Below are 61462 nucleotides of genomic sequence, written 5' to 3'. Positions count from 1 at the left end.
AAGAAAAGGTACAATAAAAACCTGGGTTTATAACCTTTGCAACTATATGCATACCTGTACTTCAAATGCAAGCTTGCAGTATTTACCAAGCATCCTAAAACTGTTTTTAGCTGAAGCTGTAATGGTATCTTGACTGATTATCAGTCAAGGAATGTCTTTAGGAGAAGCTCTGGAGTTTACTCACTGGTGTGGTCAGCCCCTAACAGGAACAACAGTCCTGACCGCTTCTGTTTAGTTGCACGCCCCACCTCACGGGTGTGTGCAGGCACGGCAGCTGCTGCTATCTTGGAGACAACCAGTTGCAAACCCCACTGGCTCTGCAGAGCTCTGTGTTACCATACTGCTGATTTTATATGCTTTTGTGGAGTCTTACTTATCTACTAAATTGTAAAAAAAATCACTGGTAATCAAAAGATAAGTCCTTGTAAGAGCCTTCTGAAGATGTTTAACTATATTGCGCTTTAAAAATGGTAGAAAGGTGTGTGACAATTCCACTAAAGACCCATAAAAAACACCTTATCAGGTATAAAACAAGCATTGAGCTTACAGCTCAGCATTCTGAGGGAGAGTTCACAGATGCCAGGCTGGGTCTTTCCGTTACCGCGGCATTCACCCGGCAGCTACCTGCCAGGCCCTTCCGCCTCCCTCCCGCCACAGCGCAGCGCCCCCCCGCGGTGCCCCAGCGCCCTCACCGCGCTCTGCCTGCCCCCCGCAAGGGCAACCGCTGCGGGAGCCAGCCCGCCCGCAGGCCCCGGTATTTCAAGGTACTTTAAAACGCGAAGAAACCTACGTAACAGTCCTGCAGACTCCCCCGCCTCCAAACAGTGCCTTACCCCACTTACTGCCCGTTCCCCAGCGCCCCGACCCCCGGGGTACCGCGCTACGCGCCTTTCGCGCCAGCACGGGCGCCCCGCCCGCCCCCCAGCCTGGGAGCGGCGCCCGCCGAGACTCCGCAGCGCCCCCCCGCGGCCGCCACGCCACGCCGGGGTGGGGGGGACACGGACACGGGAGGGACACGAAGGCGCGATAGACGGCGAACGGAAAGAGGAGCCAAACAAAACGGGGACAGACAGCACCCCTCCGAGGTTCCAAGCCTCTCAGTGTTCGCGTTGTCCCAGCTGGCGCCCGTCTGAAGAAACCCAGTACCGAGCAGGTAAAAACAATTACAAGCCTTCCAGTTAATGGATAATTAAGTTAATGAATGACATACTGTCCGTCAAGGAACCTAAATCCGGGAGGCAATGTGAAACAGATTTAAAACAAACGGGAGAACTGTTTTTCCCCCAGTGCCACCTTGCTCATTCTATAATCTACTTTCCGGTTAAAGCCAAACGTAGAGGAGAGTCTGCAGCAATTGATGACTTCTTAAACCAACAGGAGACATACCAACACAATATGCTTCATGAAAGTGCGTGATTAATTTCGCCTTACACATACTTATTTCTTGTGTTTAATTACATCAAGCTGTCCTGCCCATGCATTCATAATGTTTCCCACCTCATCTTACCATTATTGATGAACAAATGTATGGATTTTGCTTTTTTTTTTTTGGTGCTCAGACAGACAGTTAAGTGCCCTCTCATCTGAGGACAAATGATGCTGCTGGTGCTTGTGCTAGCAACTCTTATTTGAAAATTTACTCCAGTTATCACACTGTAAACACAACCCAATGCAGGTGTCAACACGTTTATTCCAGTGTCACCAGAAAGTCCCATGTTAGTTCTCACTGAGTTAGGTAATGTGCAAACAGAATAAAAGACTATTTCAGTTAAATATCCTCTTCCCAAAGGTACCAGGTTAGTTAACAAATTGCTGCTCTTACTTTCTCAAACAAAAAAGTAGCCTGATAATACACACGTTAATTTGAATGGACAGAAGGAAAGCAGGCCAGAATATAAAGCTCTTCAGACTGGTTCCACTTATCTCTAGATGTCTCCGGCTGCTTGCCTCTTGCTCAGCTAGCACGTTTCCCACAAACGTAATCTACACTTGTAAAGATACATTTAAAATAACCAAGTGCTGAAAGGGGTAAAAAATGCAAGGCTGTTTTCTACACAGTCATGAACACAAACAACAGGCACTGGTGGAAGGTTTACGGTCCCACACCTTACAGTGCATCTGAGCTAGACCTTCATCTGTACTTTGAAAGAGACACAAGCGAGGCATGGTTTCTGAACATAGCAAAAAATAGCCAAACTCCAAGCAAATACTAGGAGATCTTGTATTTCCATTGCCACCGATATACAGAAAATGTTAGGTAATTTATATACAGAATAGCAATACACAGAATAGAAGCAACTCTGAGTCTATCTCTGCATCTCTTCTATAGGGAAAAAGTTTCAGTTTCTTGTCTGCCTTGGCTTATCTGCATTTTTGCTGTTGTGATGTTTACATTTGCATACTGGGAAATTGAGTCAATTTTCTACATTAGTGTTCATATTGAAGATCAACTCCGGTATTTCAGTGCCTCTTCCATGCTGCCCCATCCTGTGATGGCTTCATCTGTTAATTAGGATCTTCAAGACTTCTAAAAAATACCTGCAGGGTATTTGCGGAGGAAATCAGAGGCAGGAGCAGAGCAGGAAACCCCAAACAATAATTGCAGCAGCATCTTTTTCAGTTTAAAAATGAGATAAGACTTAGAAAGATTTAATGAAAGCCTTCTGTCCTTGTGGTCAGTAATAACATGATCCTTACCCACTTTTGGGTAACTATGTCAATAAGTTGTAGCGTGGCATGGGTTTCAAAATGAAATTTCAAGTTCTCACTGATGAATCTTTGTATTCATATATATATATACGGATGGATATGGGGAGACGTACATCAGAATCTGTTCTGTAGCAACTATATTCTTTCTGCTACCAGTAAGTCATCAAGAGATTTCTGGAGTATCTTCAACACTGATGTAGTGAGTGACAATCAGTTACACCTGTGCAACCCAGCTGACAGGACTGACTTAGCCTACAGAAGTTTTATGACCATGCTGGCACGAGGGGAAAGTATTTACTTGTGCTAATAGCATTGCTTGAGAACTCATGGATAGTGGGACAGAAAAAATTGGTTTTGAAGTTACAGCTCAGTGCTGCAAGGTAAAGGCAAACAGTATGCTTTATGATTCCCAGATGCTGCAAAAGAAGTCTGATTTCTTTGGAAGCAGCCAGAACTTAACTCCCTTTTCATTCACTGTCGATTAACGTCGCTGACTCGCACCGACCCGGCTGAGCTCGCTTCACCCCGCCGGGAAGGTGCCTGCCCCGGCCCGGCGGACGGGCAGAAAGCCCTGCACGTCACACCCAGAACTCGGCGCCCATCTTGCACGTTATTAACCGCTACGCGCCGTTTTCCTTCCCAAAGACGCCATCTTTCCCCTCAGCTTGCCAAAAGGCGCCAAGCCGCTTGCTCCCCCCCCCCCTCCCCGCCGGCCGCCCTCGCGGGGCGCGCAGGCCCGGCCCCGCTCGGCAGCAGCGGCGCCGCCCGCCGGCAGGAGGCCGCGCTGCGCCCGTATCCCTCCGCCCGCCCCGGCATGCCCCGCGTCTCGCTGCCCGCCGCCTGCCTAACTGACAGGCTTTAAATCAGCGTTCGAATAACCCAAGGAAACGGCCGCCCCAGCACGGCGGGAGCGCCCCGGCACCGCCTTCCGGCGGGTCGGGGCCGGTGTCCCCAGAGGCGGCCCCACAAGCGGGCCGGAGCCGGGGCCAGAGCTAAGGCCACCCCGCCCGCTGCCGGGCTCCCCGTTCCGCGCGGCGCTGCGGAGGCTCCCGCCGCCCCGCGCTGGCTGCGCGCGCAGCCCCCCGCCCCGAGCGTGAGGGGCGGGGCGAGGGCGGGGCGGCCGGGCGCTCATTTCCTCCTTGGGCGCCATTTTGTAGCGCAGAGAATCCGCAAATAAAGAGCGGGCGGGAGCAGCGCGCGAGGGAGCCCGGGCGGGGGGACGCGGTGGCGACCCCGGCTCCGGAGCGGCGGTCCCCGTAGAGCTGGTCGCGGGCGCAGAGGTGGCGGCAGGCGCGAGAGGTGGCGGCGTTTCGCCCTCGATGTGACGGGCGCGGCCCAGGCAACTAGCGTGCTGGGAGAGCGAGGCCTCCGCACCGCGGGCGGGAGGTGAGTGGCCGCGCGAGCGCTCCTCCCCGCCACCGAGCCCCCCCGCCCGCCTCCCCCGGCACCGCCGCCCTCTCCTGCGCGGGAGGCGGCGGGGCCCGCGGGAGGGACCGGGCAGCTGGCGGCCCTGGGGCGCCAAACCCCGGTGGCGGCTTTATCCCTCGGCTCAGCGGGGGGAGGAGCGGAAGCACTTAGAGCCATTTTGTGCGAGGCCCCGAGCCCGGCCCGGCTGCTGGGCTGGGATCCTCCTCCTCGCCTTCGGCAGCCGCCACGCCTGGGCACGGCGGCCGCCGCCTCCCCCTGGCGCGGGAGACGCGTTTCTCTCATTCCTCGTTGAAGCCGAGCGAGGGCGGCCCGCCTGGGCGGGCAGTGCCTGGGCTTGAGGAGGGCGGGGGGTGGTGGTGGGGCGGCAGCAGGGTCTGTCAAACGCCTGCGGCGAGCCGGCTGGTCAGCGGCTGCAGCTGCGCCTGGCCCGCCGCCGGCGGGGTCTCCGCGCAGGGGGCGGGGCTGCGGGGGGGCCTCGCCGTGTGCGGGGGGCCCAGAGCGCCGTGACTGAGGCGAGCGTGCGGTCTGCCCGGTCAGGAGTGGTGTTTTGAAGCTTTTTTTTTTCATGTTTTGGGAGCATGGTGTCTGTGACGGGGTTTTCTTCACGGAACTCTTTTTCATATCGTTAAAATAACTAACTGGCAGTTACTTTAAGCGTAACTAGTAAAGCAGCATCCGTGGTGTTATTTAATTACTTTGTATCCTAGGGTTTTTGTAATCCTGAAATCCCACGTTTTCTAAACATTGTAGTAAAAGGTGTACAGGCTACTGGAGTCCCCGAAATTAAAACGCACTTTCCCGTTTTCACCTCTCTTCGTGTTGAAAGTGCCATGAAAGCCTAAAACATGATGCGATTACATAAAAATTCTTCCTGTGCTCATGACTATGTTACTTTAAGTATGGAGTATGGTTTCTGTATTGCTCGTTGCCAGGAGCAGATATGAAGGACTGGCGTTCAGGAGTCATAGTTTTCCCCCAAATCATGAAAGTGCTTAGTTAAGATAGTACAATTAAGCTGTTAATCATATAAATCGCATATAAATGTTAGTTCCAGTCAGTTATACAGGAATGCTGTTTCTGTTGATTTTTTTTTCTGCATAAAATAGTACTTCATGTTGTTGCAAAATACTTCTGATCTGTGTAGTAGGAGAGATCCTCTTTTTTAGAGTAGAGCCAAGTGATGCAAAGCACCTCTTGATGTACAGTACTTGAAAAGTTACTGTATAAAGTGCCAAGAATGAACATTTCAGTTGTAGTGTTATTGTCTGTAGCATACAGATTCATCTCTTGATGAACATAGAGCTAAGGCAAATCATTGTGACAACTGATGTAGTTAGCCTGATGCTCTTAATGTTTCTGAAAAACACTGAGCGCAGTGGTGGAAATACATAGTGGTCATAAATTTCTAAGCATTTGTTGAAATTGTTAGATGTTAAAAAAGCTGTTGCATGGGAGTAGTGAGGTGAATGAACTTAATGCGAACAGAAATGAGTGAGAGTGTTTATCTGTAGAAGTCATCAGCCTGTCTTTTCCAAAGTAACTTGTAGAATATTTTTAGCTAGTGTGTATGTTTTTTTTTTTTAAATGTGTGTTTCTATCACTACAACTGATAATAGGTGGTAGTAAGACAGTAGCTTCTGTAGCACAGTGGCCTGTAACCTCAGTCTTTTGGACTTTCGTGCTGTTGTCTGAAAGCAAGAGATGGCTTTGTAAATGCTGGTGTGCTGGGTGTAGCTGTTAGAGAAGCCAGCTCTGGTGCTGCAGTAGAGAACTGGGTGCTTAAACGTGGTGTGAGGTCTGGAGATAAGAGGATACCCTTAGATGGAGCATCAGCTTTTGGTTTCTTTGTCGTGACTGTGGCAGCAATCAAGTGCTTGTAGTAGTGGTATGCTGCTGCAGGGTTCACAAGGCAAGTCTTTGGGGAAACTCACCTTTTTTGCTATTTGTATGCTTCTGGTACCTTTCTGAGAAGCAAAATAATGACTTGACATCATCTGCACGAGATTAATGCACAGGTTAATAGCTGTTAGCTGTAGTTTTGAGGACATCTCAAAAGCATGTTTCTCTCTGTCAAGGACTTAAAGCTTGCTAAGATCTTCAAGATTACTTTGAAATGATAAAGGAGTTTAGAAGATTATAAAAGTATTTAGGAAAACTATAGCAGGAGAAGTAGGCAACCTAAACACAGTATTCACAAGCATTCCCCCTGTGATCAAGTTATTTTGGGTGACTGAGTTGGGCACTAGCAGTTTGTATTGATAGCCTCTTAACGCTTGAAAATATTTAAGGTATGGTTTTGGTAAAAGTCTCATAATAAGGAGCTGCATCCAGAAGCTCAAGCAAAATACTTGAGTAACTTCTGGTGTGTGAGGGTGAAGGTGGAGGATGTGGGAGGACTTCCTAGGCTGGGGAAGCACTTAAGTGCGTGTTTGTTACTAAGACTAGGAACAGGAGCAGCTATTCATCAGTGAGATGCTTCTACTTAATGTTTTTGGAAACTATTCTGTGGGTTCTAATGTCAGTTTATATTTTATGAAGGGCTTAGAAGTTTTCATCTGTGTACTGCACTTGGTGTGGGGTTTTTTAGTGTGGTTTTTTTTTTAAGGGGTGTTGTTTTGGGGTGTTTTTTATTACAAGGCCTTGCTTGGTAAAGTGCTGTGTATTGTCAGTGGTTAGTGTAGGTTGAAAAGGCCTGTGCTTAATTTGGTGTGTATTTATTTGTCTTATTGACAAATGTCTTAAGATTTGGAAAAGTTAGTTTGTTGGGTGTCATTGTGAAAATAACATATTCTGTTTTCTCAAAAAGACTTAGACTATTTTAGCTACTTAAGATAACTGTTTTTGCAAAGCCAGGTGTTCATAACTGGTTGACACATGGTATACATGCATCACAGCAGCTTTACAAGCTTGTAGAATCTTAGTATTACATGCAACTTTTCTGTTGGAAAGCATAAGGCAAAGGTGCATACCTGTAGAAAACCTTGCATTCATTATTGCTTACATGCTTATAATTTTTGTGAACTTGATATTTTTGAGAAAATACTGTGTATTATCCTTTTGAGGTAGTGAAGCATGTCCTGTAACTCAAGTAAGTGTGAATACTTAACCTAGCACAACGCAGTCCTATTACACTGCACGCACACAAGAGGAACTGAATTTCACAGTGTATTCAAGCCATTTGTTTGACATCTTTTCCTAAAAATATTTACAAGGGTTTTAAAATAACTGCTTAATACTTCCTGTTTAGCAGATACTTAAAAGAAAGTGCTTGGAAGAACATACTATTTTGAACATAACCCAAACATTAGTGGTAATGTTCACAAATGTTTTACTTTTATGCCAAAGATATACTGTAGTAGTATAAATTGCTTTTCTCAGACTCTGATTCTCTACCTCGTAAAATACAATGTTAAATAGATTTAGATACATAAGAACGTCAGTTTGATCTAAACATAAATGGACAAAGTTGTGTGGTTTTGCTTAGTTAAATAGGAAGAATAGATTACTGACAGGCTTTTTAGACATCTAAAAGTTTTGGTTAACTTTCAGGAAAAAATAATCTGCCTTTGTATGTAGATTACAGCAGTAAACTTGTCATATGTTGTTTTGTACTCTGGCTCTGCACTGTGTGGAACCAGTATTTTGGTCCAATATTGCAAATAAAAAAGACTTGAAGTACAAGCTTCTGAATTGTCCAGTATTTCCTGTACACTAGTAGATGCACTAAATAAAACTCCTGTTCTTTTTTTTTTCCTCCCTCTTCAGAGTTCACAATGACGAATGAAGAACCTCTCCCAAAGAAGGTATGTTTAAAACTACTTGTAACTTTACCACCCCCTCCCCCGACCAAGTAGTCATGACAGCTTGGTAAGTTGTGCTTTTCCTTTTGCTCCATAGGTTCGCCTTAGTGAAGCAGATTTTAAGGTTTTACCTAGGGACGAGCTTATCCTAAGGTAAAGTAAAAAAGCTGTTTTTCCATCTCATTGTTTTAGTGAACTTCCAGTGGAAGATGCATGACCTCCCTCTTCCATTGTTTTGAGCGTCCTTGCTCTGAAAAAGTATTTTACTTTTTTGTGATGCATCTTTTCTATAAAGCTCTCATCTTGTCTCAAATATTTTTACATATAGTTTGGGGGGAAACAGGTTTTCCAAAGAGACAAAACTGTGAACAGTGTTTTGTAATACATGAGCAGGAGTGTTTTTTCTTCACTTGTAACTTCAGAAGATACGGTTGCTTACATTCCTTGCTAGGTAGCATGTTATTTTTAAGCATCAGAAAAAAGTAAACTCCTTACTCCTACAATAAGTTATAGGTTTTCTTAGTCTGCACAGTTGTTTTCTCAGTGCATTGAGGTATTAACAGTAAAATGTTATAATGAAGTTTTCATCACCTGAAACTTGCATAAAAAAGAGCCTGGCCATGTTTTTCACTTCTTAGCAAGCTAAGTGTCACCATGGAACAGACAATAGGCAGTCTTGCAATCCTGTTGCGCAGACCACCTGCTTAAAGAAACTGACCTAAGCCGCTTGTCTCTGTATACCTGAAAATCCTGATTTGTAAACAAGAGGCTAACTAAGTATCTGTGGGTCTTGTGTTTATCTGCTGCTAGTGTTTGCATTTTGGTAAACTTTAACTCCTGAATTTTTGTATGCTGTAAGTTATGCGTATTATTAGGGTCTGTCAAGTCAGACACTGCTTTTTAATAGAACCAAGACTAAATTGTGTGGTAACATCAGGATGAAAGTGCAGCACTTAACATATATGATCAGCTGCTCCCTCTTCTGGGCAGACTATCCTGCCAGGTACTCCTGGTGTGACAGTTCTTTCTGGGCAGTCAACATAGTTTGGTTCCATGTTTAAAACTGGTTTCTGGCTTCCTCTGAGTATCTAGTCTTTTGGGTAGTAAAGGAGAATGTATTTAAACAGAGGAAAAAATAAGTTTTTGGTGTTAAGTGGTTTAGGCCTTGTGAAGCTTTTTATAGAAGTTTCCATACTGAAGTTTATGCCTGGGAGGAGTAAACTACTAAGTCTGTAAAGCTATGCCCTTACTTCCAGCTATAAAATTCCTGTCAAAGTACTAAAACATAGATTTTTGTGCCACTTGGAACAAAAAATGGCTTCCAACTGTGATCAGTTGCTACCATAGAAGAGATAAGTTTTTAGCATATATTCAAGTGAAAATGTGATAGAATACACCCAAGGAGGTAAAGTGTGTCAGCAGCTAAATTGTGTTAATGAAGATAAAGGAGGGAATTTGCTAATGACAGCTGTGTTGCTGTTGAATCATCTTTTTAATGTAGACAAAGCAACTTCTGCTCTCAGAGGCCACTTGAATGGATTGAAGGAGAGTAACTGTCCGTTATACCCAGAAGTGGAAAGTTAAATGACGATTTGGCTATGTCCACTTTATTTGTGTGCAGCCTTACAAACACTTTTTTGTTTGAATGGGGTGCATATTTAATGAATTTATAGTAAGTCCACCTTTAATTGTGATTTCATGTAAAACTAGCAATTACTATACTAACAGCTGGTTCATTTGTAGGTTGGAATAAAATATAACACTATTGTATGTGTATCATACTTGAATCAAAAACATCTGTATTACTTCCAGCCATAGAAAAGCATGTGTTCACTGCTGCCAGGTTGTCTTAAGATTTGGAATGCATATTTTTTTTTGGTTCATGCATTGGTGAGGCAAATTCTTCTTAAGATAGGAGCGTGTCATCTGCGTTTGATGTTTTAAGTAATACATAATCATCACTGTACAATTGCATGGATAAAATACATCTGTAGAAAATACTAATTCTTTCTTGTCAGTTCCTGTGCCATGAGTCCCAATTTCACTGTTCTTTTCCATGAAGTACCTAATTTAAGTTTGCTTACTTTTAATTTCTGTTAAGTAAATGTGAGCAGGATCAACAAGAAGCCTTGCAGTCCAGCCTTTTGGGAATTTCTGCTTGTGTCATTACAGGTTGCTGTGGACTCATTTCCTTCATCTTTTCCCTCCTTACTTTAATGCAGTAGCTACTTAGCTTGACTGTGTAGGAGCTTCTGTGAAGAAAGAGCCAGGAACATGATAACAAAGCGTTCTGTGGATCATAGCTAAAAATCTGATCAGTGCTGCCTGATCATTTAGCCTAATGGTTAGTCTGTAAAACTGAAGCACCTCGATTGGCACAAGCAGTTCTGAGGAAATACACTGCTGTTGCTGGACTTCAAACTACATGGACTTACCCTCAGTTGCTTTTGGAATGGCTTAGGTGCAATGCCGTGTGTGCCCTACTCTTAAGTGCTTATTTATTCTTGGAAAAAGTGAACCCCAAAGCTTAGCATAAAAAATGAGTGGTCCAAGAAAAATAGTGGTATGTATAGAGGTATTTTGAAGCCATGGAGTCTTGAAGTCTGCTTAGTATTTTCAGAGAACGAAGGGAATTAACTGACTTACATAATGATCTCGCTTACCTTCCAGTTCTTGTGAGACTGTAAGGAACCCGTTGAATGTAATTGTGATTCAGGACTGTCTTCCTAGTTCTGTGTACAGCTCTGTTCTTTAGTGCCTTTCCAAGTAACACTTTTGTAAAGCTCTTCAGATTTTCAGTGTTTAGCCATCAGATTACTGTCGTGAACTACTAAACAGATCAAGAAGCCAATATTGAGTGGAAACCAAACTTACTAGAGAAAAAAACCTGGCTTTTACCCTTTGTCTTTTTTTTTCACTCAAGTTCACTGATGAGCTGCTGGAGCCTGCTACAGATGTACTGGAAGGGGCAATATGGGACAAGGAGGTCAAGGCAGCTCTCATATTTGCTTAAACCAGTGCATCTCTTAACATTGCATGTGGGAAGAGACGAACTCTTTCTTGGATCTTGGGAAGAAAGGCTTCAGACAATGTCTGGCCAGTGAGTTCCTAGAAATCATTGGTTTATTTAAAGAAGCTTTTGCATGTATGTGCAAATTCTTAAATAGTTTAACTGAAAACTGGGTTTCTACATCAGTGTAAGTGTTGTTTTATGTATGCCTGTTGAAAAAGAGTTTAATGCAGGTATTATGTGTAATTGAAACCCTGTAGAAGGGATATATCATCTTCAAGGCAAAAAAGTTTCCCAGAGGGGAATGCTTTCCTCCTGTAGTTGAAGATGTGCTAGTAACAAATATTTTTAAAAAATAAATTGTCAGAATTAGAATCTGGAGATTGCATCACTACTGGTTTTCTAGAACATGTTTCTTTTATTGAACTTTAGAATGTGTGTAAGGGCAAAAATCTTTTCCCTGAAGAACCTGTAAAGTTAGCTAGCTGGAAAGTATTTGAAGCATATAATTTTTAGGAATGCTATTTATATGGAAACTTTAATAATTTATCAGAGATCTTTAATACGTTCTGGTGTCTTTTGGGAAGTTATGTGTTTTTATGCAGAGCATTACAATATTTCTGGATACAGTTTTCGTTAAAGTTTCTAACTGGATCGGAAATAAAGACCTGCTCTGTGGCATATAGTGACATCTGTGAGTTGACTTTTTCTAACAGTTTCCTCATAGCAGTAGGGCCTAATGAAGGCTTCAGATCATACTTGCTTTTTTTCATTAACTTGCAGCTCTGAATCCTTGGATTGTACTGGGGTTGTGCTTGGTAGCTGGCATTTCTAGGTGATACTACATCCACTGCTAGATTACCTTCAGCTTCTGCTGTCTAGTTTCAACATAGCATGGCTGAGATTTCATCACTGAGCAAAGGCATCATTACAACACTCCCCAAACCTGCTGTCCTTGTCACCTCTTTCAAGCTCTGTGTGAGAACTTAGCATGTGAGATTCATGTAATGGCAGTGCAGGCTTACCTCAGCCTTGCGTGTCAGCATCTGGGAGAGAGTCCATATTACTGAAAAAGCATAGAAGCAGGACTGTTGTGCATGGAGATTCAGACCAAAGTCCTGCATCTAGAAGTACTGCCCTTTAATTGTACAGGTAAATCGAGATTTTCTGTGAGAATTGTTCATTTAGAGAATGGTGTTACAGACTCATGCACCATTCATGTAGTCATTTGAGACCTAGAAATAGAGTTTTACACCTGTGCTGTATGTTCATAGTATCATCTGGTCTTGTCTACCAGTATAGGTATAGTAAATGGAGAAGAAGGAATAAACAGGTAAGAATTAACATTGTCTGGAGTTGAAGTACTAAAAAAAACCCCACCCTGTCAATGGTCTTCGGTGTCTTTGGTTTTTTTTTTAAATGCTTTATTCTGTTGTGGTTCCTTATTTTCTTTTTCTTTTGGCGTAACTTCAGAAGCTACAGCTTGTAACTTCAGCTTTTCAAAGATAGAATTCCCTCTGTTAATGACCTGTGCTACTACTGTAAACAAGGGGAAATGATCATAGTGAAGCAAGCTGGAAAGAGTGTTTAGGAAAATACATTATTAAAGGCACTGAACAAGAAGAGTTAGCAGACCTAAGAACTTCGAAATCGTAAAAGGTGTTTAAAGTCAAGTCAGTTAGTAGATGCGGAAGCGAAAACTATATTATCGGGGCCATCACAAGACTTCTTAAAATACCTAAAACTAGTCCAAGTGTGTGTGTGTATATATATAAAAAAGAAAAATCTTAGGGTTTTTTTCTTTAACTTGGTTTCATGAATGTTCTTGTGAAACTTTATTGTTATATTTGGTAAATATTTTGACATGTTAGTCCTCAGGATTAGTGAGATCACTACAAAAATGTGTACAGGTCAGATGAAGAATCACAACTGCAAGTTTGATTGAAAAGGAGCCAGTCCCCTTTCAGTGAGGGCCTGCCTGTATACTTGATGATTTTCCTGAGCCGAAGTAATGTATAAGAATGGTCTGCTTCATTAATGTGAATGTTTCTAAGCCTTCATTATTTCACTTCTTGTTTTGATGCTTTTAGGTTATTTGACTGTTGTTTTAACCATCATTTTTTTTAATCTAATTGCTTCAACTAAGCTGCTACTGGTTTTTTTCTCTGTTACTAGCTTTCTGGTTTGTCTCAAGTGAGCTGAAAACCAGGTCAATTGCTAGAAGAGAAAATTGCTTCTGAGATCTGTAGTTGTAGCAAAATTGAGACAGTGCATGTGTGTGAAAGTAAAACTTTTTCTACCACATTAACTTAAGTTTTAAAACTGATGGCTTGATTGTTGAAGAGTTCTGACTATGTCAGTGTCACGATCACAAGTTTATTCTGTACCATTTTGTAAACTTGTGTGGTGGGTTGACCTTGGCTGGGTGCTAGATGCCCACCAAGCTGCTCTATCACTCCCTTCCTCAGCAGAATGGGGAGGGGAGAAAATAAGATTGAAAAAAACCTTGTGGGTCAAGGTAAAGGCTGTTTAATAAAGCAAAGGCCTTGCACAGAAACAGAAGGAAAACAAAAGTTTTATTCTCTACTTTCCATCAGCAGGTGATGTCCAGCTACTTCCCAGGAAGTAAGGCTTCAGTGTGTATAGTGGTTGCTCTGAAATACAGACGTCACAGCAACAAATGCCTCCCCCCCCGCCCTTCTAGCTTTTATTGCTGAGCATGGCATCATATGGTATTGGAATGTCTCTTTGATAGCTTTGGGTCAGCTGTCCTGGCTATATCCCTTCCTAAGATCTTGCCCACTTCCAACCTGCTGGTAAAGGGGGGAACACTGGGGAGGCAGCCTTTATGCTATGTCCCCACTGCTCAGCAGTAGTCAGAACAATGGTGTATTGGCAGCACCTTTCTAGCTACAAATACAAAGCACAGCACTACAAGGGCTGCTGTGGCGAAAATTAACTCCATTTCAGCCAGACCCAATATAACTTGCTTGAAGATGGAACAGCAACAGTTTTCACCAGGATTTTGACAAAACATTATGTCCGAACAGTCATGTTTCTGCTAGAGTTGTCAGGCATGTGACTTGAAAAATCCAAGGTATGGTATAGTGTGCTTTGGCTTTTCTCTTCCAGAAATTCAGTTCTTGCTTAAATATTCATAGTTGTCGAGAGGTGACTTAGAGGTATTCTCTGATGTTCTTGATGACAATGGGCTATGGTTTGTTTTTTTTTGGTCCCCCCCCTCCCCCCGTGGTCTGTCACATCGACTTGTGTTTCAGGTCTTTGTTTCACTTGCTCTTTGTATAGCTCCTGTTGTTGTAGGTGAGGATAGGTCATGATTTTGACAGAATGACTGTTTTCAGGCTGCGAGATTTAACTTGGGAGTCAGTCAATTCTGCAGCTGTATTTGAGGGCCAATTCTTTCATGTCATATAATTATTTCATGTAAAAAAATTAGGTTATTTCCAGGTTTGCTATTTAGTAGACTGTTTCAGTTTTGTGGGATTGAAATCTCGTGAATTTACAGAACTTTAGTGGTCAAAGGTGAAACTTTTGTTTCTAACAGTATTCTTTTTTAAGCAGAGAGGTAAGTTTAAGCATAAAATAGCAACACACTGGGCTCTTCTGCAGAGCTTAAGGGAGTTAACTCGCGCTGTTTTCACATTCAGCTGAAGAGATGCAAAATTTTGTTGCTGCTAGAAATCTTGTGCTTAGTTTTGCTTTTCTCAGTGATGTGATCTCACTTGCTGTTACATATCTGATGCTTTTTAGACCTTTTAACGAGCTGATTGAATTCACTAAATGGTCAAAAATTATCTATAGCTAGATTTTATAGTTTTGAGAATAGTGGTGTAGGTTGGAGTTAAAATAGCAGTTATGCTGAGTGGCTTTAAACAGGTGACAGGGAGAATTAAACAAGTGATAGGGAGAAGGGGTAGTTGGAAGGAGGGAAAAGAAACCTTCCCCTTCCGTAGTGGTAAGGTGTTAGATGAATTTGTCTCATGTAGAATTACACCATTGGGAAGACACGTGGTTAGGAGCAAATTACTTCTTCAAAAACAAACACACCACCACCTACACCCCCCCCCCCCCCCAAAAAAAAAAAAAAAAACACCCAAAAAACCAACCAAAACCCAAACAAAAACCAAAAACATCCAGTGAACTTTGTTGATAAGGCATGTGGTGCTAATATTTACTGCAGACTTTGCTACTGATTTGATGGTTTGTATCAAATGCATTGCTGTTTTTGTGTGATGTTTTCTGACTGTGGATGAGCAGCTAAATAACATGCCTTCTAAGAGTTATTAAACTGGTTGGCTTCTGATTGATGAATATAATCAGAGTATAGTCTTGATTTGAATGAGCTGGTGTAACTACTTAACCTGGACTGCCAATTCTAGTGTATTGTAATGCATTCCTGCTTGTCTTGCTCACTTGGTAACAGACTTAATGTTGTCTTTGTATCATGGTTTCTGTTGCAGAATTTTGTTTTAATTGTTCTGCTTTGAGAATGAGATATATCTTGGGTACTTTACACAGATAACTAAGTAATAAGTGTTTGATCCTACTGTTTGTCCAAAATATTACAGTAAGTTTTCAGATGTCAATCTTAAGTGTTTTAACAGATGGCTACCTTTTTATCCTTTTTTGGTGCAAAGTGTATTTATTTCCATGATTAAAAGCCCCTTTTTGAAAACTGGAATTGTCTTTTATGCAGTTGTGTAATTCCCTCTTGACATTTCTTGATTATCGTGTGATAGTATACTGTCAAAGCTAGGAATGAGGTGACCTGATGTAACAAACTGAGCTTCAGAAAATGTTTTTCTCTTTCTCTCTGCAATAGGTGGAAACAGTATGAAGCATATGTGCAAGCTCTGGAGGGCAAGTACACAGACCTTAATTGTAAGTTAACCAAGTTTCAGAATGGTACGAGTTACCTGAATGCTTACATAAAGCAGTGTTCAAATAATGTCTGCTTTCTAAAACCATTAGAAATAAAGAGCTAATAATATGTATATCAGTTAGTTGTCAGAAAAAGTCCCTGATTTTTCTAGTGTAAATTTTCAGCCTTTCCCAGTTTCTTAGCCCCCGATTTTTCCCTTGCAGATCTAACACAGCATCTAAAAAGTGTATTTTTGTACCTGTAGGACCATCTATACCCAGACTGCTAGGGGAAAAGAAGTCTTAAAAAGTCATGCCACAAACAGGTGTATTTTCTGGACTTTTCCATTAGAAAGGAAATGTTATCCTTAACCAAAATATTCCATAAATGTGCCTTCAGTAGTCTCACAGGATTGGAAACCACATAGGAAGCGGAGTAGTTTGTAGAGATGAAGATCTAAAATGAGTCCCCAAGTAATGTTTGATCTGATTAGGCAAATTAATTATTTGATTGTCAGTCTTGGTCTTTAAAACCTGGTCTGTACTCCAGTCTTTCAAAAGAGAATATGAGAAAACCATCCTACTTTTAAATGGAAAAAGCTGAATACATTCTGGAAGTGAAATTGCTAATTCTAAGTCACTCTTAAAAATTGTGTTAGCAGCTAGAGACGGACTATTTCCTGTTTTCCACTTACCTTTTCAATCTAAATTCTTAAAGACTCAGTACCACTGAGTTTGAAGGGGTGTTCTTCTGTTGGTCCAAGTGGATGTCCTCTGTTTTCTCTTGTTATGCACCTTTTCTACAGCCACCCCATAAAGTTTGAGTTTTGGAGAGACTAAAATTAGCAAATGTAAGCATTGGATTTCATTATAATTTCAAATTGTCCTGTCATAGATAAAGAAGCGAGTTGTTTCAACATTCTCAGTTTTTCAATTTTGGAAACTAGTAACAGGCTGTAGTAATCAGTGTTACTGAATTATCTGCAAAGAATTATTTAAAGTAATTGTTCTGAAGCAATTTGTGACGTTCTCAGCTTACATTCACAGCCAGTTGTTCTCAATAATTAATAAAAGAAGTAGAAATCTTAATTATTCCAACTTCCCGTATTTTTGTACATGACAAGTAGAGTGAATGGATACTGTTTGTATCAGACTGCACGTGTTCCTGTGAATAATTTAGAAATGTGATGTGCTGCCTTCTCTCATCTTTCATATATATAAACTTCATTAAATGTTCATAGGTCAGAAAAATTCTAGTTAAGGCTGAACCACTATTTCTGATGTTCTTGAATGTCTTGCTGTTTACTCATGGAGTGTTGAGACCAGTTTGAGGATTGACCACAAATAGTACTGTTCTACAGACTGAGGATCACTTCTAGTCCAGTGTAGGCTTCCCTCTTCCCCCACCTTGGACAGTTCCAACTTCCCAAGTTTCAGACTGCAAGTTGTAATAGCAGTTAAGCAAGCAATTTTAAAGTTACTTCCTATATGGACATGGAAACATTTTCAAAAGTTTAGTAAGCTTCGAGAAAGGATCAGAAAGAAAGATATATTTAAAACCAACTGTTGTCAAGCTTTTCTGATACTTAAAAGGTATTTTGATTTTTCATATTTATGGTTATAGTCATGTTCATTTATGACTCTTGCTGTGTATGAATTTGGGGTTTAGATTCTTTTAGCTGTTTTTAAAAATCTTCATGAGAAGATGCTGTAAAACGTGCTTCTTGTGTGTTACTACTTGTATTAGCTAATGATGTGACGGGATTGAGAGAATCTGAAGAGAAGTTGAAACAGCAACAGCAAGAGTCTGCCCGAAGAGAAAACATTCTGGTGATGAGGCTGGCAACTAAGGAACAGGAGATGCAAGAGTGTACTGTAAGTATTTAGATAAGTGTTTTCAGACTGTTAAAGGAATATTGGCTTTTGAGCCAGTACTCTTGTTCTGTGTTTTTTGTATATGTGTAGCATCACATTTTCTGTGCATAAAGAGGTGGCAGGGCACTTGATTTTTACAAAGTCAGTGAAAGTTTACTACTTACTTGCCTTTTTAGTATTGGTTATTTCAGTTGATTTTCAGCAACAACTGTGCTTGGAAGAACATTGCTTCAGAACCAAGCTAATTCTTGCATGAACCATTGCTCGCTTATAGTATTTATTGACATCATATTTACAAAAAAATGTTACTTCTGTCATTGGATGCAGAAACAAATTGAAAAAGGATAAGACTGAGTTTACTGGGTTTCATTTAGGAGGTTGTAGGCTGGTACTTAGATTGGATTTGGATAACAAGGTATTCGTAAGTTTCTGCACCCATTTAGCTAGGTAGGGAAAGAGCTAGTGACTTTTGGAGGAGGTTCTTTTGAAATTTGGCAAATCTGCTTCTCAGGGTTTCTCATGTTCTTGGTTCTGAATACCTCTTTTGTTGCTGTTTCTCTCCTTCATTCCTGTGGGTTTTCTGTGCTTAGTTTTGCTTTCTCGAAGCTATGTCTTACCACTTTTGGACTTTTGATCTTTCTTGAATTACCCTCTTAGCATAACTTTCACCTACTGCTTTAATGTGGCAGTTCCTGAGAGAAGATTGTAAAAAGCTTCTTATTGCTAGTTTCTGTAATATACTCCTGAGAGTTTATCTTATTAAAAAATACAAGCTCTGTGAAAAACTAATAACTAGTATTGCAGCTTTTCCTCTCACTTTAAGCTTTCCTTTCTTTTTTTCCTATAGGTTTTCAGAGCTGTCAGGTACAGTAGTGTGACACTTAAATCTGCATGCAGTATTTCCACTGCTCTTAAGACTATAAGATTACTTTAGTTCATACTAAACACTAATAGGAAGAGAAGAAAAGAGGGGGTAAAGCTTACTTTGCAGTGGCAAAAAATAAATCACAGGAAAGCTGAGTTTAGAAGGGCTCTGCCACCTTTACTTCCCCCATCAGGTGTACATGTGCGTTGATCAGATCCCCTTGAGCCTGCTCTTTTCTGGGCTGAACAGCCCTAGCGTGCTCAGCCCCTGCTTGTATGTTAGATGCTCCAGTCTCTTAATCATCTCCATGGCCCATAGTTGGCCTCACCCTAGTATATGTTCATGCCTCTCTTGTACTGGGAAGCCCAGAACTGGGCCCAGTACTTCAGAGGTTGCACCAGTGCTGAGTGGAGGTGAAGGATCACCTCCTTTGACCTTTTGGCGCCACTCTTCCTAATGCAGCTTGGGGTGCTAATGAAGATCTGTTCTGGTACCTACCATACCACAACACTTCCCTAGTAGTAAGATTACTATATTGGTCCTGCTGCCTTTGATAGTTTTACTGATAAATCCTGCTATGAGGAACAGCAGTAGTAAGAGGTTATTTTTCCTTTTGAACTTCCGAACATATAGCTGAAACAAATACTAAAAAAAGTTGTTCATCAAAACCAAATTTTTGTACTATTGTCACCTTTCTTCCTATTTCTAAAATGGGGAGTTAGACAAAAACTTCCAAGTATTTAAGCCTATGAATTTTTTGACAAGATCATGGAGGCTGCAGGATTTTTGGCTGCACTTTGTTACAGATGTTCATAGTTGTGATGCATAGGCTTTCCAGAACATCTTTTATTGCTTTTGAACAGCTTTTATTAATTTCAGTGTACCTCAAGGGGGTGGGGGGTGGGTGGGTGACAGGAGGAGACAACCTGCCAACAAGAATCAAAACCTAAATACTGCCACCACAGCCCCCTGCCCCAGGTGGCTTGTATTTTTCCAGGTATTGACACATGAATAACATCAAGGATGTAGTCTCCTCCATAGTGCGTGGATGTAGCAAGATGAATCCTTTAAGAAGGGGGTTAAAAGCTGTAATGGAGATACTAGCACCTTAAGGTGTTTTTAAGTTTAAATGCACATAGTGTCAAGAAGCTCTGAAGAACTAATTGACTTTGTATTATTAGATAGCATTTCTTCTAGTAAAATAACAGTAGCAAAATAAATCATGCTAGGTAAGGTGCAAAGCCAAGCTGTAGGTTGTGAAGTAGTTTCACAAATGAACAAAAACTATTCACTGTATGTTATTTGACGTGTCTAATTTTTAGTCCATACAATAACTATTTTTAGTGTAGTTTTTTATAACCCATATTTACATGTAAAATACACCAGTGACAGCTACTTTATATATAAGCCTTTAATGTTTCCTGTCACATCTTAGAAAGGCTGAGCATCTATGATACCAAGTTTCTTGACAACTGCAGGTGAAAATTTACCTATAACACTTACTGCTCATATTACTCTTACTGTATTTTTGGGACGTGTATGTTTTATACTTACCATCATATTCAGGTCACATTCAAATTTTAAATGGATTAAAAATGAAAGAGACTGTACCATGTTCAAATGGTAGTAGTTGACAAAGTGAGTTTTCTGATTACTAATGTGTAAAATGACTTGCGCATTGAAATATACTAGCTCTATTTTAAAATAAGGCACAATAGACTTCATCTTAGTTGCTGTTTTAATTTGTACCCTTCTTTTTAAAAGATAAACCACAACAAAACTATTTCAGCTTCTAAACCTCACCAGTCATTGTCTTGAAAATATAGGTGTGTGTGTCAGAGTAGCAGTAGCAGAATCTGTATCCTGATCCTATTTCAGTACCAATTTTAAGAAACAAGGTGGTAGTGCATAGCTCCATTTTCTGTCATGCTCTGTGCTGAGTCTAGCGGTAGAGTATGTGGGTTTCCTTTGAGGTAGCAGCTTACTGAGAGTGTGGTTGGTGTTGCAAACTTACTCTGCATAGTTAAGGGTGGCTAACTAAATAGCTAGATGGAAGTTTACGTGTTCAATACCTCAGGTGCCCTGTTGTCAGCAGACAGCCGAGAAGTACCTTCCCCCTAGCGTGAACAACCCCTAAAGGATGTTGCTGCTGTTAGGGAAGTGCAGATAACGTATTGGCTGCTGTTGCTACATAAAGCCTTATTTCTGGCAGAGGGGGTGATGAAGTTGCCGCTATTTTAGCGAAAGGCCCTAACCCCCTTCCAAGCTACTGCACAGCTACTATAGGTCAATAAAAGACAGGCATTTGGAAATAATTGCTATTCAAGTAGGTTTTCTGTGGACCAGATAACAAAAAGTGGAAGCCTCCTGTGGGTGCAGTTGTACTGTAGTACCTATGTAGTTATTGCTCTTAACTTGTGGTTTAGGGTGCAGTGTTTATTCTTCATTATGCAGTTTCTTCCTCCTTCTTCCTTATAAGAAGGATATGTGTTGTACTTATTTAGACTGCTTATATTTTCTGTTTAGCACTTGTGTTCTGTTTTGTTAAATTCATATCAGGGAGTCTGCTTTTTGTGGGTATCTTTGGACAGCTTCAGCTGATAGAATACAACTCTTTCTGAGAATGTGAGAAGCAGAGGGGTTGAAAATGTTATTGTCTGAGGAAAAAAAAAATCCACCCAAACAAAACCCTGCACAGCCTGATATGCTGTATTCAGTGTTTTCCTGCCTTGGGTTAGAGCAGAGAGAAAGCTGATACAATGGTTTTTATTTTGTTTGTGAAAATTCATCCCTATTTGTCCACTGGGGCTTTTGAAAAATACCAACTAGTGTGTGCTTTCGTGTCTGGGAATATGAACAGCCAGTAGGCATTTCGGGTGTTAAGAGCAGGCATGTCCTGGGGTCTGGCAATGGACATGACTTGACTATGCTCTCAGTCAAGACCAACTTGAGGCTAGAGCTGAGTATACAGGCAAACTCTTCTGCTCCCCACCCCTTGCCACCTGGAATATCAATGAGAGGGAGACACTTACCAGGGTGTTATCAGAGGGAGGGAGCAAGGATGGGAGACTTGGACTGGCTAAGCAGGAAGATTAATAGGATAAGGAAGTAAGCTCATACCTTTCAACCCTTCTGCCTGCTTTGTGAGTGGGTCATAGTGGGGGAGGCTGCTAGGTCTGGGTGGATGAAAAGACTGACAGATGAAAACTCTGGAGTTGCAGCTGGAAAAATCACTTGTGGAGGGATGGAGAAAATTTGAGTTGGAAAAACCGGAGGAATAAATGGTCTTAAGTTTGGGGAGGGAAGGATCAAGGTTTGTTCAGCGTAAGTAAATTCTTTCTACACTACTGTTTTAGGAATGACAGTTGAGGTGTCAGTGAATGGAGCCTATGCAAGTGCTCTCTGCTTGGTCTAAGAGTGTGAGCTAGAGATAACCCAAATGAAACTTAAATAATTGACATCGGACGGAATCAGCTGAGTCCTCTTCAGTGTTTTAGTGCATTTCTGGCATGAGTAAGGAGCAGGTGGCAGCAATTCTTTGTGCTACTGAAGCAAGGAATCTTACAGTTCTTAGGCTGGCAGTAGGAGGAGGAGGGAGCTGGGTCTAGGTAAGACAAGGAACATGGTCTTTTTTTCCCCTCAGTGATGCCTGTCTAAAAATAGGTTGGGAACCATGTAGCTGTAGCATATTATTATTTCTGGAATATGTTGCCAGCTGGAGTGTCTGTATGTTTGCAGACATCTGTTAAACTAGCTGTTTTGCCCTCTACTAGCACTAGCCCTCACAAAGAATCGACAGCTTGTTGAAATACTTCCAGTAGTGCAAGTGTCAGAAAATTGAGTGGATGGAAAAGGTATATCAATAACAATAAATTAAATAGATCCTTACTCAGTGAGAGCAACATTTTGTGCATTCAGTGAGGCAAAGGACCTGGGAGGGTAAAGTGCCATCCAAGAAACACTAAGATAATCTTAATTTGAACTTTCTGTTTCCAAGTAAAGTTTATTGGTGGGTTCTTGAGTTATTTCTTGAAAATATTTTTATGCAGTCCTTCATTCCCTTTAGATTTCTTTTGGACACAAGTTGATCTATTTAAAACTTACTGTGATGGTTATTTCCGTTAAGTAGCTAAATATTTTTATTTTGACAGTATCAAGTTAATGTGAAGTCAGTGGCAATATATCAGTTATTTCAGTACCTTTGAAATCACTTACTTGAAATAAAAATCCAAGAGTGGTTGCTATTTAACAATACATAAATCAAAACATGTTGTCCTCAGTCAAGAAGTGACTGAAGTCACTACTGCACATTAAGGTAAATAGATTGTTTGTACTTAAACTTTCTCTTCACCATTGCTGTGTAAGGATCCCATAACACAATAACTGTATATAAAGCAAATTTTTTTTAAACTGACAGTGCTTTTGACTGTGCTGCTTGTCCCAAGTGTGGAGGGAGATTCTCTTTCCCTCCATTTTACTGGTGATGCCTTGTAGTATTCATTAGTAAAACTGTTGCTATCAAGTCTGGTTGTAACATTCTGTGTGCAGCAGGAGGCAAACCCACTGACTTTCAATTAATATTTCTTTTTTTCATCTCATGTAATTTTGTTCACCTCTTGCTGATGAAGAAATGTGTATGATACAGGGAGCGTAACAATGGGCTGATGTGCTTCTAGTGATTAGCTGGATTCTAAACATGTACTGTTTAGTGCATTTTAAGATTGTCGTGAAGAGTTAAAAATACATGAAACTTTAAAGAAGTTAATCCTATTTAAATATGTACAAGTTTTGACTAATGAATGCTGTATGTAAAAGAAATCTTCTCAGTTACTCCTGAAAGTTTAACTGAATTGTAAATCCTCTGGGTAGTAAATTACAAAATTGTAAATCTTTTGAGTTTTAATTACTTCAAAAGAATCAAATCGAACCAAAATCTTTTGGATGTTACTATTTCTAAATTATTTTGTTTAAAAAATAAGTATGCCAACTTTGCTCATAAATAACTGTTGTGTTTGCAAAAAAACCTTAGAAGTCTGTAATAAACCTTTCTAGTAGCTGCTTAAAAATATTATTGGTCAATATTAGCTGTAATGTTCATAATAACTTTCACTGAAGTTATGTGGGAATTGGCTGTTTTAAGGAGATAACTTTGTATATACTTTTTTTTTCCAAAAGAGTGCAGGCAGGTAAAAAAGAAAGGAAGCATTCTAATGTTCCAGTCACTGCTTTAGCAAATGTAAACTCGCATATAGAGAATTATTTGAAGCAGAAAGAAGGGAGGAAAAAACTGGCTTTGAAAGCTTAAGCTTGGTGGGTGGCGGGGTCGGAGATGAGGTGAACATGCACATTCATGGGGTTCAGATGGGCAAAAGCGATTTAATTTTTTTATCCTGCCTCTTTCAAGTTACACTGAAATAAGGCAAACTTCCTTGATGTTATCTTTGGAATAACTTTCATCTAAATGACTTTAAAATTTAATTTTATGTTGTAGGAATAACAGTCTTTTTTTTTTTTTTTACTTTATGCAGAATCAGATTCAGTACCTCAAGCAAGTCCAGCAGCCTAGTGTTGCCCAACTGCGATCGACAATGGTGGACCCAGCCATCAACTTGTTTTTCCTAAAAATGAAAGGTGAACTGGAACAGACTAAAGACAAACTGGAACAAGCCCAAAATGAACTGAGTGCCTGGAAATTTACGCCTGATAGGTAAACAAAACAAATACTCCCCAGTCAAGACTTCCCTGACAGTCCCACTACGAGAATGCTATGGTGGGACAGCCAAGTACTCGTTTCCACACCAAGACTCAGACGTTTTGAGGCAAAAGCCACATTCTTATACTGTCCAGCTTGTAATGCTTAATGTAAAACTTATCAGATGAACCTTGTGTTTCAGCTTTTTTTCTCCCCCTTTGCTTCAGAGGCCTGACAGCGTCGGACTATTCTGAAGAAATGGCCATCTTCGAAAAAAAATCTTTTCTAGAACATGTAGACACTTGCAAAATTGTTCTATTTGAAGAAAATAGAGGGAGAAACAGAAGTCTTAAGTCTGTGGCACACTGTGTCTACAGACAGTTTGGAGGAGAGAGAACCTAGAGATTATAAATCATGAATTGAACATGTAAAATTCCCGTAAAATGTAGAAGTGGAATATGCTTCGCTCTTAACCTTGAGCCTAGTGACTTAGAGACTGTAAGTCAGTTTTGCCAATAAGACTGTGGACTTCCTGCTTGTTCACTGAACTCCTGGGTCAAAACTCGATGAGGTGAATTTTGCGTTAAAGAGTTTACTTGCTAACCAGTTTTGAATAGCCGTGAGAGTGCTATTTGATATCACAACAGTGGTAGTGTACACATTTGACTGTTTAGCCTGTGGGCTCTATAGCACTTGACGGAGCCTTAAGTCAATGTTGCTAAATAATGAACTGTTTTCTGGATGGTTGGTAATAACTGTGGATGCCTCAAAATTAGGGCTGTACGAAAATGTACGTTCTACCTAATTGCAGGTTTAAAACTGTTGGAAGCAATATATATTTGATCACAACTAGCATGTATAAGAAAAACTGGTTGTGATAGTATTTCACTGCATGTTTTCATGCAGAAATGAGAATTTTTTTATCTTTTATACTAAGAACTGATCTCAAATGCTTAATACAGAAGGCACACAATGGCAACTGTTTTGAGTGTTGGTGGGGTGTTTTTATTCCTTTTGTACAGCTGGGTTTTTTTTTGTATTGCACTTCTATATAAAATGTGCCTTGAAATAGTTGTAATATATAGTTCAAGGAACACTACTGGTTATACTGTTGTATTGTGAAACTCCTGGGATGAACGAGAATTCAACAGGTTGTTATTTCTGCATTGTCTCGTTCTCTGAAAACAAAGTCAGTATTTTAACAAACCAAAAAAACCTTAAATGCATGCATTTTCCTTGGTGGAATCAGTGAAAGGAGCCTTTGCTACTCTATTGATGCCTCTGTTTTGTTGTCCCAAGTTACTTGTAAAAGTAGCAATTCGGGACAGTTGGGAGTGCATGTCTGAGGTGTGTAAAGTGAAATGCAGATTTGGTATAGTGTTTGTGTGTTTGTTTTTTTTCCTTAGTGAATTGAGTTCTATTTAGTAATTTGAGGTTTTGATTTTCAAAACAGTTGGGCAACATTTTATGGCTCAGTCTGATCCTAGAAAATTCAGTTTTAAATTAAAAAAAAAAGACATCCAGCTATCACAGAAGGTGATGTATTCTAACTGTTTTGATGACTTCTATTAAGATGGCATTACTTCCAAGTTAAATAAGTATCTTAACTGTTTGTGCTTCAGATGATTAATATGGGATTGAAGAGTAGTGTACTTATGCAGGTTTGTTTTTTTTAATGAGTAATGACTTAACAGCAAAAGAAAAACCTACAGGAAAAACTTTACCTATTTAAATGTGATACATCTGGAATGCTTGATTTTGCTATAGCAGTATCTTAAGATTTTAATGATCTAGCATCACAACAGAGGTAAGACTTGCATTAATAAATTGTTAACGTGTTACCAAGTTATTTGTAAAGCTCACTATAATATGCGGATAGAGGCATACCATGCAGATTGCTTGTTTAACTTGGAGTTCAGAAAGTGATTTAATACATTTAGATACAGATTGGTCCTCAGGCTCTAAATGGGTGTATACAACTGAGGAGAGACAAGTAACTCACCACTTTCTTTCAAGAAAAAGTATCGAAAGAAACTTTTGTTATTTCTGTAGCTGTGGGATTTCTGTATTTCATATGCACATTCACACCACTAACTTAAAACTATAATTCATACATGCAGTAGCTGAAATACAGAAAATTAGAGTTAACTTCCTGGTAAATAATTGAGGCTGTCTTCATTAACTGGGATAAGATTTTATTGACTTCCCTTTCTGGAAAGGTAAAGAAATGATGATTCATGTATTTATAGGATTTTTCCTTCTCTTTGCATTCCCCCCTTAATTGTATTAATTGTCCATCCTTGTATGCAACTACTTTCATTTCACAGCATCTGACCTAGTTTTTGAAAGAGATGATGCTCCTATTCAGGTCCCTAACTAGTGTTCTTAAGGTAGCATGTTAACTGCAACCCTAAGTGATCTTAGCTCTGGGCCTTAACCATAGGTAAGGGTGTACAGCACAATCATTGCTGACGCCTGGAGGGAGAAATAAAAGGGCATGTAATCAAAAGAATGGCTATGCAAAGCCATTTCAACAGTCATTAAACATGGAGTATACACTTGCATTAGAAACTATTAGAAATGTCACTTGCAGTAAGCCTAGTACACCATTAGTCCACTGAAACTTAACCACTTATATTCTTACAGGTTTTGTTGCATGGTATGTTCAAGCAAATTTGAAAAAATGATGCCAAACTTAGTTTTACAGCTAATAGGAGTTATTTTAGTAGTACTGAGTTTTATATTCTTGCATGTCTTGTCTTTTTTTTGTAAATTGCAAGGGGAGGTTACTTGGTGCCATACTAGTTAAGAACATCTGGAAAAAAATTTGATGGGAAGAAACAGCATTATAGGTAACTATGCAAATTTCTATACAGGTAATAAGTATTTTACATTTTGGCAGGAATTGACATGAAGAAATTAATGGGATTCTAAAATTGTCCCAATTCCAAGGTAACTGGTACTGGCTAACTCTACAGTTGACGTTGTTTTGTGAAGAGAAAAGCATTAAATGACTTAAGCACTTCTTGTGAACTTCTTCAACTTGTAGTGGTGATGAATACAGTAACAGGAATTTGCAAACGGCTAAAAATCATTGCATGTCTGCCTAATAACTTTTGGGATGTGTCACATTGGTTATCTCCAAAGTGGTCCTGCTTTACACAGAATGAACATCTCTAAGGAAACTTGCATCTTAAAGTGTGCGACTTGGACTGTATTAGGTCAGCACAATTTAAACTTCAAGGACTTGGCATTGGACATCACATCAAGAAAGAAAACGGGTTGCTGCCTTTAGCAGAGTTTCAGGCTCCCAGGACTTTACACAGCCAGATTCCTTCTGGAGCAGCCCATCTGAAAGAGTTGGGAAAGTCAGTCGGAAAATGTTTAATGGGGCAGAATTGGCAGAACATAAAAGTTGTCTAAGGCCTGAATGCTTAAAAGGTAGTTGATAAGAAAATTACTATTTTAAATTCTTTTGGTTGGGTATTTTGGTTGCAGGAGAGAACTGTGGCTGTGAAATGAAGCAGAAATTTCCTGTTCTACTTTTTTAATCCTCAAAATTTCTTTCAGTCTTTGTCACTTGTTTAAAAGCAAACAAAAAATTAAATGACCTTCTTGGTCTTGAAGTAATGCAAGTCCTGCCATTGAATTAACAATAAACCTGTTCAAGTTGGGGTTGGGTTTTTTGGTTTTGTTGAGTTGGGTTTTTTTTGGCATAGTTTGCACTTATGTAGAAAAGAGGACAGCTTCATTATGTTGCTGAGCCTATTAAAAGGAGAACTTTGTTATTGCTATCCTGACTTTGGCAGACCAAGGTCTTAAAGGACTTTAATTTTTCTCTTTTATGGAGTCAGCTGTATTGCCTATATATTAATTTGCATACTACTTCCTATAATGCTTTATTTACAATGCAACATTTATCATGAAGATTAAAGATGTGTGATACTACTCATTTAGTAAAGAAAATCTTGTCAGTTCAAAATAGTTTTTCATGCCAGTTTCCCATTTCTTTCAGAAACTGGGCATCGTAATGATCATTACTCATGATTTGAAATTCTAAAGGAAGTGTATTAATAGACTCCTTCTTTAAGTTCCTGCCAATTTTTAACTACTTTTTACTTTCTCCTCACCATGCAAGATGTGCTTAGGAAAGCTGACCATAGGAATTGTGAAACAGACTGTACGTTACTGTCAATACATAAATTGGGTTGAAAAATAGACATCTGATTTTTTTTTTAAATAATAGTACCTGGACAGCATTCAAAAGAATGTCTAAGCCTCTTAAAAATGGATGTCACTATGAAAATGAACATGGGATTTAATACTTACCCCAAGCAACTTCCTTCTTCAAAAAAACAAAAAATTATTAATTTTACTAGTACAATAAATGAAGAAAGTTTTTATTTATAATTTAGTTTACACATGTAACTTTTATGCAGTACCTGATGTTTTGAATTACAGGGCACATCTTTAATCAGATACTTAACTCCACTGAGAATTAGCACATGCAAGATTGTGCATACTGATAATCCAGATGTTGGTACTGAAAAAGAACAATATGCTTATTCGTGTTTGCAGTAATAAAACTTGCCTCCTTCCACTTTATGGGACAGCGACAGAAGATCAACTGACATTGGAACAGCACGTGGTAACTATAGGGAGACTTTCTGCTATGACAATTATGTTGAGGCATAATGTTTCGTGAATTGTGACATGCAGAAATTGCATCTCCTTTTTGTCTGTAATTGTGATTGAGGAAGATTACTGAAGGTTTTGTATCCATTTTGTGATAGATGGCTCTTTCCTTTGCAGCCAAACAGGCAAAAAGTTAATGGCGAAGTGTCGAATGCTTATCCAGGAGAATCAAGAGCTTGGAAGGCAGCTGTCCCAAGGACGTATTGCACAGCTTGAGGCAGAATTGGCTTTACAGAAGAAATATAGTGAGGAACTTAAAAGCAGTCAGGATGGTAAGGGATTTTTTTAAGAAAATGGAAGTTGCCTTGCACTTCTGCTAGTTTAATTTCCTGATAATACACATACTGTAAAACCATCTTTGCCAGAATGAAAGAAAAGGCAATACAGAGTGAAATATGACAATTGTAAGCCATCACTGGTAGTCTTAACTTAAAACAGACAAACCCACCCTTATCTTTGGGGGACTGGTGGGATTTGCAGTTCCAGTAATGCAGTGTTTGAATGTGAAATTGCCAGACTTTGTATGGTAGGCCATGCTATTTAATAGAGAATGTTTAGTTTGCACATGTTATTGGAGAATTGGTAACACGAAAGCTGTTAACGTTGCATGAAGCTAAGCACGCACTGAGAGCAGAATGCTTCTTATTAACTGACTCCTTTTGGAATTATTTTTAAAAATACCAACTTTTTAACAGTGCTTCAGAAAAATAGATATTTTTTTTTCCCCCCTTCGGTAATTCGAATAAACTAAAACGTCATCATTGTATTTACAATCCAAATTTTACAGCATTGTAAACCTAAATTGAGATTACCTATAAACTCTGACCTCTTGCATAATTTAAGTGGAGGGGAAAATGCAAATTTAAAAAATCTTCAGTTGAGAGACCTACATAGTCAGTAGGTATTTATACTCTAATGTTAAGAGTAGGTTATCTCATAATTACAGTAAGTTTTGGGACATGAGCTATTTAGACACTACATAAACCTGGATGTGTTTTTGTTTTACATGTGAAGTCTGTAAGATAGCATAGATTTCATTTGGCATTATCTAAGTCTTGACATACCCTGTATTTTGAAGAATAGATCCCCCCCAGTCATATTTTTGAGAACACAGCAGTATGAAATAGCTGGAATCTTTAATATTAGATTTTCTGCAATGACATGTTGAAATAGTTACCCTTTTGCTTCTTAACTACTGTTTAAGATAATGCACTTAATTATGAACTTGATAAATTTAGACTGAAGCGAGCGTGGACATTCTTTAAAGATGTCTGCTATTGAGTGCAGTATAGTGAAGAAAGCTCCAGAACTGAGATGTGTTCTTTAACTCCTATTGCTGCTTCCCTGTATGAACAAAGATGATGATAATACTGCAGTAGCAGTTTTCCGATGTTTTTTTTACACAGCAGCAGACACAGTTCAATTTTACAAATTTTTACAGTAATAAGCAGTTTGCATTTTGTTAGGTCCACCATATCAATGGTGTGCAGTTAAATTGAAAACTAAGGGAGTCTGTTTCTTTCACAGTTCCTGGTTCAGATTTGGTTTGCTCCAAAATGCAGTCTAAATTGTAACATTGTTTTTCTTGGTACATAAGTATTAAAATACCCTGTGGAATTAGTTAACAGGGTTTTTTTATAAAAAGTCTTTCAGTGTCCTGTTGTTATGCAGGATTAAGAACAGTATCTTACTTGAGATAGGACTAAATTTTTTTTTTGTCGCTGTACAGTCTTTTATAATTATTCAGATCTGTTATATACAGATGTGGTTCTTGGTCACTCTTACAGTATTTCAGCAAAGGTTTTATACTTGAGTAAAAGTAGATACATGAGGATGTACTTGCAAAATACTAGTTGCTGGAGTTGAGCTGTTTTCCAGATATCCTCCGTTGTTGCCCAGAAATTAATTTCTTCTCATGTATTTTTGAGTAGCAGTATGAAAAGTGTATAGATGACAGTTAAGCATTTCCTCTTTCAGAGGCAGAGTATCAAAACCATTGCATACCTGATGGCTGAAAAACTCTTTCAAAATTCAGCTTTAAATGTTGTTACAGGATTTTAACTTTTTTGTCTGAGATTGAAGCTATATATGGGCTATTAAGTATTTGCAACAAATGTGTTTTCTTTATATAGAATTGAATGACTTCATCATCCAGCTTGATGAGGAGGTAGAGGGTATGCAGAGTACCATTCTAGTTCTTCAGCAGCAGTTGAAGGAGACTCGCCAGCAGTTGGCGCAGTACCAGCAGCAGCAGTCCCAGGCCTCCAACCCGGGTACCAGCAGGACTCCATCTTCAGAGCCTACAGACCAGGGAGAGGCTGTGGGTAAAGACTGCAGCCGCCTGGCAAACGGACCAAGCAATGGTAGTTCCTCCCATCAGCGGACGTCTGGGCCTGGATTTTATAGGGAGGGTAGCGGCACGGAAGATGACTTCCCGGCTTCTCCAGGGAATGGTAATAAGCTGTCCAACCACTCTGAAGATAGAACTGGTAGAGGAAGTGGTAGCTACATAAATCAACTCAGTACTGGGTATGAAAGTGTAGACTCTCCCACTGGCAGTGAAAACTCTCTCACTCACCACTCAAATGACACAGACTCCAATCATGATCCTCAAGAGGAGAAAACAGTGAGCATGAAAGGTAACAGAACTGTGGGTTCTCGTCATGTCCAGAATGGTTTGGACTCCAGTGTAAATGTGCAGGGTTCAGTTTTGTAACATTTTTCTGCAACATTTTTATACAGTGTCATTTAAATTGGGAGAGGATACTGTCCAGAAGCTGTTTAAATTAGTGCATACTTGTCACGATTTTGCCTTTTTGTGGGTTTCTTTTTGCTTCAATACCTCTGCCACTTTGGAAATTTTAACAGTTAATTACGTTGAATGTTGCTAAAAGGACGTTTGTGTAGCTCAAGTTATTTTTATATGAGTTAATGTGAAGTTGAAATGGAAATTATTTCCATAAAGTATAACATAAATGATGTCTGTACAAATCTGTGTATATCTAGAACCTGTGCTGTGTAAGGGCATTCTTACTCATACTGTTATACTTACACCACCTTCAAGATTTGTCATAATAGCCGTGGGTTTGACTGCCAAGTTTGCCCAGTACAGTAGTTATATCACTAAAAGATGGACTTACTGAACAAGTCCTGTAGTAGTTTCAGTGTTAATTACAGTTTTTCCCACCATACATCTGTGCATTTTTCTCCTTAGGTGACCGAATGTTTGAATTGTGTGCATAGTTACTCAGTTTTTAAGAACTGTTGTATCCTGTTTATGCATATTGCTCTGTGACTCCAATATTATCTTACCTGTACTGACCAAACCTAAATAAAAACTTTTAATAATGTAATTTCCTCATTGTTCTGCATTGGCTTACATGGCTTATTTGTATGCAGTGTATTTACAGTACTTGTGTTTTTTATTGAATTTGTTCCCGTGTCAATGGTATATGATACAGCTTATGCCAAATGCCTGAAGTTACAGGTGTGTACTCATACTAATTTCAGGACAGCCTAATAGTGCTTATCCTACAGGTTTTGCCCTTATTGGCAGATAAGGGGGTGGGGGTTGGTGGGGCTGGGAATAAAAGTAGATGTTAGTGTTGGAAACTGGCTTTTATAAAGATTTTAAAACCTCCAAAATTCTAGACATATCCAGCAGGTAGATATACAAATTAAACTACAAAAAATCAAGGTGTTAGTAATTCAGCCTCTTAAACCAGATACTACTTCTGTTGTTTTTAAATGCCTGCCTGAGGGAACTGACTAAACAGGTGCAGAGAATGAAAAAATTATCTTTAGGTGTACCTTTTTTGTTCAGTAGTGATGAGTTAAGAATTTCTTGGAACCTGAATTTCTGGTGGTTATTTTCTATCTAGGTGTTTAGTGATGGTAACATAAGGAGATGAAAAAGCACTTGCTTTTAAGCACTGTTCAAAGGGAAGCTTTTGAATTTGTTTCAAATTTACACAGTTACAATAAATTCCTAGATTATAGAAGGGTTTCTGTGGTACCTTTTAAGTGGCATATTATATGAGCATTAGCATCTGCAGTAGTATTGTCCAAGACAAATGGATGTAACTAAAATACTACTGGCTGCTGTCATCTGTGTAGAGATGTGCTAGTCAATGTGCGGCTGCTATTTCAGTTTCATGCGGTTCACTTAAATGTATTAAACCCACTTAGTTGTCACTGGAAGTGCGTATTCTATTGGCAATACCTGGTTGTTCTTAATATTATTTCAGCTTGCATTGCCTGAAAAATAGCAGTTATTACTTGAATGCATGGAAAGGAAGTGACAAGTATCTATAAAAAACAGTACCAGCATCTGGCACCCAAAGTAATTTGGTTTACAAAAATCCCTGATGGTGATCTAGATCTGTAGGTGCTGGTGATTTATTTTTGGTCTTAGTATCATGTGGCTTGATTGTACATACATAAGCACTATAGACATCTTGGATCCTGTACATGGTAGAATATATTTGTAAGAAGTTTAAAATGTTGATAATAGATCACAAGGCTTTATGTGATAGTATAGAAGGTAAAAAACCTTGTGGGGAAATGTGTGATTGAGGTTTGAATCTCAATCTGAAACCAACTCATGGCAAGAAAACGGTAGACATCTTTTCACCTAGTGTAATGAGTTAGAAGGATGAAAAATATCTTTGGAGTTACAGTAATTGCTGTTAATTGTGTGAAGGTTAAAAAAATGCATAGCTTTCGGGTGGTGACAGCTTACTACTTACACTGTTAGTTACTGTAGGACATTCATGCCTTAAAATTCATGTAAAGAATGGTTTTAATTTTCTTAAGTAGGTGGTACTTAACTTTTAAATTAGTAAAACATTAAGGCTTAGCTAAAGAGCTAAAAAAACCCAGAAATACAAATTATACCCTGAGACTTAGAAATTAGCTTAACTTGTTGAAGGAAAATAATTGTAAGGGAAGATAAGCTGTTCCCGTTGTCATTCTCTGCTTACAGGGTATCTTCTAAATAAGCAAGCTGTAGTTGATTTTTTTTTTCTTTAAGGAAAGCAACCCAGCAACCACATCAGTTAAAAGTGCATCATATAATGACTTGCTTCAATGCTTACTGGAAAAAAAGCATTAGTGAATTGCAGTATAAGAATACAGGAATGCTAAAACATATTGATGTTCTTGCCTGGCTGTCAGTGGCTGTTACGACATTTAGTAATGCCAAAAGTAGTTAGTTCATTTTAACAAAATAGGACATTTTATTGATCACTGATATACTCCTTAAAATTAGATGCTGTCTAAATCTTGCTGTACATATTTTCAGCATTCGCAGGGAACTCTGTTTCCAAACCTCCTGTTGATTTCAGACAACTCGCCTGTTATCGTATCTGTTGATAAAGCAGTTACTTTCACTGCTCAGACTTCCAGAGTGCTGGTGGCTGGTAGGTGAAGCATGGCTTTCTCAGATCTGTCAAGGAGCGGGGGGATGGAGGGACACATGCCGCTGTCCTGTGCCTCATGGTGGGCTGAGATTCCCTGCCTGGATCTCTCCAGTTGGATATTCTGGCAATTTCCAAGATAAGGTAATTTATTTTCAGCAAGGTTGTTCAGACCTAACCTGCACTGAATTTTTGTAACTTGTGTTTTTGTATTCTGATAAACGTGGGTTCTGTAAGATCTTAGAATGTGTTTATTTAATAGGACTAAACCCAAAAGACTGTGGGTTTTGTGGGGGCAGAGATGATTTCCATAGAACTAAAATTTTACCTAATGTTTGTCTTGTCTGCAGAGTGCCTCCTAACTCTGAGGGAAGAGTTATCCTCACTGACCTTTCTGGAGAACCGGTTTTTAATAGGTCTTTGAACTCATTTGCAGTAACTGTAACCCCGTCTGCTAAAATAATCGGTGAGGTGCCCGAATGAAGGACTGTCAGCAGCACTAAGGGCTGCTGAATTGCTGCCGGGAGGGAACCGGATGTTGGGCAACAAGAGGTGCCCAGAACTGAGGCAAGGAACACAGATGAACAAACAAACAAAGCGGAGAAAATGGCTGAAAGGTATTTGTAAGCACTGCTGAACACGGACAGGCACCTGTCTGTCGGGCAGGTTTTCAGGCCTTCGAAGGGCCGTTCCGTGCCGCTGTGTCCCCTCCGCTGCCCCACGGCCGCGCCAGAGGCCGCAGCTCCCGGCCGGCGCTTTGCCGCTCGGCGGCGGCTCCCTCCCGGCGCAGCGGCTGCCTCGCCTCGCCCGGCGGCACTGAGGGCCCGAGCTTTGGGATAACGGCTCTGTACTGCGCTTCGGTTTATAATGCTACGCTACGCGGACTGATAAAGAAACGGTGTTTTTCTCAATTTAAAGAAATAGGGTGACTACAGCCTTGTGTCAACCGCCACACGGCGAAGGCCAGCCCCCTCAGGTGCCCGCCCCCGGCGCCGCCCGCACTGCCACCGCCCCCGGCTTCGCTGGGGCGGGCGCTGCCGGGGGCGGGCGAAGACGCGGTTGCGCCGTCGGTATAGCAGCCGGCCGCGAGAGAGCCGCCATGTTGTGCCGCCTGGCCTCGGCGGGCAGGTGAGCGCCGCGCCGCCGGGGTGGGGGAGCGTAGCGCCGGTCGCAGCCCCGCAGCGTGAGGCGGCGGCCGGACCGCCCTCGCCCTCCGCCGCCGAGCGGTGGGCGGGAGGGGAGAAGGAGGTGATGGTGGTGGGGTCGTCCCCTCCGCACACCTCATGGGCGCCCCGCCATTTCGGGAGGAGGGAGGTCGCGCTCCTGCCGGCTGCTCCGCGGAGCTGGGCAGCGGCGCGGCCGGGCGGCTGCTGGCCGTTGTCCGCACACCCGCCCGGCTGCTGCTGGCGGCCTGCGCCGAGGGGCTCTCGTCGCCTGGCGAGGTGCTGCCAGATCTCCTCTTTGCTGGCTAAGGTCGCCGCACGGCTGCTTTTCGGCGCCCCGAGGGTTTTGCTCTTGGTTTGTCCCTGGTTTGTGCCAAGGTCACCAGTGAACTGTACAAGGGGCCTCGGGAGCCGACCTCCCTCCTGGCCTAGCGGTTCGCCTTTCATCGTGGTGGTTATGTCTCATGACAAGCGTGAGGTGTCCGAACGGGGAAGGGTGACGGCCTGTGTGTCTTTGTGCGTGGGAGGTGGTGGCTGCCCGCTCCCCACGCAGCGCGCGGTTTTCCTGCCCCCGCCGTAGGGACCGGGAAGCAGGTGTGCTGCTGTTAGCGCTGGAGAGAGCCGGGCCTGGGAACCCGGGGGCTGTGTGGGGTTTTGCAGTTATTTCCCAGTATAGGGACCTTGTGGACAGTGAGGAAAGGATGCTTCAGGGGCTTCTTGGCTTCTCTTTTTAATTAATAAAGATCAGGTGAAGCGTTGCGTGTCAGCGTGTTACTGCTGGGTTTCGATTCCTATCTTTGCCTTACCTGCACGCTTGGAAGGGTGTGGCTGCAGCAGCTTGAGGGGGTCGGTTTGAGAAGTGGCAGCTTTACCTTGCAAAGCCCTGTGTCTGTGACCTTTACGTGAATTCATCTTTGCAGTGAAGCTACAGACTGTGTTTGCTTTAAGCTCCAGAAAAACGGAAGCTTGCCTTGTTTACCTAAGCTATTACCCTGTGCACTTAAAAGAACCGATCATAACGGTCATGGTTTGTCTGCTTCAGTGGTAAAGCCCAAGTACTACATAAGACTACTTTCTCCTGTTTTTCTCTTCTAGAAGTAGTGCCAAGTTGATAGCACCATTAGGATGCTTAGTCTCTAGGCAAAAGCATACTCTTCCTGACTTGCCGTATGACTATGGTGCTCTGGAACCTCATATTAATGCGGAGATCATGCAGCTGCATCACAGCAAACATCATGCCACCTACGTGAACAACCTGAATGTTACGGAGGAGAAATACAAAGAAGCACTGGCAAAAGGTTTGTATATCTGCAGTCAACAGGTGAGATGAAAGCTTGTTGACATAGATGATACAGGAAAAAGAAAAAAAAAATCCCTTCTTTCCAGGGGAAATAAGTTTTGGATTATGTAATTCAAGCTTTCTTGTTTTCTTTTTTCTTTTTCTTTTTTTTTTTATGAAGTGAAATGTTATTAGGAACAAGCTTTTATTGTAAGCTTCAGTGGTGCTGATAATTGGAAACTAGATGTAACTAAAAAGCATGAATTCTGTTCTCTGTAATACTGTAAGACTAGAAGAAAATTAATTGATTGCTGTGGATTTAGTCCATATTTACTTGAACCAAAGACTGAGTTAATAGGAAATTGCAGTCATTTTACTACACAAATACTTTGTAATGAAAGTTTACTAACAAACATAAGTAAAATTTGTGCACCATCAGATACTCAGCTGATATTTGTGAAATAATCTTAGTCACCTACAAATGGAAGCAGGACAAATGTGCAGTTAACCTGTACAACACCCAGTGAAGAGATCTGAATTTGGGTGTCAGTTACACCGCTGCGTCATTTTAAGGGGTCACATAGGTCTCGTGCCAGTGTGAGATACTAAAATATGCAGCAAGCCATCGTGGAATTTTTTGTTAAGATCTCAAATTGAATCTTGAGATGTGCTGACTTACAGGAAAACTTTACAATTGTTGGAGCAGGGCTACACCGAAACTCATAAAATGTTTCTTTTCAAGTCTTCTTTCAGTTCAACTGATGAAAATGTGTGAAATAGTGTGTATATTTTTTTTAAGATGGAATATTTTTGAGGTTTTTTTTCTGTTGTGGTGATCTTTTTCTAAAGAGTGCCATTTTACCTCTGAGAAACGGTTATTGTATAGACTCACTTCTGTGTCTTGCCAGGTTGCTTCACAGTGTAATTTAACTGCTTGGGCTTGGATGAGAGTGAGAATTGTCAAGATCTGGGTTAACTTGAACCTTGTATCCCTTGATAATTGCCTGTGTGCTTGAATAGAGACTGTTGGTTACTTATGCAAGTTTAGAGATTTTCAAGTGCCTGAGTAAGCCTAAAAATAACTTGTGCAGTCTAAATTAATGAACTAATGAGGTTTGATTAAGAATCAGGCAATTGGGATTGGCTGCTTTGTCCTGCCAGTGGTGAATCCAGGAAAGTTGTATTCCGGAGTTTGGTTAGTGCAAGCACAACTGAGGAGGGAACCCGAACTATAAGAAAACAGTGTATCTGTGGCTGCTGTTACTAATGCTGTTTAATGACTGAGGCTTCAGCCCCTAGGGAGGCAGCATTTCTGATAAGCAGAAACATCTGAAGTGTTGTGGATCCTTCGAGGTATGTTTTTAACATACTATCCTTTGATACCATCTCTTTGCTTGCCGTTTGTAAAAATCTTTCCTTAAGGAATTTTCAGGCATTGTTTTGCAAATGGGTAAGGTATTGGTGGTGGTTATGCACACCAAAGCAAACACGTACTTGAGATACTTGTGTCTTTTGATTTGGTTTGTTTTTCAGGTTGTGGTTTTTGTTGTGGTTTTTTTTTCTTTTCCCCCAAATTGGTATCCCAGTTTATTGTGTAGTATTTTGACCCTCACTAGAAAAACTTCTAAGACCAGGCTTTAGGAAAGGGCAAAGTCTGAACGCATGCTACTTCGTTCTTGCAGTGTTGTAGTTCTTTTTCCATACTTAAAACTGAGCATGGTCAGAAATCTTTCTGTGCTGCATTCCAGTGTTGTGTTACATAGCACATCTGATGACTGTCTAGTATCTCTTCTGGGTAACAGATCCTTGTCAGTAGCTTTTGTTCAGCAATAGAAAGTAAAGTTTTCTTTTTCTCTTTAGATTATATTTAACAAGTTCTTCACCTATCTGTATCTGCTTAGAAAACTCAAAAGCTGTCTGCAGTTGAGTCCTGTTGGCTTACATTGTCAGCTCACTTGAAAACAAGTGTGTACTTTGTGATAGGGTGCAGCACAGGACTTTTGTTTCTGCATAAGCTGGTTCTGGTTACTGGTCCATCAAAATGTGCAAGATTTGCTAATGGAAGCATACAAACTTGAAACTTACTTTCAGTGAAAACTTGTGCCTACAGTTTTCCCTGCTCTTTTCTGTCTGTCATGTGCCCTGTGGTGCTTTACTTAAAAAAAAAAAAAAGGAAAAGTGCTCTTACAGAGAAACAAATAGCTCTCAGTAGACTGAGAAACTGAGCTGACTAGTCTTTTGAGCACCTCTGAGCTGCCAGTTTTACTTTACTGAACTGTCCTCTGGCTGTGTTGAGGAGCGTGGTAAGCTGAAGCAAAGGCCAGGGGCTATGTATACAAACAGATTCCAAGATACATTCACTGTAACTTAAGGGCAAGTTACCTTTGTCTTTTGAGTGCAGAGTTGAGCTGGAGTGATCAGACAGCACCACAAATACTGTGTTTTAAGGACAGTAGTCAAATGCAGTCTCTGGTTCCTCGTAGTCCTGTGGAATAGGTTCCTCTAAGGAATGGTGGAGTAAAGAGGGATGAAGACGTTAAAGACGTCTGGGTTATTTTTGGATTTCTGACTTGTGATATGCTGTATGCTCTGGATGAACTTAAAAGTGTCATTAAGGCATGCAGAATTCAAGGAAAATGTCCCAAAGATGCCATTTGAGTGGGTATGAGATGTGTCTCATCCTTAACTTGATATCTGAATTCAGCAAATAGTGGTTTTACTAACTGCGTTGGATGCTTTCTTCCAGTCCTGTACCCATCTGTAGTTTGTGAGAGGTATGAGGAGATGCTGAGAAGATGGAATCCTGTAGTAAAACCTTAGTTAACAGGTGTGCTACTGCTTTGTGACTTGCCTTTGCATCTGTGTTAAGATGACTTGTTTATTGCTATAGGAAGATTTCTACCACTCATTCCTGAGAGAGTGGAGGAAACAGCTGCCCCCACTAATTTTCTTACTGGAGTGATAAAAAAAGATTTTAAAACCTTCAAAATGTTTCAATTCTTTTAAAAACCAAAATAGCATTCAAAACACTTGTGTTGAAGTGGTGCAACACCATTTAGAGATGCAAGGCACCAGTGAATTCTATAAAGAACATGACATTGTGTGGAGAGGGAAGTACAGGGCTGTTTCATCTTTAGTTCAGATGCAGGATTCTGTCACGTGGAGTAGAATGATCTGGGTCGCTATCTCTTCCTGTAAGTATCTCCCTCCAAAAAAACCCAAAATGAAACAAAAAGCAGGAGGGAGAAGAACATTTTGTTTGCATATGTGCTTACTGTACTCATCAACTTTCTCTCAAGTACAACCCGTTTGCCCTGGAAATTGGGTTGTTTTAAAAATTCTTAGTTTGAAAATCAGTGAGCTAATGGATGAATGATGTTCTTGTCTTGTGTTGGTGATACTGAGCGATTTACAAGTGTTGGGTCCTTACAGTGTTCTGGCTGTACTAGTTGCATTATTCTGCTGCAGAATGGCAGTAGATCTTACATGTGTAGTGTGGCTTCCATGATAGTTACGATGCTGGCAAATCACATATCATTACAGCGTAAGAAAAGGTCAAAGATAAAGAAACCTTTAATGTAGTTTGTCAATGATTGTCTAAAATATGGATAACAGTCACAAACCTTATGTTTTCCATAGACATGTTATAGGCTAGTAAGACTTGAAAGATTTTGGAGATTGACGGAGGCCTAGTGGCATCTTAGGAACTGCTGTGGTGATGATGATGTTTTTATTTATTTACACATTTTTATGTTCGGCATCCTTAGGTGATGTCACAGCTCAGGTGTCACTTCAGCCTGCACTGAAATTCAATGGAGGCGGTCATATCAATCATACCATCTTCTGGACAAACCTTTCTCCTAACGGAGGAGGAGAGCCTAAAGGTTGGTGCTTGTTAGAATACTTTATTGCATCACTTTTACTTGACCAGTAGAACTGATGATTGTTTCTGCCTTTGAAAGAGTCTAAAGAATATTTTTTCCACTGTTAATTTGCATTTCTGTATGACAATTCTGAGGAATTCAGGGGTTTTTGAATGCAAGCCAAGAATATAAAAAGCTAGCCCTGTGTTTAAGTATTCTTAATTTCTAAAGCTGATTATGTGTACACTGCACAATACTTGGCTGTTGCTGTATATTGTCCTTTCCATCTTCAAAAGAGAAAATAGTTGTACAAAGCTCTACTAATTAAGTTGGCTTATGGTTCACAGAAAGGGAGGAAATGTGCTGCAGACTGCCCAACCTAGTGGCTGGATTTATGCTCCAGTTTGAGTAGGGATAGTTTAGCAGTTAAAGCCTAAAGGAAGAAATTTCCTTTGGAAAGATAGAGTAGTGATTATCTGCAAGTGACCTGCAATTAAGGGTAAAGGGCCTATAATACACATCTCACAAAAGCTGTTGTGATAAACTTGGGGGGTTTTGAATGGGGTTTATATGTCTGGCTGTAAATTGGTGGGCTTCAGGTGCTTTGTACTCCAGCCTTCATAGGTGACATCTGCTTGTGACTTTTAACTCTACCATGGAAGTACAAAGATGCCTGAAGATGATCTAGTTAAGACTAGAGTATGAAGTTTTGAAGCTTCAAAGCTGAAATTTCAACAAGCAGTTCTAAAATAAGTACATTTCTGATAGAACTTGTTTTCAGATGACATTCTCAGAAAAGACACTTTAAAGCCTTGACTTCTGTTTCCCAGTTTCTGTGAAAGTCAGTAAACCTAAACCATCATCTTTCAGTTTCAACTGAATGGTTCAGGGCTTCTCTAGGAAGCCTGCTAAAGCCTGTCTTAAGATGCACTTGGAGCTATTGCCAAGACATTTTCAAGACCCCCTCTCTGAAGGTGGAAGGAATGAAGAATTCTCCATCATTGTACTGTATGAAGTGTTCTTACATGTGCTAATTAGGAACCTAATTTGAAAGGAGTGTAAACACCTTCAGGTTTTGAGCAAATTCTTAAATACCCGAAAAGCACAAGTGTGCTAGGGTAGGGGAGAGGAAGTAGTTTGACAATTCGTTGTTACACTAAAAAATTCTAGTTTCTGTTCCCTTTGCCACAGCATGCACATATAATAATAAAGAAGGAATCTAATCACGGAACCTCTTTATCCATATCAAATAGACTAACTGTAGTGGTAGATACAAATCTAAAATCTGAGGGAAGTAGTTAAATATCTCTTACTATGTATAGGTTCATTGTACTGCTATCAAAGATGTCCAAGTATTTCTTTGTACTAAGACAAAGAAATCACAGCCACTTAGTGTTGTCCTTTGAGATATGCATATTAGCTCCTTACCTTCTTTCCTCGTCCTTTGTGGTGTTCCCTTTAGGCAAGAATGACAGGTCCTGATGTCCAGTTGATAACACCTTGACTGTGTCTTTGGGGACAGCATGTTTGACTGCTGGGCTAATTTCTTTCCAGTCTGTTTGCCCTCTTAAGCAGGTTGGGACAGAACTGTTAATTCATGTTGCAGCTGCTGTTTGTCTAGACACTTCTTTCCCACAGAGCCTAAATGTTTTTGCTTTTCTTTCCTTCTGTTTCCAGGTGTTATCTGGAAACTGAAAGATGTTAAATACCTGATGTTCTGTGATCTTTGCTTTTTTTAAAGGAGAATTGATGGAAGCCATCAAGCGTGACTTTGGTTCCTTTGCAAACTTCAAGGAGAAGCTGACAGCTGTATCAGTTGGTGTTCAAGGATCAGGCTGGGGGTGGCTTGGCTATAACAAAGAGCAGGGGCGCCTACAAATAGCAGCTTGTGCAAATCAAGACCCTTTGCAAGGAACAACAGGTCAGGCTTCTTTCCTTCCCCTCTGCTTCTCTCTTCATAGATTTCATAAGCAAGTGTGTGAGATCTGAAAAGGGGTTTGTGGACAAATGCTGAGAAGAAATTGCTGGATAAATACAGCTGGAAAACTGAATGTCACTACTAGCAAAAGTGAAAAACAGTTGCAGCTTTTAAAACAACATTTTTAAAGCAGGACTTAAAATCTATGAAGAGCAGTAGGGTTTAAAGTCTGTCTAGTCCAAGGGGAAATAGATGGGGCATATTGTGAAAGCGCTGTCTCTAGACAGTAGTTTCAGCTTAGTCTCCTTTGGATTATTTTTGAGTAGCTGGAGCATCTCCCTGTATCAAGGAAGATTAAGCCTCTTGCCTTTAGATTTTCTGTGTCAGTGTAGGCTAGGCAACAGGAGAGGGGAAGGTGTGGGGTTTAAAATGGAAGGCTTGTAACCTCCTTCCTTAGTATTGGTAAAGAGTAATGAGTGTCAATTAAATCAGTCTTGGATATGGGTAAATCTTACAGCTAGACAAACAGCGTAATTCTGGCAGTGATCGCTTTTGAAGATACTTTTACTTGCTTAGAGAGACATGGAAGTGATGATGGCAGGCTGCATGCCCTCCACAGAGGAAAGAGGTTATGGCCAATGAGAATCCTGCCTGCACTGGATGTTTGTTCAGATCCCATGGCAGATACATGTTCTGTAGAATTCAGAGTATGGCAAGGAATTTTGTGTATTGTCAGCAGCCTGTGTATTGCTTATGAGTACGGAAAGAAAAAGAATCATTTTAGTATAGGGACATGCAGCATAATGGGGTAAATTTCACCCCTCCACCCCATGAAAACTTGCCATTAATAATTCAGTGAGAAGAATGTTTTAGCACAAAAGCAAGGAAGGTAATTAGACACTTAATGAATAACTTTTAATTAAATATTGGAAGCAAACTGGCATTGCAAGAGACTCCTTCATGGTGTATGCTTGCAGAGCTGTGCAAGTGATCTAAACCTTTCAAAAACAGCTGTCTGGTTTCAGTTATGTCATCAAGGCAGTTCTAGAATATTCATAGGTGTTAATTAGCTCTTTCAGTTTATGCAATATATGTATGTGTGTGAGAGAGCAAACAGTTCTGTAATATGTTGTAATAAGCACCTATGTGCTGGAGAGCTCTTTGTCTTTCTGTAGATAAAGACTCAGAAATTGGGTACAATACATGTAAAGCATGTTTTCATAGATTCACAAAATTTATTTATTTATTTATGTATTTATTTTTACAGGTCTCATTCCTTTGCTAGGAATTGACGTATGGGAACATGCTTATTATCTTCAGTATAAAAATGTTCGACCTGATTATTTGAAAGCCATCTGGAATGTGATCAACTGGGAGAATGTATCTTCAAGATATGCAACTTGCAAAAAATAGAGTGAAATTCTTGCACAGACTATGAAAATGTCACCAGTTGTACTCTGATACCACTCTTGTAGTAGTGCCTGTGGCTTACAAATGAATTGCTCTACTGCAGAAAACAGATAGCTCATCCAACAAAAGTATTTCATAATCAAGCAAAGTGTCTGCTTGTTTAGTTCAGTGACAGGTATTTACTGAGATTTTTGAAGCTTTAAACTTGTGCAACAGAGGAGAGGCACTTTAATCTTTTCCATTGCATATAGAAACATAGATCACCTTGCTGAAACTTAATGAGGTCATGGTTTTCCTTGTTGCACTAAAATACCTAAGTGGAAACATGTACTAACGTTGCTATAAACAAATAAAACTCAAAAGAAGAATCTTCTATAACTGTGTACAGGAGACTAATTTTTTTGTAGTAGCTGGTCCAGTTAGTTGGTTTAAAAGTCAAGATTTAAAAATGCCTCTTTTAATTTGTTGTATTACAGGCTATGGAGGTTCTTACAGATTAAAGAGATGGGTGCAAGGGGGGAAATAGGTGTCGCTGTGACTGCCTGAATTGACTGTCTTCAGTCATCCCTACCCATTCCTGGATCTCTCACGTGAGATCTTCTTCAGTTGTAGTGCTTGATGCACTAGCTTTTGAAGTGTTACCTCGGGCAAGAGGTTACAGCACTGGCTCAGGCTAAATTAGGAACCGAATGACAGCATGTGATACTTGTTTCATACTAGCTGTTGAAGTATATATGCTAAAAAATCCTTTAAGAGACTGATTATATGCATATGCCAGGTATAAGATGTCTCTGCATAGCTGTGTTCCTGAAGCAGTTCTAACAAATTAAACTTAATGCTTGAGGCAGGAACGAAGTACTGTCTGCTATAAAGGAGCATGCCCAAAAGGTCTTGAAAAATACAAGAAATTGTTGGTGTGCTTCGGTGTTTTTGCTGTTTTTGTTGCAAGTGTTTCAGGATGCTACTGAACATACATTGTACCTTGTGCTTAAGTTTTCTTCGAGCTTTCTCCACGCCCTGGTTAAATGCAATACTCTGTATGCCCCTTTAAGTTCAGGATGGATTCTCAGGGAAACAAGGAATAGGCTTACATTACCGTACTGCTAGGCTGCTGTTCTGAAGTATTGAGTAAGATTAAGGGGAGAAGTGTTTATAAAGAAAGAAATGCCTTTCATTAGCAGATGCAGGGAGAGAAACTGTCACCACCGCAACAACAGTCTTTAGTCATTAACCAATGCTGTGACTGGTGAGATACCTCTGTTGTGAATGAAAGTGAATTGTGCAAACAGGGCATATTTCACATTTAAAGTGCTTATTTTTTTACTATGTAATACTTTTTCTCTAGGCCTAGTTTTCATCTTGGATATGCAGCTTTTGAGCTTCTTCTTAAGTCTGGATTGCTTCATAATCTTGTTTAAGACTTGTATCATCATCGCTCATATCCTTCGTTTGCCTCTGAGGGTGCGAGAGCAGTGATGAATTAAAATAAGTGTATTGGTAATCAGTCTGGCAGCTTTGAAATTTAAAAAAATAGAAAGCTTACCGTCTGCAAAATCCTCTGTAAGTCTGGAGAGCTGGTGACTGAGATCTGTGTCACAAACTTTGCTCAGCATTTCCTCCTAGAGGAAGCGGGGATCTCCATGAGTAAACTCTAGCATTACATAGATTTTTCCGTAATAGAAGCTTCTGGCAGAAAGAATTATACTTCCTAGGTGGCAACTCAATTTACAGGGGTGATCAGTCTATTTTGAAACACATCTTCCTAACTTCCCAGCCTCTGTCCTTGTGTGTTTCCTTTTAAGCGCTTCAGATTGCTGAAATTAATGCAAAATACATCATGTAGCCCACAAGATTCCCGTTGCAGGATAATTGAGGCAAATCCTTCTTAAGGACTTAATATTAGTTACAGAGTTGATTACTATTGTTGAAAGTTATTAAGGAGAGAAAGGAATAATATTTGCCATAACTAGTAAATCATGTGTAGCTAGCTGTAGATATAAGGCTTAATTTAAGCGAGTTGGGTTAGTATCTGGCCTTAAAGGCCAATATTAGGTTTTAGTTGTCAGACTTCAGCTGACTGAAATCCTGCAGATAGGGTGGATTGAGCAGGGGTGAAGCAGTGGCATTTTTTAAGAGGAGGAACAGGCACTTTGGGTATTAAGAGAATCCTTTGTTTCTTACTTTCCGGAAGTACCTTCAAAGTACAGAGGCGTCATGTTGTGTTTACCATGATGTCTGCCTGAAGATGAAGGAAATGGTGGAGTCTCCCCCCCCACGCCCTCCCCATTTCCTTATTCAAGACTATATGATACGATGAAGTACCATATAGCATAGAGCAGGAGACCCTAGTGGAGTGCTCCTCATGATGAGTGAATGCTGAGGCAGGGCTTTGTTGGTGAGTGCTGTAATGCTGATGTCAGGCATCTTCTTGGTGCTGCATCCTCTTAAAGAATGGAGAGGGAAATGTGCCCATACACTGGTGCTCTGGAAGGGAGTGCTTAAGCTATGGAGGAAGCCTGAGTTAACTCCAGGCAGTGAGGAGGTAGCCATGGAGAGCTCCTCCAGCAGGACCACCACGTACGGAGGCTTTAAAGCTAGTAGTGAGACACCCAGCACATGCTGTTAAGGCTCAGTTTCTGCTGCGCACCAAAGTTAAGAGGCGGCTCTGCTCATCTGCTTACAGTCAGCTGGTGAGCTGGTCCTGCTGCCTCGTGTTCCGTCTTTTAAGTCTGAGTACAGAAGGTCCAAAGCTGTATGCAGACAGGAATGTCTGTGGAACAGGAAGGTGGAAGTTTACTACATGTTGAAGGCAAATAGTGGGAACATTGAAGCAATTAAAATGACTTAATGCTTGTTCTGGTGGACAGTTATAAAGGACAAAGGTTGGTTGTGTGGTTCATTTGAAGGAAGGGCTTGGTTAAACTGTCTTAGCTCCAAACTTCTGTGAAATTTGGAAAAAGTCCTAGTGGGTCTTCCAACGCTAGGAGCTGGAGTACGTGCCTGTAATTTAACAACTCTGGTCTCAAAGCTATCGGCTCTGGGCAGTGAAAGTGCTTAACCTCTCACTAATCTCTGTTAGTAACACTGCATTACAGAAGTTGCTGTGGAAGTGGGCAGGTGGGTCTCTCTCTCCATGAATTGCGAAACAGGAAGGTAAATCGTTACAGCCCATCCCAAATGCCCTGTTTGAACAGACAAGTCTAAGACCTGTTACTCAAAACTGAGCTACTAACACAGTTTGTTCTACCTAGAGCTTCCTGACCTTAATGGTAAAAATAGTAGCTGTGTGTGAGACGTCTCCAACCTGAGCTGTGCAGTCTCTCCTCAATGAGCATGAAATTTCTTGCAGATTTGCTGTGTGTGACAGGAACAATGATTTTTCTAACTTAAGTGCTAGCTGAATCAGTCTTTGACCTGGGCCAGGCAGAAGAGCTGCAGAATTGCATCCTGGCAGCCCCCTGGAGCCTAGTTTTTGTCAGTGCTTGCTTAGCAGCGTTGCTTGTGAAGCTGCAGTGTATGTATACACGGTTAATTTGTGTGCAGGCCATGCTATGTTAAAACAAGAACTTGGAATCATTTTCAAAAGAGGAATAAAGTGCAGTACCCAACCCAAATCCTCTTGGAAATAACTATGTATTATGGGTTGGAAGAACAAAGTGCATCAGGGTGACCCCATAAGCAATACTTAGAACTGGCAAAGCTGCTGCATGTAAGAGACTTCGGTTTGCAGACCGCAAATAGATTTCAGTGGCAGAACTTTTCAGAAGCAGATGCAATCTTGTCTCAAAGGGCAATATGCTGCTGTGAAATGCAAGTGCACATTTCTGACCTGTGAAAAGGCATATGAATAATATGAATTGCAAAGTATGTGTGTCTCATTGTGTACTAGAAAAGATTAATTTAAGGCCAGCCAAACAGAGCTCTTGCAGTATTTCTGCTCTCCCTCTGTGGTGGGTCGTGGGGCTGATGCTGTGGCCGGTCCCAGCAAGCCCAGCAGGCAGTGCTTTTGTTTTGCTGCTGAAACAGGAGTGGTCGGTTGATGTCTTAACTGAGCAGTCAAATGGAAAGGGGTCAAAGATGCTTTTTCCCTCCAGCTTCTGCTTTCCACCTCAAAATTACTTACTTCACCTTTATCTAAAGCATGTGTTAAGAAAGCAGTAAACCTCAAACTGTCTCCAGAATATACTGTCAGTGACTCAGCTTGTGAGCTGGTAGGCTCTTCTAGACGTATTAAAACCTCATTATCTACAGGACACTGACTTGTCTTTGTTCTGCATTCAATAATTTAATTATTTTTAGTGTAGCAAAATAAGTTTAAAATGCTGCTATGCCATTCTGCTAACGTTTTCCATGCCTCTTGCATTGACCTTGTGGAAGTTAATCATTACACTAATGTAAAGCAAGAGTTGTGTTTGCAGTCGTGTCTAACACTGAGCGGGTAAAATACTGGTAACTTAGTAGGCTTAACCTGCCTTTTCCTTAGTGCTTTCTGCTTAATGATTAAAAGTAATGCCCCCAGATTTCATCACAGCTGTTACTGCTGCCCCTTTGATTCAAAAAGGCAGGCTGCTCTGGGGGTCGGTGGTAGGCTGTATGTTTGACTGCAGAGCTGAAGCCACCCCAGAAAACCAGAGCCCTGTGTTTCCTTCCCACTAGGTGGGAGTGTGTACCTACTTTACTCCGTAGTCAGTAGGGCTTCCGAGCTGAATTTTCAAGAAGCAAGTTAAGAAGCAGCTTGTATGTTCTCACTGCACAGAAGGGGAACTGCTGGGGCTTCCGCTTTCTAAATCATCACTGTAACCCCTGTCAATGAAGCTACTTCTCAGGGAGCAGTATGTGTGGAGAAGGTAATGCTGCTGCTGTGGAGAAGACCGTTTATTTTAGTACATACAATCAAATACAGGTCTTAGTATAATTAGAGCCAGGCAGACAGAGGCTAGAGGAAGGTACTGCTTATTAAAATGAAGATGCTTCTGGGGCTCCCACCTCACTGCCTCATCAGGCTCTAACTATTATCTGGGTAGGGGCGCACGATGTCCATGACATCCTGAACGGTCTTTTGAGCCCGGAGATTTAACCACAGGGAATGAAGTCTGTCTTACTGCTATTATTAAGCCAAGACTGCAGAGTACGCAGCGGGCTACCTGAGGGGTGGATGTTTACAGTTACACCTGTGCTGCTTCATAGGGCTATCGCTGCTCCAAAGAAACTCCAGCTTTTCACTGGATCCTCCCACCTGAAGATTTGGATAGACAAATTAGCACAGAGGCAAGTCAGCAGACCTGCTGTCTGGACCTGCAGGAGCTGGTGGTGGGCCCACATAGTCTTGTGACACGACTGAAGCAGCTCTCTGAAGGATGTGTCCCACTGTGGTGTTTTTAAGGATCTGTCTGGATTGATGGCAAATCCCTGGAATGCAGAGAACTCCCTACAGTACAGCACTTGGGAAGTCTTGGTGTTAGGGCTACGTGAAATGACTGGCAGTCCCATAGTTGTGGGCTCCTGCTGCACATAAACTTGCAGAAAAAATGAGAGTTTTCTGGAAGTATTAATTTCTCCAAAACTCTGGGGAAACATGTAAATGTTGCTGGTTACTGCACTAAGTATTTGCAGACAGGTTGGGGGCTTCCAGGATCTGACTTCCTCTGGTAGAGTTTTGCCCTGCTAGGGAAGGTAAAAACTTTGAAAAGTCCAAACGTGTCTTCAGTTGGGCTACAGTCCCTTAGTCCTTTCTTATTTTTGCCACCGTCTTTCTGGGGAGGAACCAAGTCTCTATTTCCTTGGCTTCTCCCTACCTCTGGTGAGGTCCCTTATTGAGAGCCACCTCCTTCAGAGCGAGCTCTGCGGTTCTTGTGTTCCTTGTAGCTGTGTTCCTTCCCATGGCTGCTCCCTAGTGCCTGCATCTTAAGGGCTTGTCCTTTATGCTGCTGGCCATAGAACTGTAGCTCTCAAAAGTCAGATCTAGAAGCAAGTAGCATGGTAATTCAGCTATTTTATTCCATGAATTTTGCAACACTGGCAGTTATCAGAAGACTACTGCATATAAATTTTAATTTTTCTTTGTTTTTTAAGACAGGGTTAAAAGTTTTTACACCATTATTACAAAAATTATCACCGGCACATCAGACATCTGCAAACCAGAAGGTAAGGAGAAAGAGCATCTGTTAATTTAAGTGGTGATTTGAAGGTAATCTCACAATTCTGAGAACTGTTACTAATTGTTATAATTAATACTATTTTAGTGTTTGGACTTGGCAGGAATGGGTGATACTGCAACCCCAGTTATGCCTCTAGAAATTCAGTCCTGAGGTAACTAAAAGCAAGGGCTTCTAGTTTGCAGTAATTTTGAAATTGGCTGTTGCCAAAACTGTCCACAATTGAAAACTTCTCAGTATTTCCAGGAATCTAGAAGCTCCCAAGGCCCTACAGCTGCTGGGGAAGGCTGATGTTCTTGTCTGTTGGGGCAGCTGTCATGGGCTTCAGGCCTCAGGCTTCTCCAAAGGTCGTTCAGACAGAGCTTTTTCAAATAAAGCGTTTTGGGCTCACCAACACAGCATTTAAGGAAGCTCTCCCTCTCTGTCTCTCTGTGTATCTATGCATCTGTCTTCTGACTAAAGGCTTCACTGGGATATTTCCAGCCACTGTTAGTCCTCAAGCAGGATTGTGTTAGGAGGCTGTGGGGAGGAGCGGAAATGCAGACTTTCAAAGGAAGCATCGTTGGACAGTCTTTGACTTCTTCCTCCCATAAAAGATGCACACAAACCTGGCCAGCTTGCCAGAGGAAGAGCTTGACTCTTGGGTCATTTCAGTGTTTGAGTTCCTTTCCCAAGAGGCTGAGGGAAACTTGCGTCAGAATGAGTTTACCCTTCTCTTCCATCTGGGCTCCCTCACCTCTAAAGACTTTCAGGCCATTTCAGAAGACTTTGGGTTTAATTACAATAAGCTGTACTGGTATTTACAGGGAAGAAATGCTCATCAGTTTCTGCTTATTTATTTTTCTTATGAAAGAATAAGATCACAAAACTAGAACTCTCACCTAGATTTTTTAGGGATGGAAGAATGTATTTATGAGAGCTTAAGTGTAGGGCTTGGTGCTTGTTTGTATAACTAAATAAAATGGGAACAATCAATTGGAATTGGCGTGTCTGAGGGTTGAAAGCTCCACTGGGAGTTTTTCCTTTGCCTTCATGAGATCCAGGTCAGTTAAAAGCAGTTCAGAGCCAGAACTGCTGCTTTTCTCTATTATCTAGCTGGGAACTGGAGTTATTCCTGGATTTTGTTTTATCTTAAACATAAGTCGTAGCAGTTAAGTGGTGGTGGTTGTCTATCTGCTGATATACATTGCTGTCCTAAATGCATTCTCTCCAGCTGGTGTGGGACTGTGTAATGCATATTGTGTGTGTGAATGTCAAATCCATGTTTTGTATAGGAGAAAGCACAGGATATTAAATGGAACTAAATGTTTTAGTTCCAGATGTGGCTGTCTGGCACAGACACTGTGGGACAGATACAGGTGTGGGCTGGTGGGTGAGGGTTCTGCCCTGAAACTGGTCCTTGAAAGTAACATCTGCATCTACTGGTTCTGGGCTGACCTGTGCTTATTTCTCTCCAGTGAGCTGTGATGTCAGCTTCATTAGAAAGGAGCGCATTTCTGTGGCCTCAGAGAAGTACCCAGGGAGCTAGCTCATGCTGAGGTGTAGGACTATCCCATCAAAGCCCTCTTTCCTTTGCCTGAGCCCTTTGCATCAGCAGCCAGTGCATCACAACAGTGCAATGATCTTTCTGCTGCTTTTGTTACACCAAATCCCAGAGTTCACTGTCAGGTGGTTTTGCGTGGGTAGAAAAGAGCAAGGCTCTCCATGGCCAGCTGAGAACCTGTCGCCATGTGCTGCACCCAGGAGTGTGCTTGGAGTCAGCTGCAGAGGGCTTCTGCGGACTGCATCCCCAGGCTGGTCCTGGCATCAAGGCAGCAGTATGCAGAAGTCCTCGTCTGGCTGTTCCTCGCTTGGAGCTTCTTGCACAGTCTGAGCTGGACCTGATACCTGGAAATACTAACCATGCTGTCCCATTATGGAGCCTTAAAGATTACAGTTTTGAAGGGGCTAATAGGTGTACGTGTCTAAATATGCAAATGTGATAGTGAGTTTATCTCTGTGTGTGTCGTTCTATTAACTTCTGGGTGTTCAGAGGAAAAAATGGAAGAAAAACCATCTGGTTACGCTCACTCTTGCACATCAACATCTGGCTGCCAGACTTGAGAGGCTGTGTAATCTCTGCTCCTGTGGTTTCCATGCTTTGATTCCCCGCTACGACTGAGCGCTGGAGAGGAACTCGCCCTTCATGGCAGGGTATAAGCTGACGATGTGTTGTAAGGATAGAAAGTGTCCACCATTAGACCTTGTTTACATGGAACTGTAGCCGGTTAATCCAAGTGGCGGTGTATGTGTATGGTTCTCATGTTGCTTCATTGTTAAAGCCTTCCCCTTAAAAAGCTGGAACTGCTCTTGCAGTTACCCAGGTGTATCATAAAGGTAAAATGCTAGTTCTGCACTGTGTAATAAAAAATGAAGGCTTCCTGTTAGCCTCTGAACTGAAATTCAGCAAAAATATGTTTTGGTGTCTGTCTGTTCCTCCTCATGTGCACACACATGCACACCCCCAAGGAAATGAGACCTTGTGTCTTACCCCCTTGATTTATTTCTGGATGAATGAAAAAGGGTGGGATGACAGCACTGTTCATGCAAAGAGGGAGGAGGCGCGCGCTGCAGCTTTGCCTCTGCTCTCTGGGTGGGCAATTTGGACACTCCTCCAACATGCAGGAGAGCAGCATTGAATTCTTCCTTTGCTGAAGTGGACCCGAATGTGTTATCTCACACCAGAGTGCCCTGTCTGCCGTACCAGGGGCATTTTGGAGGTGATGAATTTTGAGTTCCTGCAGCCAAAATTACTGCAATGCTCATTAGCTGGGGTGGTCAGGCAGAGGTGAGCCCCTCCAGTCCAGTGCCTGAGATGCTCACCTAAAAGGGGGACTCTGGATTTCTGAAAAATGCTGCAGGCTGCATCCCAACTGCTCAAGGGGAGCCATCTGCCCTTGCCGTGGTCTTGTTCCACTAACTGAGCCCCACATCCTCTTTCTGGCTCCAAGCTTTTGGTGACTTTGGATTAATTGGCAAGACATTTTGAATCAGTCAACACTCTGTATTCAGTAAATAAGTTATTTGCTTCCCCTAGTCTTGCCCAAAGCATTTTCCAACTCCATGAAAGTATTTTCTGTTGGCTTGAAAGGGGAACAGGAATGAAATAAATTTGCAGACTGAGTCAGAGAACATGTAACGGCAGCTAAACAAGAACTCTGATTTACTGATTTTTCATCACAGTCAAATTTAGGCTTCATTTTCTATGGATATTTAGGCTGTGGAGTGTTTTTTTTTTTTTTAAAGGAATTCGCAATGAATTTGTTCATCTCAAGTCAGAATGACTGTCTTGGTGGCAGCTGGCAGTGACATTTGGGTTATGTTAATGAGTACAAAATTAAATACAGTACAAAATTAAATAGAGGGCAAAATTAAATATAATAAGTAGGAATTAGCATCATGAAAAATAAGTGAAAAAGAAGAAACTACCTGTAAGGCTACAGATCAAAAGGGAAAAATTACAGCACCAGTTTTTAATTTTTTTGTTTGTTTGCTTAGCAAAAAGCAAAAAAAAAAAAAAAAAAAAAAAGACTATAGGCTGAAAATTGGGATAATCACATTCTTTTTTGAAGCAGTGCAGCCTCAGCTTCTCTTGGAGCAATGATCAGGTTTTATTCTTCATTTTGAGCAGAAAAACAAATGCAGTGGAAGGGGTAGAGAGAGGAGAGCATGCCTCTGTTTTGTCTTTTGTACTCATTTGCTGTTCTTGACAATGGTGAGAAACTTGTAAAACTCTTCTGAAAAAAACAAGGAATCAGAAAAAGGATGTAGCTGGAAAAAAGAACAACCCCCAAAATCCTGTGCTTGTAGAAAGCCAGTTGTTCATCTGTTACAGTATTTTTTTTGTGAAGATTAAAAGCTGCCCACAGGAGGTAGTATCACCACCGTCCACCCAAAACAACCTGTCATGTCCATTGACCTCACCTGTCAAGTTCTCAGCTTGCAGTCCAGTATTACTGAGAATGCCCCAGCCTTGCCAACATTAATCTTTAAGAAAAATACATCCAATAAAAGCCATGTCCCACCTAGACCAAACAATATCTTATTGCTACAATAACCTTCACTCTCGACTTGAACTAACATGAAACTAAGCAGCTTTAACTTATGTACAGACCCTCTGCTGTCCTAGAGGAGTTGCTCCTTCTCACCAAAGAAAATGCTCCCAGAAGAGCCTGTAGCTGTTTGTGAGGTTTATTGGCTGATGTATAGACAGTCCAGACTCAAATATCCACCTTTCCTGATAGCAGCTGCACAGTCACCATGACTCGGGCAGAGCAGGCAGCTGGGTGAATCTAGCAGACAGCTGTCTGTTAAGACATGATCCGCATAGGCAGGGAAGAGCACTTCCAGTAGGAGATGGTATTTATTTCCGTAGGAACAAAATAATCCATTTTATGTCACTTTCTTTGCCATGTGGCAAAAGAGAGAAGGGAACAGACAACGGTAACCCCTGGCTGCTTCTTGTGCCCTCTAAAACCGTGCAGATCATGCAAATTAAAAAATTAGGTTTCAAACAAAAAGTCTTTTTCATCTTTTTCCCCAGGAACTCCCTACTGTTGTTCATGGTACGCTATCAGCTCAAATACATGGAAAAAGCAAGAGCTGTCACACTGAAGTGACCTTCTTTAATTCGTGTTGGAGTCCAGCCTTGCATTCCTCTGGTAGGAACTTAGGCAGATCTACCCCTCTCCTCTAACCTTTCTGTGGGTTATTTTCTGTCCTGTGTCATACGCTTTTAACTGGGATTGTGCTTTTTAGTGTGACCACGTAAAAATCAAATTAATCTTTTCCATTAACCAAAGAGATGCTCTGGTTTACTGGGACACGTAGGCATTTCACAATACTGTCCTTCATCCATTATTCAAGGTGGCCAAAAGTGCAAACAAAACTGACTGTAGAAGTTTCTTGTGTTCTTCCTAGTAGGATGAAGTATCGCAACATAGTGCAGAGTGGAAGTGGCATTTGATACAGCTGGCAGATAATTGTGGTACTTTTGGGAAAATGGCATTATATAGAAAACAATGAGAAAATTGCCCTGAAATATATATTCTGCTTTTAAAATAATTGATTTGTATGTTATCTTTCCTTTTCAAAATATTTTTCTTTGCTGAGAGCCAGGTGAATTTTTTTCTTCAGACTTGGCATGTCACCTTTATTGTCTGAACTTGGTTTTGAATTTCAAGCTTTGTGTGGATCCCATTTACAATGAGTGATTAATAAACTTAATTTGGTTTGGAACTAATCCAAGCAAGGCATTGCAATTAAAAACTTAAACTGGCCCAGATTCAGGTGAAAATTTCCTGATGCTGGCGAAACCTTTGATAAAAAATGAGTTCAGGAAACAGGTGAATTTGGGATGTGAGTATGCAGACATCTAAATTCTGAACAAATACAATTATCTCCAATTTATGTTAAAGTGTTCACATGTGGTATTAATATCCAGCAATGTCACGGAGTAAGAAATCGGCTGCGTTTCAGTGAAGTCTATATCAAGCAAGTCTCAACACTTCTCTAAGCTGCAGAAGTCCATGAGGTCTTGACTGCTGGTCTTGTCCTGCCTCCCCAGCACATAAAGTTTTCATTCTTTACAAGTCTTCTGGGAAATCTCAGGTGCAATTTCCTTAAGAGATACGACATTGATATCCTTCAGAAGGGACACAAGCAACGGAGACTGGAAAAATATTGCTGCTCCTGGTGCTTTCTGAAAACACATCAGATTTGTATGTATTTGGAGAAAGCTTGAATACCTGGAGAAGTCTTTTGTGTTTTTTCTTGGGAGCTGAAAGAGTCCTTGGGGACCCTGTCCAGCATGATGACAGTCTGCGAATCTCTGATTGATAATGCTGGATTAGAACAGCTACGAGCAAATGGGCTGTAGGTTCTTTCAGTACCATTTAACAGATCAAGGTTACAAAATGTAATGTGGCATAAAAATCTGTCCAAGCAATTACTGCTGGGGCTGTGGTGGTGTCTAGAAGATCATTGCTTGATCCCTTGGCCTGAGATTAAATTTGTATTAAAAGAACCCTCTGAATACATAGGTCTCTGGGACAACTGGCTGTGCATGGGGTGGACTAGGCTGCCTGCTTGCTCCCCTAAGGCACAGCCATAAATATCACTGTGGTAATGAGAGCTTGTAGAAAAATCTGAGACAGTTCCTTCTCTGAGGGGTGTTGACTTATAGTAAGTTTGAATAGCAGTCTTTAATAAGGAGGTCTGGGACATCCCGTATTCTTCTGAGGTCCCCTAGTGAATGTATTGGCCATGTCCAAAGTATTTTTGCACAAGAATTCACGTCCATATATGTTCCCAAAAGGTGCATGGGTGATGCTGGTAAAATACTGCTATATTGGCGTACAAGTAAATGCTCTTTTTTTCTGAAGATACCTCTAATTACAGCTGTAGAGGAACTAACCATGTATTTGTTTGGAGGTAATCAATCATGTCATGGCCTGGCTTATGCAGGAATTTATATGAAATGGATGATCACAGTGTCTCTTTGTCTTTTAATGCCAGTAAATGTAATATATTTTTCTTTCCTTTTTCAATTTCCACATCATTTGCTTTACTTTTCCTGTCTTTCTCCCTGATGAGAAGTTGAGAGCTTCGATCAAATCCTTGCACTCCCTCTTACTAATGTGTGTAGCTCTGTAGATTAGTAGGATGCCTGTGGCTAGTCTGAGCCTCTTCACTAAAGTGTGTGGAACAACTGGGTTTTCCAAGGCCATCCAGTCCCATATGATACAAGAGACCCTCAAAAAGAAAAATGGTCTCTGTTTTAGAGAGATAACTAATAAGCAATAACTAATCCTCCTCTGAATCACACTGACATATAATTTATTTTTTTCCAGTCGAGTGAGGAGTTTGGATAGAAACTCTCATCAGAAAACTAAGGACCTGTAGTACTAATGTAGGCAGAAGACTCAGGCTGCCTATCAGAAGATAGATTGTATGTGGCGAGCGATGGATTTTTCTGTAGAGTAAAAATTAAGATGTTCACGAGCCAGTTCCACGTTCCCATGCTTTCCTTATTTAACTGAGCTGCCAAAAGGCATCTCCCATATGGTCTGTCATCAATTGCAAGATGAGATGAGATTTTTCTTGTAGCTGATCTATGAACCTGCTTCATTTTTCCAGCATCCCTTTATATGCATGGTTATCAGCCTGATACTTCTAGCTCTCCTTGTCCTGCCTTCACCAGTACTGTGTGCAGAGAGCAAAAGCACCTGGGAGTGATACTTAATCCCTGTTTCCTTACCACAGCATCCCACTAACTCTGTGGAGAATCTCAGGCTGTGTTTTTTTTAGAGAAATGAAGTAAAGCTAAGAGAAGCTGAGGCAGGATATGTTGTTACCTATGAAACATATATACTAGAAAGAGTACAAAAGTAGTTTTTTGGGATCAGGATGTAACTTCAGTGATGGTTGACATGAAAAGCCCCAATGTGGACCCTATAAAGCAACAACCATATTGCCTAGGAAAAAGCTCCACTGCTGCAGAAGGATGGCTGGCCTGGCAGATGTTCTTTCCCCTCTAGCGTGGAGTTTCTTCTCTAGTACGCTGGGAAGGGAAGCGTATCGCACCAGAACACTGCCCTCCTTCCACTGCAGGGCATGGTGCTGGGTGTTCACTTGCACTAGCCTGCTGTACAAGAACTCAGGATGGAGCCTTCTCATGTGTTTGATGGATTTTTAAACTAGGCCTTTTCTTTGGGCTGTTGGGGAAGCTGCAGACACTGCTGTTTCAGCTGATGACTGCGTAGGAGTCCATAGCAGGGAAGTGTGCTGGCTGATGTGAAAGGCAGGATCCATCCTGAGTGGGTCCTTCTGGGACCTGGGAGAATTTTATTGCAGCAGATCCCCAGTTCTGGAGTTCGGATTCCCAGTTCTAGGAACTGCCTTGGTTCCTGGATCAAATCAGCACTCGTAAATGTGGCCATGCAACTTATTCCACAGCCTTTCAGGCTACCTTCTCCCCCAGTTTCTGCTGTGCTGGTGATCAGCTGTAATTAGCACTGTGGCTTGTGCTCAGAAACCTTACAACAGCTGCCTTGCTCCGGAGTCGTGGCTGCCTCTCTCCGCTGACTCTGAGGACAGCCAAGGTCTGGCAGCCCAGGAGGACATACATGTTGCCTTGGTCGTGTGTCCTGCCTGGGTGCAGGGCAGGCTCTGGGATACTGGTTGGATCCTCCCGAGGTGCCCATGCGTTCATAGCCCCAGGCTGCCATTGCTGCTTCAGAACCCTGACCCTTGCCGGGAGGCAGGGGAGCACAGGGGCATCTTTTCTGGGATGCAGTTGCATTTAAATCCCTTATCCGTGCGGACATCTTTTCTAGCACCATAGTGATTTTTTGCTGCTGTTAAGAGGATCAGATTCCAGCCCTGTGTGTATGTGGTGATACACGGGATATATGTGTATGTGTACTCCTACACACACAGGAATGGGGGTCCCTGAATCCAACAGTGCCACAGTGTCGAGAACAGTGCTGAAGAGGAGTATGCTTTCACTGTAGTTTGTTGACTCAAAGCCCCAGCTCAGCCAAACACTTCAGCAGGTGTTTGACTATAAGGCGAGGAACACTCACAAGCTGAAAGATAAAACAACCACGTATTACCTCACCGGGCAACACTAAAATGGGCAGCAGCTGGCTAGCTGTGCCCTTCAGGAGCAATACAGGGCTCTTAGCACAAAATTACTTTTTTGGCCAACATTTTCTCATGGATGACACTGCTTCTCTTTGATAACCAGAACTGGCTGGAAGAAAAACTCAAACCCCAAGGAAATTAAATGAGGAGGGAACCTAGTAAGTGTAAACCTAAACCTCTAAAAGTTCTGACTCTGCAATGATGTGGCTGTTTGTAACAACACTTGTGCGAAAGCTGAAATTTCATTTTGGATTAATCAGTGGACGCTTTTACTACTGAAAGAAAAGAAAAGAAAATCACGCTCCCTTTTAAATTGCCAAGTGAACGCACAATAGCTGCATTTATTTTATTAGCCTCCTGACCTTTCCCTTCTCTGGTGAGGTTTCTTTTTCCTATTAGCTCTATTAGAGCGTCTACTGAGATGGCAACAAAACAAACAGTGCTGTTGTTGGCTAGCTGTTTCCTTTAGCAGGGAACAGGGATGCACAGACCACGAGCAGATGCTTGCCTTGCACCTCCAGACCATGGCGGGTGTGGGGGCCACACCACACCTGGGACACCAGGTTCTGCTAGGAAGCCCTCACCACAAACACCACCGCGCTGAGGACGTTGCATCTGTTTTCACAAAGCACTTCAAGTCATGCTTGACTCGGAGCCTGGGAGTAATTTATTTGCTGCCAGTGGGGGAGTGTTATTTTGTTTTGTACTGTTCATGTATTTTTCCACAGATATTGGGAATTTCCACCCCCCCCCCCCACCCCCACCCCCCCCTCTTTTTTATAACTGCCCCACAACACAGCTTTCTCTGGAGGTGATCAATGCTGGACCATGTGGGGATGGCTGGATGCTTCCTATTCCCATGGTTTCTGAGGCAGGTTGGTTTGCTACAAAGCAATCTGTAATTATTGTGGCAGCGCTTGCCCAGAGCCCTATGCGGATTTTGTGTCCTTAATTTACCGATCAGTGTAACTGGCTTCTCAGCATCAGCAGAACTGGGTGTTTCAAAAATTTATACCAAGCAGTAAGGGTCAGCTGTCATGCTGGCAGAGAGCAGGGCTGTGGAATTTTTGGACTTATATGGAAGTCTGAGAAAAGTTCAGAAATAATTCTGGAATATGCCCAGCAGACAGCATGGTAACAGAGGAGCTGGCTGAGGAATTTATAGCTGTGGGGAGAGAATAATCATCTTTTTTCTAAAGAAATTTTGATCCCAGGAGGGGAAAAATCAACTCAGAAGGCTAGAGGAGAATTTGTCAATTATTTTTTCCTTCGTGAGTAACTTATCTGGGACCTATATACATAAATCACAGTAATAACACAAACACTGCGGAAATTACCAGCAGCATTTAAGCAGGAGAATTTAGGGCTAGGATCTCACCAGCTTTCCAGAATGCCAAAATTGCAGTGCCTTGTTATTCTAATATTAGTCACTTCTAGCAGATAAGATTGCACATAAACCACAACCCATCTGCAAGTTCAGGAGGGCCAAACCAACCCATTTAGGAAAGTTAAATTGCTAGTTCTTGAACATAAGTGGCAGGATGATAAATGTGACCTGTTTTAATGTTAAATCCAGGAAAGTGCAGCCAATTTTTCTTTAGTTTAGCCTAAGGGAAAAAGTGTATTAAATCTTTGCATGTTGGTATTTGGAGTCTTCTCTTTTTAGAATGGCACACCACTTCAGAATTTAAGAGGGATGGCTGAATCAATTGCTCTTATACATTTACTCCATATAATTACTTTGTTCTCCTAATTAATTTCTTTTTATTATTTTACCACTCAGGAGACTTAGTTACTTGCTATAACCCAAGGTACTAGACATTCTTAAAACACACACCACCACCAACCCCCCCACCTTTCTCTCTTTCTGTGGCTGTTTAGGTACTGGCACAAAAGTTTGCGGTAGCTGTATTTGTTGTTGCACAATGAGGTATCTTTCAGGTATTTTGTCTGCCTGGCGAAGAGGCAGCTGAAAGCATCCCTGACACCACGGCGTGTGCTGGGCCTGTCTTTAGAAAGAGGTGGGGAAATTGCTGACTCTCCCAGAGGAGTTGTATATCTAAAAGTGAACAAATGACTAAATGTGCTATTAGAGGAGATTTGGTAAAATGGAGACACTTCAGACAGCAAGGAGAATAGAGAGGAATAGGGTCAGGACCCATCCAGTTATGGGATAGGCCTTTCAGGAAGGCTTTGGGATCATGCAGCACCTCAAGTAAGGTTACACTGAGCCTGTTGCTGACAGTCATATCAAGATGATCTGGTACCCTAGATTCCCAGCCTAAAGACTTGAGGGCTGGGGCTGTAGTATTGCAAGTAAAATAATAACAGCTGCAGCATCTCAAGGGCTTGCTTGCGGCGCAGGCAGTGATGTTTGCCTCTCTCTGATGTCACACTGGTCCCACCTCACCAGCCATTTGAGCATCCTGCGATTTTCCAGAAAGCTGCTCATGCCAGGCACAATAGCAGAGACTGTGATGCTCTTCTGGGCCCCACGGCGCAAGGGGTTTAGTCAGACCTAGGGTGAACGCGAATGTTTTTGCTGTTTGTGTTGAGAGGTGCTTTAGGGCTGTCTTCCAAGAACTATTGCCCAGAAGGTCGCAATAGTTAAAAAAAC

At 41.2% G+C, this 61462-nt stretch overlaps 2 protein-coding genes across 3 annotated transcripts; both read left to right on the top strand.

Annotated features, from left to right (window-relative positions):
* The first annotated feature begins 3856 nt into the window (after positions 1 to 3856).
* On the top strand, positions 3857 to 32308 carry WTAP (WT1 associated protein). Of its 2 annotated transcripts, XM_055809843.1 has the most exons (8): positions 3857 to 4095; positions 7903 to 7940; positions 8035 to 8090; positions 15791 to 15849; positions 17576 to 17703; positions 24097 to 24275; positions 29073 to 29227; positions 31088 to 32308. In XM_055809843.1, exons 2-8 carry the CDS (start codon positions 7911 to 7913, stop codon positions 31669 to 31671), a joined length of 1191 nt encoding a protein of 396 aa, XP_055665818.1. In that variant the 5' UTR covers positions 3857 to 4095; positions 7903 to 7910; the 3' UTR covers positions 31672 to 32308. The 2 variants fall into 2 exon arrangements, with proteins under 2 accessions (XP_055665818.1, XP_055665819.1); XM_055809844.1 differs by lacking the exons at positions 29073 to 29227; positions 31088 to 32308 and adding an exon at positions 24488 to 28649 and having other exon boundaries at positions 3872 to 4095.
* A 3049-nt stretch (positions 32309 to 35357) lies between these two features.
* On the top strand, positions 35358 to 44383 carry SOD2 (superoxide dismutase 2). The gene is made up of 5 exons (XM_055809846.1): positions 35358 to 35500; positions 36631 to 36833; positions 40582 to 40698; positions 42419 to 42598; positions 43863 to 44383. Exons 1-5 carry the CDS (start codon positions 35472 to 35474, stop codon positions 44006 to 44008), a joined length of 675 nt encoding a protein of 224 aa, XP_055665821.1. The 5' UTR covers positions 35358 to 35471; the 3' UTR covers positions 44009 to 44383.
* The last annotated feature ends 17079 nt before the right edge of the window (positions 44384 to 61462 follow it).

The sequence above is a fragment of the Falco peregrinus genome, chromosome 7 (assembly GCF_023634155.1).
Source record: "Falco peregrinus isolate bFalPer1 chromosome 7, bFalPer1.pri, whole genome shotgun sequence".
In the NCBI taxonomy this organism is placed as follows: Eukaryota; Metazoa; Chordata; class Aves; order Falconiformes; family Falconidae; genus Falco; species Falco peregrinus.
The sequence above is the reverse complement of the archived record's forward strand: the minus strand, read 5'-3'. Positions and strand labels throughout refer to the sequence as shown.

Bases quoted from the DNA above. Each gene is read 5' to 3' on its own strand.
- WTAP (XM_055809843.1), top strand. From the start codon at position 7,911: ATGACGAATGAAGAACCTCTCCCAAAGAAG. The intron at 7,941-8,034 runs GTATGTTTAAAA...TTTGCTCCATAG, and splicing joins AAGAACCTCTCCCAAAGAAG to GTTCGCCTTAGTGAAGCAGA. The intron at 15,850-17,575 runs GTAAGTTAACCA...TACTTGTATTAG, and splicing joins CAAGTACACAGACCTTAATT to CTAATGATGTGACGGGATTG.
- SOD2 (XM_055809846.1), top strand. From the start codon at position 35,472: ATGTTGTGCCGCCTGGCCTCGGCGGGCAG. The intron at 36,834-40,581 runs GTTTGTATATCT...CGGCATCCTTAG, and splicing joins CAAAGAAGCACTGGCAAAAG to GTGATGTCACAGCTCAGGTG. The intron at 42,599-43,862 runs GTCAGGCTTCTT...TTATTTTTACAG, and splicing joins CCCTTTGCAAGGAACAACAG to GTCTCATTCCTTTGCTAGGA.